Here is a 69,910-nt window from a genome sequence, read left to right as displayed (position 1 = left end):
GTTCCCTAAAACAGGCAGAGCTACTTCCTCGCCACATGCTGGCCGCTGTACTGAGCATTTGTTGTGTATTATTAGTTCAGCTGGGAACACCAGGGTGAGCTTGTGTGTGTAGAAAATATTTCTTTCAGAAAACACATAACACCTGAATGTATCACCTAATAAATTGTTGTGAAGCCAGTATCCACAGGATCCACTGAGGCCAAGACTAAGGACATTATCAGGCCGGGCGCGGATCACGTCTGTCATCCCAGCACTTTGGGGGCCGAGGCAGGCAGATCACCTGAGGTCAGGAGTTCAAGACCAGCCTGGACCATATGGTGAAACCCCGTCTCTACTAAAAATACAAAAGTTAGCCAGGTGTGGTCGTGAGAACCCGTAATCCCAGCTACTCGGGAGGCTGGGGCAGGAGAATCGCTTGAGCCTGGGAGGTGGAGGTTGCAGTGAGCCAAGATTGCGCCACTGCACTCCAGCCTGGGCGACAGAGCGAGACTCCGTCTCAAAAAAAAAAAAAAAAAAAGACAGCCCCACAAAGACCCCTAGTGTTTTCCCCATAGTGATCTCCACCTTCCCAGCAGTAACTACCTTTCTGACTTCTATGATATTAATATTTATTTCCAGGTTTGGGGGATATTCTTTGCTAATAAGATTTATTTCAGCTGGGCACGTTGGCTCACGCCTATAATCTGAGCACTTTTCGAGGCTGAAGTGGGAGGACTGCTTGAACCCGGGAGTTCAAGACCAGCCTGGGCAACATAGTGAGACCGTATTTCTCTTTCTTCTGTTTTCTTTCTTTCTTTCCTTCCTTCCTTCCTTCCTTCCTGGGATTACAGGCATGCACCACCACACCCAGCTAATTTTTGTATTTTTAGTAGAGATGGGGTTTCGCCATGTTGGCGAGGCTGGTCTTGAACTCCTGACCTCAGGTGATCCACCCACCTTGGCCTCCCAAAGTGCTAGGATTACGGGCGTGAGCCACCGCGCCCGGCCAATAGTATTTTTGTTGTTGTTTAGCTGTGATTTGTTACAGATGCCCTTTATCAGGTTGAGGAAGTTCCTTTCTACTCCTAGTTTGCTTAGAATTTTTATCATGAATGAATGTTGAATTGTATCCAATTCATTTTATCTATTGATACAATCATGTGGTTTTTCTTTACTCTGTTAATATGGCAAGTTATATTGACTGATTTTCCAATGTTAAGCTTGTCTTGTATTCCTGGGATAAATGCCACCTGGTGGTGAGGTAGTTTTCTTTTTATAGATCACTGGATATCATTATTTCATTTGCTAATACTGTGTTAAGGATTTTAGTGTCTATGTTTTTGAGTATACTGATCTGTAATTTCCTTGTACTGTCTTTAATTTTGGTATCAGGATAATACTGGCCTCATAAAATGAGTTGGGAAGTATTCCATCCTATTTTCTGAAACAGATTGTGAAGACTTTGATGTTATTTTTTCTTTAAATGTTTGATAGGATTCACCACTAAAACCATTCAGGTCTAAAGTTGTTTCTTTTTTTTTTTTTTTTTGAGACGGAGTCTCTGGCTCTGCCACCCAGGCTGGAGTGCAGTGGTCGGATCTCAGCTCACCAAAGCTCCCGGTTTACCATTCTCCTGCCTCAGCCTCCCGAGAGGCTAGACTGGCGGCCTGCCACGCCGCCTCCGGTTGTTTTAGTAGAGACGGGTTTCACCGTGGTGCTACCCAGGATGGTCTTGATCTCCTGATCTTCAAGTGGATCCGTCACCACCGCCTCCCAAAGTGCTGGGATTACAGGCTGAGCCACCAAGCGCCCGCCAGGTCTAAAGTTTTATTCTTTTTTTTTTTTTTTTGACAGAATCTTGCTCTGTCACCAGGCTGGAGTGCAGTGGCACAATCTCGCCTCACTGCAAAGCTCCACCTTCTGGGTTCACGCTTCATTCTCCTGCCTCAGCCTCCCGAATGCAGCTGGGACTACAGGCACCCACCACCATGCCCAGCTAATTTGTTTTGTATTTTATTTTTAAATTTTTTATTTATTTATTATTTTTTTTTGAGACGGAGTCTCATTTCTGTCACCCAGGCTGGAGTGCAGGCTGTGATCTTAGCTCTCACTGCAAGCTCCACCTCCCGGTTCACGCCATTCTGCCTCAGCCTCCCATGTAGCTGGGATCACAGGCTACCCGCCACTGCCACCTCGGGCTAGTTTTTGTATTTTTAGTAGAATGCGTTGTTTCCCTCCCAACCATGCCAGCCAGATGGTCTCGATTCTGACCTTGTGATCCTCAGCCTCCCAAAGTAAGGGATTACAGGCGGAGCCACCGTGCCTGGACTAAAGACTTTCAAATACCAATCATTCTGTTATGGATTTCTAGTTTGATTCTCTTGGTTATAGATTTCTAGTTTGATGCTCTTATGGTCAAAGAACATGCTTTGAATGATTTCAATTTTATTTATTTATTTATTTGAGATGGAGTCTTGCTCTGTTGCCAGGCTGGAGTGCAGTGGTGCAATCTCAGCTCACTGCAACCTTTGCCTCCTGGGTTCAGGCTATTCTCCTGCCTCAGCCTCCCGAGTAGCTGGGATTACAGGCGTGAGCCACCGTGCCCGGCCTGATTTCAGTTATTTAAAATTTGATAAGATTTGCTTTGTGACCCAGAATATGGCCTATCTTGAGGAATATCCCATGTGCTCTTGGAAAGAACATACAGGCCAGGCGCTGTGGCTCACGGCCGTAATCCCAGCACTTTGGGAGGCTGAGGCAGCAGGACTGCTTGAGCCTAAGAGATTGAAACCAGCCCAGGGAACTTGGTAAGACCCCATCTCCTCAAAAAATTGAAAAATTAGCCAGGTGTGGTGGCACACACCTATAGCCCCCAGCGACTCGGGAGGTGGGGCAGGAGGATCGCCTGAGCTCAGGAATTAGAAGAGGCAGTGAGCCACCGCACACTCCAACCTGCGAGACAAAACAAGACCCTTCTTTTTAGAGAAAAAGACAAGAAAAGAAAGTATATTCTGCTGTTCCTCAGTGGGGTGTTCTATATAAATGTCAGTTAGGTCAGTGTGGTTGACGGTGGTATTCAGATCTTCTGTATTCTTGCTGATTTTCAGTCTGCTTCTCCTATTGGTTACTGAGAGAGAAATGTTGAAGTCTGGAAGCATAATTACGGATTTGTCTATTTCTCCCTTTTTTTTTTTTTTGAGACGGGGAGGTCTCGCCTGTCGCCCAGGCTGAGTGCAAAGGTGGGTCGGATCTCTCAGCTCACTGTGCAGCTCCTCACTGGTTCGCCATTCTCTCTGCCTCAGCCTCCCGAGTAACTGGGACTCACAGGCTACCGGCCACCCCACCTCGCTAGTTTTGTATTTTAGTAGACGGGTTTCACTGCAGTTAGCCAGGATGGTCTCGACTTGACCTCGTGATCCAATCTCGCCTCGCCTCCCAAAGTGCTGGGGATTACAGGCTTGCTTCACCGCCCGGCCTTTTTTTTTTTTTTTTTTTCTTTGAGAGGAACCTCGCTCTGTCACTCCAGGCTGAATGAGTGCAGTGGCTGCACTTTCACCACTGCAACCTCCGCCTCTTGGGTTCAAGTGATTCTCCTGCCTCAGCCTCCTGAGTAGCTAGGATTACAGTCACCCGCCATTACATCCAGCTAATTTTTTTGTATTTTTAGTGAAGACGGGGTTTCACCATGTTGGCCAGGCTGGTCTTGAACTCCTGACCTCATGATTCGCCCGCCTCGGCCTCTCAATATTTCTTCCTTTAATTCCATCCATTCTTGCTTCATATAGTTTATAAATACACATTTAGGATTAATATGTCCTGCCGGGCACAGTAGCACACGCCTGTAATCCCAGTACTTTGGGAGGCCGAGGTGGGCGGATCACTCGAGCTTAGGAGTTTGAGAACAGCCTGGGAAATATGGTGAGGCCCCGTCTCTACCAAAAATACAAAATATTAGCCGGCCATGGTGGCATGCACTTCTGGTCCCAGCTACTCAGGAGGCTGAGGTGGGAGGATCACTTGAGCCCGAGAGGTGGAGGTTGCAGTGAGCCAGGATCATACCACTGCATGCCAGCCGGGGGTGACAAAGCAAGACCTCGTCTCAAAAAAAAAAAAACAAAAAAGAAAGATTAATATGTCCTTTTGGTTAATTCATCCTCTTACTGTTTATTATGTAATGTTCCTTTCTTGCTTTTCTTTATAGATTTACAATCAACTTTTTAAATCCTAAAAATCGGCCAGGCATGGTGGCTCACGCCTGTAATCCCAGCTTTGGGAGGCCGAGGTGGGCAGATCATGAGGTCAGCAGTTTGAGACCAGCCTGGCCAACATGGTGAAACCCTGTCTCTACTACTAAAAATCAGCTGGGCGTGGTGGCGGGCACCTGTAATCCCAGCTACTCGGGCGGCTGAGGCAGGAGAATCACTTGAACCCAGGAGGCAGAGGTTGAGGTGAGCAAAGATTGCACCATTGTGCTCCAACAACAGAACAGGACTCCATCTCAAAAAAAAAAAAAAAAAGAAAAAAGAAAAAAAAAAATCTCAAAATTATAGTGAATTTTTGCCAGTTTTGAACATTATGCACACAGAATTACATAAAATGAGTTTGGCTGGGTGTGGTGGCTTATGCCTGTAATCCCAGCACTTTGGGAGGCTGAGGCAGGTGGATCATGAGGTCAGGAGATCAAGACCATCCTGGCTAACATGGTGAGACCCCGTCTCTACTAAAAATACAAAAAAATTGGCCAGGCACAGTGGCTCAAGCCTGTGATCCCAGCACTTTGGGAGGCAGAGACGGGCGGATCACGAGGTCAGGAGATCGAGACCATCCTGGCTAACACGGTGAAACCCCATCTCTACTAAAAAACACAAAAAACTAGCCGGGAGAGGTGGCGGGCGCTTGTAGTCCCAGCTACTCGGGAGGCTGAGGCAGGAGAATGGCATGAACCCAGGAGGTGGAGCTTGCAGTGAGCTGAGATGGCGCCACTGCACTCCAGCCTGGGCAACAGAGCAAGAATCTGTCTCAGTAAATAAATAAATATAAATAAATAAATAGAGTTCAGGTGCGTCTGGCTTCTATCATTCCACGTGATGTTTGTGTGATGAACTCATATTTTGCACATGGTTGTGGTTCATTAATCCTGATTGTCATAGACTATTCCTCTACATAATTGTCATAGACTATTCCTCTACATAATGGATGAATAAACTACAATCTATTCATCCATTCTACTGTTGATGGGCATTTGGTTAAATTTGAGTTTAGGACTGTCATGAATAGGGCAGCTATGGACATTTAGTACATGTCTGTCTTTTGTGATTACATGTGTGGCTTTCTATAGGTAAATACCCAATGGTAGAATTGCTGGGTTATAAAGTATTTCCTAGATATTAACTATCTTTTGCCAAAGTGCATGCACTAATTTACACTTCCAATAATTCCAAGATTTTTCTTTTTTTTTTTGAGACGGAGTCTCGCTCTGACAGTCCCAGCCTGTTTAGCCAGCAGGCAGCTCCAGCACCCCCTGCAGAATCCATCAGGCCTGGAGCAAACTGAAAACACAGGACCCTGTTTAAAAATTCCGAGGAGGCCGGGTGCAGTGGCTCGCCTGTCATCCCAGCACTTGGGGAGGCCGAGGTAGGCGGATCACTTGAGGTCAGGAGTTCGAGACCAGCCTGGTCAACAAGGTGAAACTCCATCTCTACCAAAAATACAAAAATTAGCCGGACGTGGTGGCAGGAGCCTGTAGTCCCAGCTACTCGGGAGGCTGAGGCAGGAGAATCGCTTGAACCCGGGAGGCAGAGGTTTCAGTGAGCCAAGGTCGTGCCACTGCACTCCAGCCTGGGTGACAGAGTGAGACTTTAAAAAAAAAAAGGCAGCCGGGCGCAGCGGCTCACGCCTGTAATCCCAGCACTTTGGGAGGCTGAGGCGGGCGGATCACGAGGTCAGGAGATGGAGACCATCCTGGCTAACACTGTGAAACCTGGTCTCTATTAAAAATAAAAAAAAATAGCCAGGCGTGGTGGCGGGCATCTGTAGTCCCAGCTACTCAGGAGGCTGAGGCGGGAGAATGGTGTGAACCCGGGACGTGGAGGTTGTCAAGTTGTAGGAAGGGCTGGCCAGCCGTCAGGGCAAGCTGCCTCAGGCAAGATGCTCACCCTCTGTGCCTCAGTTTTCCTTTTAGGATGGACAGGGGGCTAGGGGCAGGCAAGGAGCTGTCTGGGGCGACTCCTACTGGCCACTGGGGGCACAACACGCACCTGCAATATCCATGCCTGGCCCAGTTCCCCCCAGCACTTAACGCCCCTTAGCTGACTCCCCCACCTCTGCTTGTGCCACCTGGTCCACCCCTATCATCGCCACCTGCACCAGCCTAGTCCCCTGGCTCCCGCCCTCGCCCGTCTGTCCTCCCAGCAGCAGCCACCAGAGGCCGCCTGTGAGCATCTGTCAGGTCCTGTCCCTGCTCTGCCCGAACCCCTCCACGGCTCCCACCTCCCTCTGAGGGTCTGAGGGTAAAAGCCCAACCCCCTCCCCTCCCCGCTCCCTCTCTCCCCCTCCCTCCACTCCAACAACACGGGCCTCCTCGCTGCTCCTCCAACACACCAGGCGTGGTCCTGCCCCAGGGTCTTTGCACAAGCTGTGCCTCTGCCTGGCTCACACCCAGGCCGCACGCAGCATGGCTCCTTCCCTTCCTGTCTCCCAGGATGTTGCTCACGCACCACTTTCTCAGGCTTTTCCTGTACAGCCCACCAGGAACAGCCCACCAGAAGCAGCCACCATTGGCTGGGGGCTGTGGCTCACGCCTGTAATTCCACACTTTGGGAAGCCAAGGCGGGTGGATCACCAGAGGTCAGGAGTTCGAGACCAGCCTGGCGAACATGCTGAAACCCCGTCTCTACTAAAAATACGAAAATTAGCCGGGCGCGGTGGCTCACGCCTGTAATCCCAGCACTTTGGGAGGCCGAGGTGGGTGGATCACAAGGTCAGGAGATCGAGACCATGGTGAAACCCCGTCTCTACTAAAAATAGAAAAAATTAGCCGGGCGCAGTGGCGGGCGCCTGTAGTCCCAGCTACTCGGGAGGCTGAGGCAGGAGAACCGCTTGAGCCCAGGAGGCAGAGGTTGAGGCGAGCTGAGATCGCACCACTGCACTCCAGCCTGGGTGACAGAGCTAGACTCCGTCTCAAAAAAAAAAAAAAAAAAAGAGAGCCACCATCTCCCCGTCCTGTCCCACTTCCCTGCTTCATTTCTCTTCCTAGATGAAGTCGTGCTGGTAAGTGCCACTTTCTCTGCTGTACTGTCGTGTCTAGGGCAGTGTCGGGCACAGCAAGGGTCCTTGAGGCCTGACGGACAGGCCTATCAGACTCAACGAAACTGAAAGAGGATGTGGGAAAATCGCATCCTTGTGCACAGCTGGCAGGATGTGACGTGGCACAGCTGCTGTGGGGAACAGTCGGGCGGCTCCCCAAAAAATTAAAATAGAGGTCGGACCCGGTGGCCAATGCCTGTAATCCCAGCACTTTGAGAGGCTGAGGCGGGTGGATCACGAGATCAAGATAGAGACCATCCTGGCCAACATGGTGAAACCCTATCGCTACTAAAAATACAAAAATTAGCGGTCATGGTGGCAGGCGCCTGTAGTCCAGCTAGTCAGGAGGCTGAGGCAGGAGAATTGCTTAAACCTGGGAGGTGGAGGCTGCAGTGAGCCGAGATCGCACCACTACATTTCAGCCTGGCGACAGAGCGAGACTCCTCAAGGTGCATCCAAAAGAAAAAAAAGGACCAGAGGACCCAGCAATGCTACCTCTGGATGCACACCTACAAGGACTGAGAGGAGGGACTCAAACAGAAACTTGCACACGCAGGTGAGCAGTGGCACAACTGCCAACAGCCACAAGGTGGAAGCGCCCCAGGTGTCCATCAACGACAGACAGATCAACACAGCGTGGCCCATGCACACAGTGGAATATTACTGAGTCATGAAAAGGAAGGGAATCCGGGCCGGGCGCGGTGGCTCATGACTGTAATCCCAGCACTTTGGGAGGCCGAGGCGGGCGGATCATAAGGTCAGGAGATCGAGACCATCCTGGCTAACACGGTGAAACCCCGTCTCTACTAAAAAAATACAAAAAAATTAGCCGGTCAAGGTGGCGGGCGCCTGTAGTCCCAGCTACTCGGGAGGCTGAGGCAGGAGAATGGCGTGAACCCGGGAGGTGGAGCTTGCAGTGAGCTGAGATCGTGCCACTGCACTCCAGCCTGGGGGATTGAGCGAGACTCCGTCTCAAAAAAAAAGAAAAAAAAGCAAAGCAAAGCAAAGCAAGGGAATCTGGACCCAGGCTTCAGTGTGGATGCACCTTGAGGACATCACGCTCAGTGAGAGACGCCAGAGACACAGGACACATCCCACGTGGTTCCACTCCTAGGAGGTCCATAAAGCCGTCAGATTCACAGACACGGAAAGGAGGATGGGGGGCACCAGGAGCTGGGGAGCGGGACGGGGAATGAGTCTTTTGTGGGGACAGAGTTTCAATTTGGGAAGATAAAGTTCTGGAGAGGATGGTGGTGATGGCTGCATGACCGTGTGCATACACTTAATGCCACTGAGCTGTGCACTCAGAAATGTGTTATCTGCGGCCGGGCGCAGTGGCTCATGCCTGTGATCCCAGCACTTTGGGAGGCCGAGGCGGGCGGGTCACAAGGTCAGGAACTCAAGACCAGCCTGACCAATAAGGTGAAACCCAGTCTCTACTAAAAAACAGAGAAAAAAATTAGCCGGGCGTGGTGGCACACACCTGTAAACCCAGCGACTCAGGAGGCCGAGGCAGGAGAATTGCTCGAACTGAGGAGGCGGAGGTTGCGGTGAGCTGAGATCGCGCCACTGCACTCCAGCCTGGGTGGCAGAGGGAGACTCCACCTCAAAAAAAAAAGAAAAAAGAAAAGAAATTTGTTATCTGTATTTTACAATTAATTTTTTTTTCAAAAGGAAAAAATAACTGAAGGAAGGCTGCAGAAGTACCACATTCGCAGCTTAAAGAAATGGAGGCCCAGAGGGCATGACTTCCCCACAGGCGCCCTGGAGGTTGAGGGGCAGGCCGGCCTGGGACCTGGGCTCCTCCCCGTCTCACTTCCGCGTCCCCAGCCCCCAAACAAGGCGGCGTTTCCCAAGCGGGTTGCTCTGGCCTGGTGCTAGTGAAATGAACTTGAAGCCAAGGGTCAAACACGATGACGAGGAGGGGCCCCGGGACACCGTGCGGGGGCGGTGTCCCCACTCAGGGCAGGCAATGGCCTAGGCAACTCTAGGGCTCCTGGGGGCCAGGCCTCTGCTCACTTCCCCCAGCCCCCTTCAAAGGGCAACAGGAAATAAACCAGAAGGGGCCGCCAGCATTTAGGAACAAAATTTATTCCAATTTAAAACAGAGTTCATTTCAGGAGAAAGATATGAAAAGTCGACTTCCATCGGTGTCCGGATTAAGGGTCAGGGCCGGTGGCTGTGGGAGGTGACACTGAGCCGCCTCTCAGCCCCTCCTCCCATCCCTCAACGCGCACAACACATGCATTTCAAATGGTAAAAGGCTTAAAAACAGCTTGTATAGAATATTTTTTTTAAATAGATTAAGGTTGAAATTGTCTGAAATCAGGACTGTGTAATATACAAGTATCACCGGGTCCCGTCCACCAGGCCAGCCGCAGGATCCGCTGCCACCACTGGGGACATTGGCACGGGGACGCCCCTCCGTGGGAGCTGGGAGACCCAGAGTGTGGGTCTTGCGGTGGCCGGGGACTGCTGCCACCTGGGCGTGACATGGTCGGAGGTGGTCGGCACTCACGAGAAAGCATTGGCAGGTGAGATTCACCAAGGTAAAAACACACACCCCACATGTGGCAAGGGTGGGGGTCAGCTGTCCCTGCCCCTGGGTGCCACTGGCACGAGAACCACCGCCTGGGACTCTCCTGGAGCAGGCACCCCTGCCCCGGGCCTGCGACACCCACCTCCGCTTTTTTGGGGTGCCAGGGGATCAGGCACTCAGACCCAGAGGACCCAGGCCAAGACGTTTTGGCGGCCCCAGCCCGGCTCTGGGATGCTTGGCACGGCCCCCTCCCTGGGAAGGGCTAATACGTAGCCCGGCAGCGCCCCAGCTGCGTGCTGGACGACTCCACCCTCAGGCCACGGCCAGGTCACCTTGTGCGATTTGGGCCCTCAGAGATGCCACAAGCACAGGCCCCCCAGAGGACTCTGCTGCCGGAAAAGGTTGCCGCGGCCCTGCCAGGGGTGGCCCCATCTGCTCCCCCAAGGCATCGCCGGGCCCCAGCACTCGCCACGGGGCTTCTGGAGCCAACCCTCTTAGGTAGACACCTGGCACAAAAAAGGACGCTTCTGGGTGAGGCGGAAGAAAAGTGGCGTGGGGAAGCCGGGGGGGTCCCGCCGGCCCCGTCTCCCCGTGGGGCTGATCACCAGAAATGTAGCTGCCCTGACCTGCACACATCTACCCTGCCCCCTCCACGGGGCTCCCCGCTTTTCTCCCCCTGGAAGCCAGCAGACAGCCCTGCGGGCAAGGAGGCCAAGGCAGGCCTGACAGTGGCGGGCGGGCGGGCAGGAACTGCTGGTCGGGGTGGCCGTATTTTGGGGCTGTCTTTGTCATCTGTCGAAGCAGCCGTGCAGGGTCCCAGAGTGGCGGCGGGCGAAGGCAGCACGGGCGATCCATCCCTGGGACAGCTGTGCGAAGCCCAGATCCACAGGGCACCGTAGTGTTCAGTCAACAGCGGACGAAAAAGCCACCTCCCCAAACACAGTCCCCTCGTTCCCACCTTCCGAGTCTCTCGGGGAGAGCCAGTCTCGGTGCCTCAGTGCCTAAGGGGCTCTGGGAGTGGCCCCCGGGGCTGTGGCTCAGTGCGGCGTGGCCTGACGGGCCGTGGCCGTGGCCAGCCAGGCCTGGAAGCCGTCCAGGCCGGTGCCTGCTGCCACCTTCCACGCGCCCCTGGCCAAAGTGCGAGTGCTGGCTTCCGCTCCCCCGGGGCAGGGCTCGGGGGCGGGCACAAGTGCTCAGGACAAGGCCACGCACAGAGCAGCCGGCCACGTCCCTCTCTCTGCCTCTCGGGTACACACCTGAGAATATTCTGTAAAAGTCCTCACCCCACCCTCACTGTTTCCAAATTGGTGACAACACAAAGCAGAACAAAACGAAAATAAATGCCCCCATCGAAGTGGCGTTTCTCCCAGTGTCACTGGGGAGCCACCCCCCAGTTGCCAAGCCCATGTGGGCTCTGGTGGGGTGCGCTCCAGCCAGGGCAGGGTCCCCGGGCAGCCCCAAGAGGCCAGTGTTGGCCCTGGAGGCACAGCCCAGAGGAGCCCCCGTGGCTCCAGCCCAGGGACCCTTCCCAGCCTCTGCAGAGAGACGGGGGACCCTGCCATGACAGAGGGCCCAGGGCGTTTCTTCAACCTGTGAGTCAGGCCTTCTTTTTCCTCAAAAAAAAAAAAAAAAAAAAAAAAAAAAAGGTTAGGCACTTCCCAGGGTGGGCGACTGAGGGAGCCCCCCACCCCCTCTTCAGGAGTCCAGTGAGCGAAGCACAGCATTGATTCGTGAAGAGGCGAGGCGCACTGGGCGTCAATAACTTAAAAAGGGGGGAAAACGTCAGTCTCCGAGTCTCCACGCCTTTCGTGAGGAAGAAAAGAAGCGGGAAGGAGAAAGAAGCAGCAGGTGGGGTTGGAAGGTCAGCCGTGGGGGGCTGCGAGGCGGGGGCCCCCATGCTGGCTGGCAGGGGCTCTGTGAGGCCCGGAGTCACTGGGGGCACGGGGCGTGTGTGGGTTTTATGCTTCGTTGCTTTTTTTTCTTTTTTCTTTTTTTTTTTAGAAAAAAGCGAGCCATAAGTCAAGGCCAGAAAAAGGCTGCTTTGCCGTTGACAGAAGGTGAGAAGGTGTGGGACGTGTGCGGAGGGAGAGATGTACATCCCCTGATAACTGTGAAATAAAAACCATTTGTTAAAAATATGAAAAAAAAAAAAAAGAAAGAAACTCCTCCCGCGGGCAGAGGCCCCGGCCCAGGCTCGGCAGCGCCACCTGCCCGGCAGCCACGGGCACCGTGGAAGGCAGGTCCTGCCCCGTGTCTCCGTCCTGTCTCCCCGGGCCTGGGCGCTCAGACCAGGTTGTACTCCTTGAGGTTGAGCTGCAGGATGGTGTCCTTCACGGCCGCGAACACGAAACGGATGTTCTCCGTGTCGGTGGCACACGTGAAGTGTGAGTAGATGATCTTGTCGCTGTCGGGGTTCAGGTCCACGAACATCTTCAGGATGAACTCCCGCGCCGCCTGAGCATCCCGCTGGGGCCCTGGGGGAGGGCGGAGGGTGAGGCTGTGCCCGGCCCAGCCCAGCCCAGGGCAAGGGACTCGTGGGCCCCTTTGTCACTCCCAGGGGATGAGTGAGCAAGGCCCACAGCCCACCCGGCTCGCCCCCAGCCCAGAGCCCACTGCATGCCTGACGGGCCGCTGCTCCCCCACCCGGGTGAGCTGCGGTGCCCATCCCACTGCAGCCCCAGGGCACTGCTGTCAGGGCCCAGGCCTCCAACCGGGGGCTCTGCACCCCCGCTGCTCCTCTGCTCAGCCCTCTGCCAGTCTCTACCCACTCAGTTCCACAGCCACAGCCTTCTAGGGCAGGCCTCTGGCATGGCTGCCCTGCGTGGCCCAGGGTGAGAGGAGAGGCCCCCAGGGCTGGGCAGAGAGCCCACAGAGCAGGAACAGCAGCCCCCACCCACCCACAGTGCCCCTGCTGCAGGCAGGGCCTCGGAGACGTCCCGGAGGCTCCAGCAGGTGCGCTGTTTCCCACCCGCGACCCCTGCCCTCCGCCACCCTGGACAACTCGGCGCCCGCCCAGTAACTCCTGACTGCCCCGATGGAAACGCCCCTGGGGGTGTTCAGGGGACCACTCTGGGGACTGGCGGGACAGGGTTCCATGCCCAGTCCATTGGCCTCCCCCCACCAGGGCTCCCTGAGCCCACAGGACAGGCTGCCAGGCAGGGGCCACGTGTGGCTGGAGCAGGTGCAGCACCCCCCGCCACTCCCCTGCCCAGGGAGAGCAGGGCCCCGCACCTGCTCCAGCGACTGAGGTCATACCACGCGCCAGACCCCTCCCTCCCGCTGCCCTTCCAGAGGCAGAGCGCCCCGAGCGCGGCCCTCCTGACGATGGCACCGAGACTCGCGGGAGGAGCACAGATCCCAGGTGGAAGCGAGGGCGCCAGAGCTGTCCGGGGCCTCACCGCGCCTGGCGGGGACAGCTCTGAGTGGTGACAGCGCTAACGGCAGCCACTGACCACACAGACAAGGGCACACGACACCCTCTCCTGGCCGTCATCTGCAGGCCCAGAGAGGGCTGGGCATGTGAAGACCCTCAGTGCTCAGCTGCCCTGACCGCCCCGCGGGGCAGGGGCCACACAGTGAGGGAGGGGCCCAAGCCTGTGGGCACTTACGTACAGAGGAGGACGCCGGGGCTACCACCAAGGTCCCCACGGGGCTGCGCTGACAGTGTGCATGAACCCTTCCTGTGAGACCCTCCCATACGGGATCACCTATACAGGACACCCCCATACAACAACTCCCTCCCGTATGACAGCCACCGATACAAGACTCCCCCTCCCCATGGTGCCCTCCTGGTATGAGACCCCTCCCACCCGAGATCCCCCGCCCCGGGAGACCCCTCCCACCCAAGTCCCCCATGCCGTGCGCAGCCCAGCGCACCGTCGAACTCGGGGAAGTAGTCCACCAGGTGCGAGTACAGGATCTTGTCCTCCAGCAGGTCCTTCTTGTTGAGGAACAGGATGACGGAGGAGTTCTGGAACCAGGGGTAGGTGATGATGGTCCGGAACAGGGCTTTGCTCTCCTCCATCCGGTTCTGGCAGAAGCGAAGGCACCGGGGATCAGAGGGGCCCTCCCCACTGCACACAGCCTGAGGGGCAGCTGAGGGGACCCGAGTGAGGGGACCCAGGCTCGGCAGGTGGAGAAGGCCCGGTCCCCCATGCTGCCCCTGCTCAGGACAGGACCCACCTCATTGTCCGACTCCACCAGGACTTGGTCGTATTCGCTGAGGGCGACGAGAAACATAATGGATGTCACGTTCTCAAAGCAGTGGATCCACTTCCTCCGCTCCGACCGCTGGCCGCCCACATCCACCATCCTGAAAGGACACAGCGCCAGGACTCAGCCACCTGGGGCCCCAAGGCTCAGTCTGCAATCCCAGGACGGCTACCACACAGGACCCTCCTGCCATACCAGACTGACAGCGGCTGGAGCAGGAAGAGCCCCCACTGTTAGAACCAGCAAGGACGCTCTGAGAGCAGCCGCCCCGCCTCCAGAAGTGACCACTGCAGACCCTTCCCTCACTGACAAAGGGGCCCGAGACCACTGGGCCCAGGGGAGCGGGCGCTAGGGTGGGGGTGCGAGAACCCAGAGGATTCTGGGCACCAGTTGCTGCAGGAACCTGCGATGGGTGACCAGAGACCCTACGTCCGGCATCTGGATGTCACCCTGAGTACAGAAGCCTTTCCCCTCGCTAGGGCCAGGGACACAGATGTTCACCAAGTGTCGCTCACAGGAGTAAACACTGATGCCACAGTTGCTCCCTGCAGGACCCCCAGTGATGGCTGCAGAGGGCAGAGTTGCTGGTACCGTCCTGGGGCAGGAGAGCAGCCCCGCCTGGTGAGCAGCCCAACCTCACACTCTCGGGCCACACACAAGCGGGAGAAAAAATCAGCTCAGACGGTACCTGTGGGCGTGGGTTCCTTACAGGAGGTTTACCTCTTTCTACTTGTGACTTTTCTAAGTTTTCTGTAATGAAGAAAGGCACTTTGGTCTTCTTGAAAGAATACAAAGGCAGAAGCGGAGAGTGCCGCTCAGGCCTCGGCCCCAGGCCCCAGGGAAGGCCGGGGTCCCTGCAGCTCTGCCGAGGACAGCGGGCTGCCTTGGGCATGTGAGCCGTGAAATCCACCTGGTCTGGTCTGCAGAGGAGTCCAGCAGGCACAGGTGGATGACAGATGTGCCAGGTAGCTCTAAGGGACAAGAGGGCCCGCACCAGCAGCTGCGGCCAGGCGGGAGGGCAATGGGTGTGCCGACACCAGGCCACAGCCCATTTGGAGTGTGAGGACTCTCCTGCATGCCTGTGGCAGCCGGCAGGGCTGGGATCCAGGTCCCCCTGTGTCTTGTCCCCACCTGAGTGGGCAGGAGACCCTCCTCATGCACTGGGGTGATCCCACCAGCCTTCAAGGCCTCCAGACAGGGATCTGGCCTCCAGCTGCATCCCAGAGCACCTGGCCGGCCCTCTGCTGGCTCATGGCGGACAGAGGCGGCTGGCAGAGAAATGACGGTGGCAGAGGACTGGGCTCAGGACGGGGCTCTGCACCCAGCACAGAGGACACAGTCGGAGCTGGGAAGGGCCCGGAAGGTGGTGGGGAGGAGGTGACACACCTGGCCTGAGCTCAGGGAGGGGACAGGACATTTCTGACAGAGGACACAGAGGCCTGTGCTGTGAAGGAGCCAGCGTGGGGCTGCGAGGGGACCCTGAGACACGAGGTGGGGAGGGGATGGTCATGCCACACCCTGGCCTGTGCCCAGCTAGCCTCAGCTTTATCCCGGGGTCATGGGCCCCGTGTGAATAAAAAACAAGAAAAACTTGCATTCCTGAAACAACATACACCATCGCCCGTGTCCAGAGAGGACACCACAGCTTCTGCGGCCCGGCCTGCTCTGGTCCCAGGAGCCACCCAGAGCTCGGCATTCCTTGGCTTGTGGCCACGCTGCTCCGTCCCTGCCTCCATCCTCACGCCGCACCCTCCCTGCCTGCGCTGGGAGGCCAAGCTGGGAGGACAGGCGGGGAGAACAGACAGACGGCAGGGGGTGGCACCCCCAGCCCTGGGGTGGGTTTCAGGGCAGGGCCCTCAAGGAAAACCCCACATACTTCCTGGAACCCTCACAATGGCCTCGGCAGTGCACCAGCTGGGTGGGGACACCCTGGCCGGGAGGCATCATTCCCTCATGAGGGCCAGTGCCAGGGCGAGCTTGTGCTGCAGAACCGTCCCCAGCAGAACCCGGGGACCGTTCTGATCTGGAAACGGGGTCTGTGCAGATGTCACCGGTTAAGATGACGTCACACAGAGGTAGGGTGGCCCTGGCCAAGGACAGGTGATAAGAGAACAGAGGCAAAGGCGCAGGCAGGCAGGACGCCACATGAAGAGGGGGCAGGGATGGGGCAACGTGGCCACAAGCCAAGGATGCAGCCACCACTAGGAGCTGGGTGAGGCCTGGGCAGATCCCCTCCGCCTCAGAAGGACCCGGTCCCACCCACACCTGCATCTTGGCCTTCTGGCCTCAAGCACTGGGCGGGAATAAGGCCTGCGGAGGGAGTCTCACACCTGGCCCCAGCAGCCCAGGACAGGCACGCCCAGCCCTGCCCCTCAGCGGCCCGACAGCAGCCAGGGCCTTAGCACTGGAGATGTTGTACAGGGCCAGGGCCAGGCAGGCAGGGTCCACACTCCCAGGGACAGCAGAGTCCAGCCAGCTGCGCAGCCGACCCGGCACATGACCCACGGAGGGTCCCCAGGGAGAACTCTGCTCTGCTGGCCGGCCCCAGCCACAGTGGACCTGGAGCCCCGGAGACCCGACGGGATCCACAGGGGCAGCCCATGAAGAACAGAATCCACCCCACACCATCCAGCGCCTCCACCCCAGCCTGGAGCCCTCCTCCCTCCTCAGTCCCTATGAACCCCCTCACCTCGCTGCCTCGGTCCCTATGACATCCCCTCCCCTCGCAGCCTCGGTCCCTATGACCACTCCTCCCCTCACAGCTTCAGTCCCTACGACTTCCCCTCCCCTTGAGGCCTTGGTCCCTATGATCCCCCTCCCCTGGCAGCCCGGTCCCTATGACCCCCCTCCCCTCGCAGCCTCGGTCCCTATGACCCCCCCCGCACCCTGCGGCACCCCCTCCTCCAGCCAACACTCCAGACCCCAGCCCCATGGTCGCTCCATCCAGGCCCTGGCCCATTGTGGAGACCCCGTCCAATGTCCTCCCCGCCAGGTCTCTTTGGCTGCCAGTCTGGATGGATGTGACTACAACCCCCACACCCCCACAGCTCCTTCCCTGTGCGGCCCTGGCTCACACATACTTAGAGATAAATCTTATCTCCCGGCCTGGTCAAACACACCCTGAGGATGAAGACTCATGGGCTTTTTTTTCTTTAATAAGACAAGACAGGGTCTCCCTCTGTCGCCCAGGCTGGAGTCCAGTGGCGGCGCCATCATGGCTCACTTCAGCCTCGACCTCCTGGGCCTGAGCGATTCTCCTGCCTCAGCCTCCTGAGTAGCTGGGACCACAGGTGCGCACCACCACACCCGGCTAACTTTTCAAATTTTTTTAGAGACAAGGTCTTGCTATGTTGCCCAGGGTGGTCTCCAACTCCGGGACTCAGGCGATCCTCCCGCCTTGGCCTCCCAGAGCACTGAGTGCGCAGGCGTGAGCTGACACAGCAAGCAAAGGAGCCTCTCAGCGCCCCCCGCCTGCTGTGGCCCGGGTGGTACCTGAAGATGATGTTCTCCAGGTCGAAAGGGTACTCGATGATGCCGGTGGTGGGCACGCGGACCCGCAGCACGTCCTGCTGGGTGGGCAGGTAGCCCGAGGTTGCGATGCGGTCCACGTCGGTCAGGTAGCTGCAACACAGTGGGGGTCGCTCAGGCCAGCTGCCCCCGTCCGTGGGTGCGGCACCCACCCAGAGCAACAAGCCAGCGTCTACACAGCGCAGCTACTGAAGTCCACGCCTGATTCCGGCTTCCTCGGTTCCCCTCATGCCTTTTCCTGCTCAGCCCGCAAGCCCTCTCTGGGACCCCACCTGGCATCAGAGGGTCTCCTGAGGCCCTCTGGGCTGTGACCGTTTCCCATTTCTGAAGCCCTGGGCAGTCCTGAGTGGGGCGACTCTCGAGTGGTCTGCCTGGGAGGCCGGGTGCCTGCACAGACCTTTCCGGCACCACCCGCAGGCCCTGGCATTTGGCTGCAAGTGCTTGGTTATCTGGGCCCTCCCACAGCCTCCCAGAGGCAGGGAACACACGGAAGACGAGCAGGAGGGGCGGGGGACGGGCCTGTCCTTGTCCCCTTAGGGCCTCTGCCTGCCGAGCATGGAGGGCAGTAGTGCACAGCCTGCCGCGCGGGGGCCTCCTGCAGCCACGGCCCGGCCACCTGTCAGCACACAAGTCATCCCCTATCCCAGGCCCAGAGACTGGGAGAACCCCGACATCAGTCAGGGTCATAGCCAGTCACTAGTGGGAGACGTGGCTCTGGGGACGATGCCACAGGCAGGAGTGAGACAGCCCAGGGTGTATCCACCTCCCATCCCACGGCCCTTCTAGGAGACTGTGGGTTTGCGCCACAGGCCACAGGCCAGGCTCCAGCACTGAGGGTGGCCAGGAGCTCAGTCTTGACCCAGGGAGGGCAGTGGCAGGGCCAGGCGTACAAGGAGGCCAGTGTCACACCAGAGTCCACGGGCTCCTGCCAAAGCATGGCCCGTCCAGGGTCTGCTCTGCTCTGGTCCCTCCAGCCAGGTGGCTGGGGCCCACCATGTCCCTGCCCCAGGCGAGTGGGCAGGGGGCACCACAGGCGCTGCGGAGGGCTTCCCGAAGGGTCCCGGGCGCCGGCCCGCAGCCACCGTTCCCATGCCGCCTCCGGTGCGGCCGCACTTACTACTTGGCAGAGTCAGAGAGCTGGTACTCGCGCCTGCGGTCGTAGCACTCCTGGATGCCGGGGTCATCCCACAGGGTCTTGATGGCGCTGACGTACTGATGCTCGAAGGTGGTCACCTTCTCCACGTCCACCTCCCGGATCAGGAGCGCATTGGCCTGCGAGGGTGGGCAGGGGAGAGGCCAAGAGCTCACCAGGGGCCACGGAGCCACCAGAAAGCTCGAGCGGCCCCTCTTCCAAGCCTGGCTGGCCTGGGCAGCGTTCTGCAGGCTGCGCAGTCAGGACCACTGACAGTTTCGTGTAACCACGTGTCAGAAAAACACGAGACTGCCTCGCAGTGCGGTTCCTCCAACAAGGCCCCAAAACCAAAGTCTCCCAGTGGTGCTGTCTGCAGGGTGCCGGGAGGCCGGGCTTCGATTCACTTCTCAGAGGTGGGGAGGGGACGGCGTGGGGAACAAGCACGCGTGGGACACACACGCTTCAAACCCGGGACCCGCAGGAGGGCAGTGCAGCACCGAGCACGATGGAGCACGACAGCAGAACAGACGGCCGCGGCGCCCAGAGTGGGCGAACAGCCCCAGCACTCACTGCCTCCAGAGACACTGGGAGGCAGGAAGCCCAGACACAGGGCGTTGCAACCAGCGGCACCGCCCGCAGTGTGCAGCTCCAGACTCAGTTTCTGCCCCGCCTGGCTTCTCTCTTTCGTCCAAAAAATGCTTATCAAACACCATCAAGGGCAGGCACCACACCCGGTGCTAAGGACGGCGTGCGGCCCCCGAGCCGCCGCACTCAACAGTTTACCAACAGTTCACCCGGTGCCCCAACACGAGCCGCCTCCCCCTCACGCAACCCTGGGCAGTGGGCGGCCTCAGGCCCCAGCTTGCTGCCCTGTCACAAAGGCAGGCCGACTGCACAGACATGTGCTTGCACACACACACGCACACCCTTCAGCGGCAGACACTGTAGGGGACTGTCCATTCCCCTCCTGACGCTCCGTATCCCTGTCCCCCGGGGGCACAAGCCGACATGACCAGCCACAGTTTGGCTGAGGGACTGGGGAGGGGACATACTGGGTGGGACCCAGATGGGAAAGAAGGGAGTCTTGCCCTGGGCTCTGGGAGCCATGGGGCCCTCTCAGGCCCCCCAGAGTGGAGACTCAGCCCTTGCTTGTCCCCTCTGAGCAAAGCTCCCTGGCCCCGACTCCAACTTCAGCCCTCCCCTTGCCCTGCCCCCAGCCTCTCCATCTGGCCTGGGATAAGCACACCTAGGGGGACTTGGAAAAAGAGACACAAACCCCAAAAATCCCACTCCCTGGAAACGTCCAGATTAGGGATCAGCAATCTGCTTCTGCAGAGAGCCAGAGAGCACGCCCAGCTGTCCCGACCACACGGACCGTCTCCAGCACTCAGCTCTGCTGCTGCTGCCGAAGCACCATGGGCAACATGGCAGAAATGGGTAAGTACCAATAAAACTTTACCGACAAAATCAGTCTGTAGTTTGCAGACACCTGTTTCAGATGTTGATGGAGATCTATGCCCAAACATGAATGTGGACGCTCAGAGGGGGCCACAGCTGGAGGAGATCACAGCGGGAGACAGGGCAAGTGGCAAACCAAGATCTAAGCACAAGAGCCCCACCCCTGAAAACAAGGCTACAAAAGCGGGATCAACGGCCCCTCGGCTAGAAGGCCCCAGGGAGGCCACTGGCAGGAGCCACGGCTGCCCGGCTGCTGGGCCTGCCCCATAGGGCAGCCACTCGGGGAAACTGTCTGGAGGCTTCTCAGAGGGCAAATTCAGGGTAACCCTGGGACCCAGCGATTCTGCTCCCGGGCACAGCATGCAACTGAGGGAAGGGAACACGTGGTCCACATAAACACATGTCCACAGACGGTCACAGCAGCTCCATTCCCAACAGCACACACATGGAGGCGCTCAAACATCCGCCAGGGGATAAATGGGCACATACACGGTCCCTCCATGCACTGGAACATGACTCAGCCATGAACAGGGATGAGGCTCTGACACACGCCACAGTGTGGATGCACCTTGAGGACGTCACGCTCAGTGACAGACGCTGGACACAAAACGCCACACAGTGTGCAATCCTATTTCTATGAAATGTTCAGGACAGGCCGAGCCACAGAGGCAGGAAGCGGATGTGTGGGTACCGGGGCTGGAGGAGGGGGTGGAAGTAATAGCCAATGGGGAAGGGGCTTCCTTTGGGAAGATGAAACGTTCCGGAATCCGACAGCGGTGATGGCTGCACGACTATGCAAACATATCGAAAACCACCAGATTATACCCGTTAAGCAACTGAAGTACATAGAATGTGAATTATAACTCAATAAAGCTGTGATTTAAAAACAGGGCATCAAACAACCTCTACTTTATTAAAAAAAAGAACAAAAAAACCAGGGCGGAGGCCAGGCATGGTGGCTCATACCTGTAATCCCAGCACTGTGGGAGGCCAAAGCAGGAGGACTGCTTGAGCCCAGGAGTTCAAGACCAGCCTGGGCAACATGTGAAATTCCATCTCTACAAAAATTACAAAAAGTAGCTAGGCGTGGTGGTGCACCTGTAGTCCCAGCTACCCGGGAGGCTGAGGTGGGATCACCTGAGCCCACAGCTACTTGGGAGGGAGGCTGTGGGGCTCAGCCACGCAATGCCCGTCACAATTCTCCAGCTGGCCCCCAGGAAGGCAGTGGTTGCTGTTTCCACATCCATGACAGGAACGGATGGATGACCGGGGTAGCCTGGGCTGGCCGGGACCCCCGGCACAGCCCCACCCCGGCAATGCGGCCACGTGCTCACCGCCAAGCCCACAGCTGCCCAGGCGCTCCCCTCCCCAGGCGCCCGCGGCTCACCTTGTTCTGCTCGTACTTGTAGAGGATCTTGAGCGTCTCCATGGCCCGGATCATGGCCTGCATGGCAGTGAAGATGTTCTGGTAGACGAGCTTGGTGAAGCTGCGCTTGTCCTCCTCCGAGTAGCCGGCGCCATGGATGATGCGCATCTGCTTGATGAAGGTGCTCTTCCCGCTCTCGCCCGTGCCTGGGGACGGGGCACGTGAGGGCGGGTGGCAGTCGGGGCCCGGCTCTCGTGCCGCTGCCCCCTCTCACCCAGACCCCGCCACGCTGCAGCGCCCAGCATAGGAAACCAAAGCGCGTGAGGCTGACCGTCTCTCCAGCAAACGCCACAGCCTCCTGACTCCTCAGAAAGAGTTTACAAAGTACCCTTCCCATTCTCCTCCAAGCCAGGGTCTTATTGGAACCACCCTTTTCCAGAAGTTCTGCAAGGACACACTTTCCTGGGGGCCAATTTGGTATTTACGTCAAAGACCACACGGTCTCAGGCCAAATCAAGTCACACGGCACTGGCCCCCAGCTGGGACTGCACAGCTCCCCCACGGCCACACCAGTTCATGATCAATGCCCGCCAGAGGGACAGCGCACAGATGCGGCGGCGGTGCCCCGACAGATGGGCTCACCCCAAGGGCTTCTCTGCACAGACCACTCCAAGGACTGGGCGCCCCCTTCCCCAGAGCTTTGCTCAGTGGCCACGGCCACCCTGCCCCCGTGCGCCAAGCACCCCCGAGGCTCTCCCCTCTCCCTCTTGGTGCTGTGGCGGGGTCAGCCAGGACAGTCGTGCCTGCCGCAGGTGGCCCTGAGCACGTGCCTGAACCCCTTTACGTCTCCATGTCTGCCATGACCTTGCTAATACCCACGATGCTTCCAGAGAGGAGTACGCTACCACCCCATCTCCGAGATGGGCACACTGAGGGTCCCAGGGCCCCAGACAATCAAAAAGACCAGCAAGTCAGCCTGGAGAAACTATCGGGAAAGGGGCCACGTGGCCAGCTGTCTCTCCACCCCAGCCTCCAGATGAGCCCCCCACGCATTCTGGGTGACAGGGGGGTCCTCACTCCAGCCCATCTCCTGCCTCCGCCTCTCACTACCTGGTCACCTCCTGGGCAGAGACTCCGTCTCCCCGCTTTTCTTCACCCTCACGTGCTGGGATGCCAATGCTGGGTTTTCCAATGTGTCCACAAATCTCTGATGCTCATCCCTTCCGAACTGGAGGCTAATTCCCCTCCCCTTGAGGATGGGCTGGACTTAGTGACCTGCTTCTAGCAAACAGAATGTGATGGAAGTGACAGCGTGCCATCTCCAAGGCTAGTTCACGAAAGGCACAGGGCTGCCTCCTTGCTCTCCCTCTGGGGTCACGGGCTCTGGGGAAGGCAGCCGCCCTGCTGTGAGCACCCTCCCGCAGCTCCACGGAACTGAGGCCTCCCACCAACAGCCACTAGAGGGAGCCAGCCTGTGAGAGGCTCCTCCAGCCCCAGTCCAGCCTTCGAATGATGTGGCCCTGCTTGGCTGGTATCGTGACTACAACTTCTGAGAGAGCCCAATCCAGGACCACGCAACCAAGTGCTCCCAAATTCCCAACCCTCAGAAACTATCTGAAGTAAGTTTTCTTAATTTAAGTTGCAAAGTTTTGTTAATTTAAGTTACAAACTATTACACAACAATAGCTAACTTCTAATTTCTAAAAAGAAACTGCTTCAACTCCCTACTCAAGTAATAACTCTGCTGAGGCCCCCGCTGGCCTAGAGACTCAAGCGTCACCGCCCCTCCCTGCGTGCCCCTAGCCCACCTCTCCAGGCTCACCTTCACCACCCTGTGTCTCTGAATCTTCCGGCACCTCCCCACTTCCACACACGTCACACGCTGTGCCCTCTGCCCACAGTGCTGTCCCAATCACGGCTGCCTGAAGGCTGCCTGGGGCTGGGACCCAGCTCACTTCCTCTCACAGCCTCTGCTCCACAAAGCCCCTGAGCCCCAATACAAGTCTCTCTCCTGTGCTTTCTGGAACCTTCCTTGCTGCCCACAGTGGACATCGTTGTGCAGCTGCCTGTCGCAAGCCCCCTCGCCTGGCAGCTCCTGGAGGCGAGACAGGCTGCGTGGGTCCCACAGTGGCCACAGCTGCCTTCGGGAGGCCCTTGACAAAGCCCAGGAACTGCTCACAGCACCTGTGTTCCCTGGGGGGGTCTCACAGAACACCCAACACATCCCGAGTGGGGAGCCCCAGCGGCAGCTGCCTCCTCCCAGTCCTTTTCTCAACCACGCTGCGTCCTTTTCAGAAGAAAGAAAATGGACTTTGATTCTGTCTCAGGCAGTGATCCGCCTCCCAGCCCTCACCTCATCCACAAAAGGTCAAACCCACCCAAGTTCCGGGACACGAGGGGTGAGAGTGGGTGTGCAGGTGAGACCACCTTCTCCCCAGAGGGACCCCCACACGCCCTTCCCTCACCGCACCCTGAAGAGAAGGGTGGTGGCATGGAGGGGATGTGATCTGAGCGGCCTCAGCTCTACTGACAGGTGTGAACGCTGGGCCCCGAGGGGTGCTCAGCAGCATCCCTGGCCCCCGCCCACTCCATCTCAGGAGCACCCCCCGAACTGTGACAACCACAGATGTTCCCAGACACTGCCAGTGTCCCGTGGGTCAAGACTGACCCCAGATGAGACTCTGTTTAAGAAAACTCTGGGGCCGGGCGCGGTGGCTCACGCCTGTAATCCCAGCACTTTGGGAGGCCGAGGCGGGCGGATCACAAGGTCAGGAGATCGAGACCACGGTGAAACCTCGTCTCTACTAAAAATACAAAAAATTAGCCGGGCGCGGTTGTGGGCGCCTGTAGTCCCAGCTACTCGGGAGGCTGAGGCAGGAGAATGGCGGGAACCCGGGAGGCGGAGCTTGCAGTGAGCTGAGATCTGGCCACTGCACTCCAGCCTGGGCGACAGAGCGAGACTCCGTCTCAAAAAAAAAATAAATAAATAAAAAAAATAAAAAAATAAAAAATAAAAAAAAAAAAAAAAAGAAAAGAAAACTCTGTTACACAACATGGCTGTTCCGTGGGTTTGTTTGGAAGAGTGCTGCACCTGGAAACAGCAAACACTCACACACACTGAAGGCCACACCGACGTGAGACCGGCACACCCTTCAAGCCCGCACCCCGGCACAGGCCCCACACAGCACAGGGGGCGAGGAGAGCCCTGCACTCCTGTCAGAAGGCGCCGCCCCTTGGTAACTTTGCACCCAACACACAAGGTCCCTCAGGCCATAAACACCTCAACTATGAAACAAAAAAGCAAGCCTCAGCTCTCAGTGAGGATGCCGGGAAGACCGAGACGGCCGAGAAGGAGTCTGAAATGCCAGAGGTCACTGCCCAGATGAGAACTGGCTCGGTACTACTGTTTGGGGTTTTGTTTTTTTTGTTTTTTGTTTTTTTTTTTTTTTTTGAGACGGAGTCTCGCTCTGTCGCCCAGGCTGGAGTGCAGTGGCCGGATCTCAGCTCACTGCAAGCTCCGCCTCCCGGGTTCACGCCATTCTCCGGCCTCAGCCTCCCGAGTAGCTGGGACTACAGGCGCCCGCCACCTCGCCCGGCTAGTTTTTTGTATTTTTAGTAGAGATGGGGTTTTGCTGTGTTAGCCAGGATGGTCTCGATCTCCTGACCTCGTGATCCGCCCGTCTCGGCCTCCCAAAGTGCTGGGATTACAGGCGTGAGCCACCGCGCCCGGCCCTGTTTGGGGTTTTGTTTTGTTTTTGCAGATGGAGTTTCGCTCCTGTTGCCCAGGCTGGAGGGCAGCGGCACAATCTCGGCTCACCACAACCTCCGGCTCCTGGATTCAAGCGATTCTCCGGCCTCAGCCTCCCGAGTCGCTGGGACTACAGGCGCCGCCACCAGACCCGGCTGATTTTGTATTTTTAGTAGAGGTGGTGTTTCTCCATGTTGGCCAGGCTGGTCTCAAATTCCTGACCTCAGGTGATCCACCCACCTCGGCCTCCCAAAGTGCTGGGATTACAGGCGTGAGCCACTGTGCCCGGCCTGCTTTGGGTTTCGTAAGGAAGGCAAAAATGACAACCACAGCCCTGGCTGGCCAAGGACCCCCATGGAGCTCTGCAGAGGCAATATGGGTACACGGATGGGGTGGGAGGCAGTTCACACCCATGCAGCCCTGCATGCACACATATATATGCATGAATATGCATACATGCACACAATGCACACGTGTGCGTGCATATACCTCAGCACATATGCACACTGCGTGCACACATGCATGTATGCACACACGTATGGACATGTACACACACATGCAGCCCATACACAGCTAGGCAGCTGCGTGTTAAGCCATGTGCACCACTCCCGCTGGGTGGAAGCCACCCGTGTCCCCCACGTAACCCACTAAAGCCAGGAGAGGCCACAGAGCGGGGCAGGAGCCCAGCAGGAGCTCTGGGCCACCGGAAGCCAAGCCAGGCCAGGTGGCCCCGGGCCTCTGGTGGCCCTGAGGTGCTGGCCACTGTTAAGCCTGGCCGTGCAGGGGCCAAGGGCGAGGCTCTGGACAGCACTCAAGCCAGGCCACGCCACTAGGTTCGGGTTTTCAAGATGCTTTGGCCCCAGCCTGCTTTTCAAGTCGCCCTGTCTCCCCGCGCCAACCCAGCTGCTGCCGCCTCCTGTCACACAGCACCTTGCAGCTGGGATGCGGGGGTTCCTGCAGAGCAGACCCTATGTCTGAAGGCCTGGGTCCTGCCTGAGCCCTCACACCCCGCGGCTGGGGCTCCACATTAAAGATCCTGGTCAGCAGAGGCTCGTTCCCACCTGACCGGCCGCCATGTGGCCCCAAAGCAGCAGCCCCAACTCAGGCCTCAGCCCACATGGCTCCACCCTGAGCCAGCCTGCCCTGCCGGCAGCCACACTCCTCCTGAAAGACGTCTGAGCTGGAAGGCTCTTTTGGCTCCAAAATCTTCAACAGCTGCCCACTGGAAAGAAACGCCAGCCCACTCCTCCCGAGACAATGTGTGAGCCCCTCCGAGATTCCGCCTCACTCTGGACTCGTCCACAGCCCCCTGCTGGCCCTCATCGCCCCATCTCAGGCCACCCGCCAGGGCAGAGCCTTCTGTCCACTCCTCACTGCACACCAAGCACCACAGCAGCTTTTCTCCTAAAAGCCAAAAAGCCAAAGCTCCACAGGCCCTTCAGCAGGTGCATGGGCGCAAAGACCCCACGCAATGGACCACTGCCCAGTCCTGGGAAGGAACGGACCACGGACCACACCACCACCCCAGGGCAACACACCAATGGTCCCACCCACAGCACTGAATGTCTGTGATCCTCCCAAATTCCTGTGTTAAAATCCTTACCCCTAAGGCAGGGGTGTTGGGAGGCGGATCAGCTCCTTCCGCCGCGGAGCTCTGGGGGCTCTTTCGTGAGTGCACTGACGAGTCCAGGAGGGATCACGTCCGCGTGAGAACATGGCAAGAAGGCACTGCCGTCTATGAACCGGGAAACACAACCACCCCCTACACCGAATCCACAGCGTCGCCATCTATGTACCAGGAAGCGCAACCCCCCCTCCCCATCACCCGCCCCCCGAATCCACAGAACCTTGATCTCAGACGTCCAGCCTCCAGAACCATGGGAGACAAACTCAGGTAGTTTACAAGCCACTGTGCCTGCAGTATTGTCACAGCAGCCCGAGCTGACTGAGACAGCGACAAAATATTAGGAAAAGAGGACACTGGGGGAAGCTGGGGATCCAGCCAGGGGTCCAGCCAGGGCCGGCACAAAAGGGCAGCTGGGAGGGTCCTGCAGGGCAGATGCTGCCTGGCCGCTGCCTGTGGCGGGGGAGCACGCACTCCACAGGTGACGAGTCAAACCCAGCTTCACATGCAGTCCTCCCACCCTCCCTCCCCGCCACGAGGCCGCACCCACCGCTGGGTCCCGCTGTGAGACCCCCAGGTTCCTGCCTCACGCTGGGTCTGGAGCTGGTGAGCTCAGCCTCCCAGGAGGCCGCCGCGGGCACTGGCAGCTGTGTGCGACGCCTGCTTCAGCACCAGGGTTAAATATCAACTACCCCTTGAATCAGGCCCTTCCCCTTCCCTAATGCCCGGGGAGCTCCCATTGCAGAAATTCAAAGGCCCGGCGTTCAGGAAGCGCCCAGCACCCCCGCAGCACGGGCCCTTCGAGGGTGGCTCTGCCATTCCCTCCTCAGGGAGGTGTGGCGGTCCCCGTCTGCAGCCTGCCACGCCAGCTTCCCAAGTGCAGGGGCTGTGGCTGCCCTGCCCACCTGCATCCCTAGCCCCTATGCAGAAGGCGCTGTGTACATGTTTCCTGAGCGAACTGAATGAACCTGGCCCTGGTCCACGGTGCTGGATGCCTCATGTCCCCATCGGGTCCCCTGCACTCCAGTGCCCGTCAGGATGGACCTGACTGCGTGTCACCAGCCACGGCTCCTGGGAGAATGGAGCCCACATCTCCCACACCTGAGGGAGTCTAGGTCTCCAGGAGGCCCCCACGCGACCACAAGCAAGGTGCTTTGCCTCTGCAAGCATGGTTCCTGGCAGGCCTGCCACAGGCCGCCCCACAGTGGACCCCAGATGCTAGGGAGCCTTCTGGAGGCAACCCTCAGGTGCACTCAGCACGCCACCACTAGGAGGGGCCAGAGTCCGCCCGCTGCTCCTACTGAGCCAGCTTCCAGAGGAGAAAACCACCCTCCGGACTGGACCCGCTGGCCAAGATCTGGAGAGGCCAACCAGGAGGAACCTGGTTCTCCTGTACCCTTCCTCCCGGCTCCCAGCAAACATCCCCAAACCGCAGGAAAGGAAGACGGAAGAAAAGGAGGCTCCAAACCCCACAAGAGGGCGCAGCCTGGAGAGCAGGAGCTGGGGACTTATCTCACACTCAAGATTCAAAGCCGGGCACGGAGGCTCACGCCTGTAATCCCAGCACTTTGGGAGGCCGAGGCAGGTGGATCATTTGAGATCAGGAGTTCGAGACCAGCCTTGCCAACATGGTTAAACACCGTCCCTACCAAAAAATTTGCAAAAATGGCCAGGCGCGGTGGCTCACGCCTGTGATCCCAGCACTTTGGGAGGCTGAGGCGGGCGGATCATGAGGTCAAGAGATCGAGACCATCCTGGCTAACACGGTGAAACCCCATCTCTACTAAAAATACAAAAAATTAGCCGGGCGTGGTGGTGGGCGCCTGTAGTCCCAGCTACTGGGGAGGCTGAGGCAGGAGAATGGCGTGAACCCAGGAGGCGGAGCTTGCACTGAGCCGAGATCACACCACCGCACTCTAGGCTGGGTGACAGAGAGAGACTCCATCTCAAAAAAAAAAAAAAAGGCCGGGCGCGGTGGCTCAAGCCTGTAATCTCAGCACTTTGGGAGGCCGAGGCAGGCGGATCACGAGGTCAGGAGATCGAGACCATCTTGGCTAACCCGGTGAAACCCCGTCTCTACTAAAAAATAAAAATAAAATAAAAAAACTAGCCGGGCGAGGTGGCGGGTGCCTGTAGTCCCAGCTGCTTGGGAGGCTGAGGCAGGAGAATGGCGTGAACCCGGGAGGCGGAGCTTGCAGTGAACTGAGATCCGGCCACTGCACCCCAGCCCCGGCGACAGAGCGAGACTCAATCTCAAAAAAAAAAAAAAAAAATTTTACAAAAAAAAATTAGCTGGGTGTGGCAGTAGGCGCCTGTAATCCCAGCTACTCAGGAGGCTGAGGCACGAGAATCAATTGAACCCAAGAGACAGAGGTTGCAGTGAGCTGAGATTGTACCACTGCACTCCAGTCTGGATGACAAGTAAGACCTTGTTTCGAAAAAAAAAGATTCAAGGCCGGGTACAGTGGCTCACACCTGTCATCCCAGCACTGTGAAAGGCCGAGGCAGGCGGATCACCTGAGGTCAGGAGTTTGAGACCAGCCTGACCAACATGGAGAAACCACATCTCTACTAAAAATACAAAAATTAGCCGGGTGTGGTGGCAGGTGCCTGTAATCCCAGCTACTCGGGAGGCTGAGGCAGGAGAATCACTTGAACCCAGAAAGCAGAGGTTGCAGTGAGCTGAGATTGCACCACTGCACTGCAGCCTAAGCGACAAAGTGACACTCTGTCTCAAAAATAAATAAATAAACAAACAACAAATAAAAATAAAAACTACATAAAGATTCAAGTAAGTAACCCATGACCCTAGCGGCAGGGCTGAGACCTGGGAGCCAACACCTGGGAGCCAGACTTCCAGGGTTCCAGGCTGCTTCCCGCCTATGACGCCTGAGCCGAGCCCCGCAGTGCCTAAGACAGTGCGATGTGGGCCGAGAAGCCAGGAAGCCCCCACAGGGCTGCGGGGAGGCCCAGGCCAGTGCACACACCGGGAGCAAGGTCAGAGCCGCAGGGCCCCACTAGGGGAAGTCACACGACCACGCATCAGCTCCCATGAGAAGGCGGGTCGGTGGCAGCCCACGCGTGTTCATGCGTGTGCCTGTGATCCTGGCTCCTGGAAACAGCCTGAAAATCTAACCCTGACCACGAGCTGTACCAGCGGGTGTGGGATCAGAGCCAGGCACCAACCTGACGCAGGGGCCCGAGGAGCGGCAGCCCTCCTGCAGTGGAGGACAGACGCCCCTCATCCAGCTTCACAAGGGGCCTCATGCCTGCCCCGCTTCCGTCTCAGAACCCCAGGAGGTAGACAGCACCTCAGCGCCGGATTGACTGGAGGGGAAACTGAGGCACAGAGCGGTCAAGCTGCCTCCCTGAAGTCCCACAACCCCTCACTGCAGGGCCTGAACAGACTTGGTTCTCCTGGTTCCACAGCTTATTGCCGGCAGCCCAGGGCGTGCTCTCTGTTCCAGCATGCACCCTCAGGCAGGGCGCCCTGAGAGAGGAAGGGCACCCGGCTGGCCCCACTGCTGAGGCTCAAGAAAGAGCCACCATGAAACTTACTACCCCAGCTGGGGCGTGACAGCCAGGGGCAGCGATGGCAGGACAGCCTCTGGACTGGAACCCAGTCCCATCTCCACAGCAGCAGAGTCCCCAGGTGCCTCAAAGGTGCAGACATCAACTGCCCCTCGCCAGCCAGGGGCCATGCCACCTTGTTCTATTCCAGCGGAGGCCTCCATACAGACTGGTTCCCAAGTGGGAGTGACCCTCCCCACCGGAAGTGGTTGGTGTCACTCACCCACGTTTTCTATTCTTTTTTTTGAGACAGTCTCTCCCTTGGTCGCCCAGGCTGGAGTGCAGTGGTGCAATCTTGGCTCACTGCAACCTCTGCCTCGTGGACTCAAGTGACCCTCCCACCTTAGCCACCCAGGCAGCTGGGACTACAGGTGCATACCACCAAGTCTGGCTAATTTTTTTGCATTTTTAGTAGAGACGGGGGTTTCACTATGTTGCCCAGGCTGGTCTCGAACTCCTGCACTCGAGTGATCTGCCTGACTCGGCCTCTCAAAGTGCTTGGATTACAGGCATGAGCCACCGCACTGGCCACAAAATTTCTGAGCTCCCCTCTCCTCACACGCTGGGTCTTACCACAGCCCTTACTGAAGCCCCCCGAGAGCCTGGGTCCCCAGCCTTGCCCAGCCCATCTAATCCAGTTGTGGGCACTGGTCTGAACATCTCCACCTAGGGACAGGGACAGACCCCTGCCCCTGCCCAGCTCAATGACCGTCGCCAAGGAGTCTGGGATGAGATCGCTGATGGGGGAAGGGCGGGAGTCCAGAGGCCCGGGGCCCCTCTCCAGACACCTGCCCAGGCCACCAGCAAGTGCCTGACTGGTCAACCCTCGCCCCATCCAGTAGGACTGAGGCCGAGCAAACCGGCGCCGGTGCCACTGACTGAAGGGCTGCTTCATTCATCCCACAGCCTGGGGCTGCGGCGGGCCCCACTACAGCCCTGGGGGCTTCATTCATCCCACAGCTCAGACCCGGCCCCACAGCCCCTGGGGATTAGGACAGGCAACAGAACAGCCACGTCTCCGCAGGCCACTCGGTGGCAGGGCCCAGCACCCATCAGTGTGGACGCGGTTAACAATGGCAACAGACACAGCGCCCTCCAGTTTGACCATACCCCTCAGCCCCCCACCCCACTCCATCCCTGCAGGTACCCTGAAACATCAGTGTGACCCCACAGCTTTGACAGAAGAGAAAAAGGAGCCTAGACCGCCAGACAGTGCGGTACCCAGAGCACCAACTCTGCAGTCAGACGGGGACAGAAACCTGGGCCAGCACCGTCCCTCCTGGAGCCTCCCAGGCCTTGGGGTCCCCGTGTGGATGCCATCCAGGGAGCACCACCGCCCAGGGTTACTCGCAGCTTTTCGGTGCAAAGCAGCCAGCAGGAAAGGCGGCCACAGGGGACAAGAGGGCTCCCTCCCTGCTGTCTGCTGCACTGGCCTCATCTCATTTAATCCTTCAACAATCCCACGGGGGGAAGAACATTTTTCCCAAGTGACCGATGGGGAAACTGAGGCTGGGAGAGGGAAATGACTTGCCCCTGGCTCCCTCCAGTGTGCCCCCACTGCTCCGTGCAGCCCAGGCCACAGGCGGGACTCAGGGAGGAGCTTCTGAGCCAGCTGCGCACTGTCCTCGGGGACCCCTTCTGCCCGGTGCAGAGGCCCACAGGTAGGTGGCAACCGAGCCTGCCCCAGCAGAGATCCCTGGCGTGCACCAGGCCAGCCTGCAGGGCGTTGAGCAGTACTGGGCCACTCCTCTCCACTTCCCTGCGTGATCTGCCTTCAGTCAGCCAATGATGGTCACTCGCCAAGCATCTCTGAGGCCTGCACAGCTCAGTGACATGGGCAGGGAAGCAGGGAACCAAGGACACATAACTGACAATGGCCACGAGAAGGGACGGGGGCTGCTAAGACACATAGGTCAGGGGTCCTGCTCCCAGGGACACTGGGCAATGTCTGGGGACATCTGTGGTTGTCACAACTGGGGGGTGCTCCTGGCCTGGAGTGGGAGGAGGCCAGGGACGCTGCTCAGTATCCCACAGTGCCCAGGACAGCCCCACCCCAGAGAGTGATCCAGTGCCAAACATCCACGGAGCTGAAGCTGGGGAGTCCTCACCACGGTGTCTGCAGGCAGGTCCCAGGTCCCAGATCCCAGATCCCAGATCCCGGGCGGGATCCCCAACGGAGCAGTTTCTCACGGAACATCCAGTATGTGCCACACATGCCAGGTGCTGTGGGCGCGACACGATGTCACCACGCCGGCAGCAGGTGCAGCAGCCAGCATTCAGCAGGTGCCCACTTGCAGTGGGATGGGGAGCACCACTGAGTCCTCATCCCACCACCCCCTCAGGAAACTGAGGCACATACCTGAAGTCCCACAGTCACAAGTAGCAGGGGTGGGCTCTGAACCTGAGTCTCCCCAGGCCACGTACCTGACCCAGACACCACACTGCTCCCAGGCACTGCAGATGGCCCGAGGTGCCACCCACCCGTGCTGTCCTGAGAGCGCCTGTCAGCCGCAGGAGGCCAGGCTGGACCAGGAACCCCACAGCAGAGACCATCAGAGGTTTCTGACCCAGAGGCAGGGAGTACAGATGGAGGGTGGGAGACTGGACCACAGACATCCTGATGGGGGAGGAATGTGCCCAAGCCCAGATGACAACAAGAGTCTGGATCCAGGACAGCCAATTCCAGACAGTCCTGAAGACCTGCCAGGTGCCCTACGGAGGACAGACAGTGGGACGCTCCCCGGGACGGGGGGAATGCTCCACGCAGGGCCTGGCAGCAGGAGCTACATGCACCTGCAACCACCCGCACGCCAGCAACCCGGCACTTAGGATCCCAGTTCTGCGAAAGGACTTAATTTCAACCAAATAATGACCCTGCACGTGGGCCTTCCCAGAGCCCCTGGCCGCCCGTAATCGCATCCACCGCTCTCATTCACCTAGGTGGGCAAGCCACACGAGGCTTCCCATCCTCTACGCACAAGTTGGGGTGCCCAGAGGGGAGAACAGAGCCCTGCTGGGGACCCAGAAGGGGCGCCAGGTACCAGCTCTGTCTACAGGGTAGGGCTGAGAGGGCTCCGCGAGCGCCCCTCTTAAGATCCGTCAGACTCCACCACACACCTCTCCAACCTCCTGATGCCAGGGCATCCTCCCCGTGCTGCCCAGGGTCCCGGTGCCAGACAGAGACAGGCTCCACCACAAGACTCAGAAAGTGAAACCTCTCGTGGTTAAATCTCGGAGGGAAGCACTTCCTCCGCTCTCACCGCAGCACCGGCAGAGCCGGGCAGGAGGCTCGGGCGGAAGCTCCACGGAGCTTCCCGGACCAGGCCCGGGAAAAGCAGACCCTTTCAGCCACAGTCATCATAACTGATTACATATAAACGCAGAGGACGTGAGAGCAGGCCTGGACCGAGTCCCCACGTCTCCCCAGCCTGGGCTCGGGCTTGGGAAGTCAAGGTTGGACGAGGCCATCCAAGGGCGCTTCCTGCTCCCAGAGTCTTCTGGGACACGGCACAGCCACCCTGCCAGGCGCCAGAGGCCACGCTCCACGCCTCCCAGCACTGGGCCAACAGAGGCCCGGCCCTTCCCGTGGGGCCACCGCACCCCATGCTGGATCCCGGGCCTTGTCACTGCCCCGTGGGGGCCGGCGCAGGCCGGACAGGAAGCCTCCGGAACTAACCATCCTGCTTTATTTAGAAAGCCTGGAGCCACTCCGGCTCAGCCTCACTAGCAGCCTCTGGCCCCGGGAACAGGCATTCCCATGGAAGTCCCCACGTTTCCAACCACAAACCTGCCACAAGGAACTCTACGGGGGGGCCCCTCCACAGTTTACCAGTGAGACGGAAACCTAACAGCCAAGGGCTGCCCGTGAGAGGCAGAGGCCCAGCGGGCCTGGGGAATGGGAACCCAGATCCAAGAGCTCCTGGCGGGGCCTGCAAGAGTTCTCCAGGCCACAGGGCGGACCCCGGGATGGCGGCGGCGCGGCATGGAGGCCGGAGCAGCGTGTGCGTTAAGCGCACAGTACACTCTCACCACTCCTGTTCCCATCCACAGCTGTCACCACCATCGACAGACGTGTTCATAAGGACAAACCCGGAATCCCCCGGGTATAAAACAATATATGCATACACACCCTTGCATACACCGAGTAGCAAATTCACACACACACCGCTTTGACTGTGCATAGAAAAAGACTCTATAAGCACTCATGAAAACTTCTGTGAAAATTTGCACTGATTATCCCTCGGCTTTGCCACAAGCATTTTACATCGTATGCTACCACACAGTAAACGGTCTCAAATGGGGGCAACGTGCCCCCCAAGGGACAACGGGCACTGTCTGGAGACATCTGTGGCTGTCACGACTTGGGAGCACTCCTGGCGAGGAGTGGGTGGAGGCTTCGGACGCTGCTCAGCACCCTGCAGTGCCCAGGGCGGCCCCACCCCAGAGACCAATCCGGTCCAATGTGCACAGGGCCCTGGGGAGACCTGTGTGTGTTAACGGAGAGGCCCATTTGAGGCGTGAACAGCACATTTTAGCCACCACGAGGGAGGCGGCACAGCAGCGAGCCCCGTCCAGCTCTAGGGACCTCCATGAGGTCCCTCCCGACCCCAAAAACAGGGCATGGAACGTCCTCGCCAGGCTGACCGACCTCACAGGCCGTGTGCAGCCCCAGGGAGGCAGTGGATGAGAGCAAGCAGACACGGCGTTCTTCCAGAACATGCTCCACCTGGTTGCAAACCTAGAAGTCAGGGCAGAGTCCCGGAGCCCTGCTGCCCTCGAGCCTGGAAGGAACCAGCACCGCCCACATAAACGAGACCCTCCTGGGCGGCAGATGCCACAGGGGTGCGGTGGCAGGCCACTGCCTCCCTCCCCGACATCCACTCCACAACGCTGCACGGGAGCCATAGGGGAGATGGAGGGATGGAGCCCCCACTGCTAAGGGGCAGGGGCAGGGGCATGGGAGGAAAGAATTCTAGGGAGAGGCAGACCCGGCTTGACTGGGCCTCCTGCGGGGCGCTAGGACCTCCGCCCAGAGGTCTCTGAACATTCCGTGGGCTGCAGGCACCACAGCCACCTGCTGCAGCCCAACAGCCCCTTCCTCCTGGGGAGCCTCCGCCCCACCCTCCCGCTGCTCCCTGAAAAACAGGGGCAATCGCAAGTTCGGGGCTGGCCTACTGGGAGAGTGGAATGAGTTCCCACAAGCAGGCAGGGAGCCTGACAGAGGTCCCCTCGCCTGTACCCTGGAGCCCCAGCCCCTGGACCTCAGGTGCTCAAAGTCCTCCCAGCAAGGGGCCCTCCAGCTGGGACGCAAGGTTGCTTGGAGGGGAAGTTTTCTGAGGGTCTGTCGCATCAGATTCCCAAAGGGGTCCCTGGCCCCAACACTTAGAGTGTGAAGCCCTTCCAATCCCCTGGCAGCCCCTGGCCCTCTACGTGGCACTGACACCCGTCCTCCTTGGGTCGTACGTAAGCTCACGTCTTCGTCACTGTCCTATCTGCCCCGCCTGGCCCTGAGCCTGACAGCAGCCTCCCATCTTACCAGCTGATAGGGGTCAACTTCCAGCTCACAGAGTGGGAGGGGCGGGGCTGCAAACACAGGTGCTCCTGCAGCAGACACCCCGGGCCACAGTTGGGCACCGCACAGAGGATGCAGGAAGGGCCGAATCACTTACAGACTTGCTCCGAGCAGCCAAGGTTGCAGACACGGGAGCCCCTGACCTTCGTCCTTGAACCCCGTGTCAATCTCAAGTCCAAAGTGCAGGCACGGAAGCCTGGGTGCACGCGGAAAAGGTGGCGGGGATTCGGGAGGTCACAGAGCCACAGGGCAAGGCCATCTGGTAAGATCTTTATGACACCAGTAATTCCTAACTCCCCTCCATCCAAACAAAGTCCATGACCCACTACAAAAGCCAGTCAGTGCCACTCTGTGCAAGGGGCCACTACGCGGGCTCTGCCTACCCGCGTCCCCTGGAAAGACAGCCCACTTTAGAACCCTTAGGTAAATCAAAACACAAGTTTGGGGAAAAAAATCAGGAAGGCATTTCATCCAAGGCACCTGTCTAACCGGGGACATGGAGGCCGCAAGAGGGGTCACAGCAGGAGAGAAGCAACCGTGCTCCCCACACAGCACCCAACCTGCCTCCTCCCCAGGAGCTACCGCCACCAGCACATCCCCTCCTCCGTCCCTGCTGCCTCTGCACCCATTTCTGACCTTCCCCACCGCCCCTGCCCCCCGCCCCCAGGCCAGGAGCTAACCTAGGAGCTCGGGAGGGCAGCGGCGGGGCAGGGCAAGAGCTTTCTGTTTTGTAAACGACTGCAGGGACCCTTATTTGGGGTGACAACACTTTACAGCTGGCAGACTGGCTCCCTGCAGCAGGCGTGCCTTGGGGAGAAGGAGGTTCACCAGCAAACCTTCTCCAGGACGGTGGGGAGGAGCCGGGAGGTGGGGGCCTGCTCCCAACGGGGACTCGGTGTGGCTCCCACCAAGACGCTAAGGAAGGCGGCGGGGGAGGCTGCCGAGACAGCTGCTTTGGACAACAAGCAAAGGCTCCCTCAGGTGTCAATCGCCCCACCCTCAGCTGAGCCGAACCCTGAGGAGACGAAAGACTGTCTTTTTCCCACAGAGCGCATTCCAGCCAAGAGGAGTATGGGGTTTCCCGGAACAGGAAGGCAGGAGAATGGCCCTGAAGGGAATGGGGGGTTAGGGGGCACGGAGGAGTCTTTGGGGGGTGTATGGGGCCTGCATGGAGGGTACAGGGCTCTACCTGGAGGGAAGGGTCAACGCGGGGCCCTGAGAAGTGAGGGGTGAGTATGCCCTGTGGGTTACAGCCCAAAGGTCTGGCCCTGAAGGGGTAGCGAGGGGTGGGTACTCAGGTGGGGTAAGGTCAGAGGGTCCCTGAGCAGGGAGGGACTGGTCCCTTGAGAAGTGACACAAGGCAAATCTTGGAGTCCTGGAGGCCCAATGTGGACGGCAGAAACTGGGAGCTGACCTAGGAGGGATCCCGGGCCTGATCCAGACAGCACAGACAGGGGCTGACGCCCGAGGGTCCCTGGTGCCAACGTGAACAGCACAGACAGGGGCTGACCCCGGGGTCCCAGGTGCCAATATGAACAGTTAAGGCAGAGGCTGACCCCAAAGAAATCTGGGGCCCGGAGCTGACCTCGGAGGGTCCCAGGTGCCGACCTACACAGCAAAGGCAGGGCTGAACCGGGAGAGTCCCGGGCCGACCTGGACGACACAGGCAGGGCTGACCCCGGAGGGCCCCGCCCCGACCCGGACAGGCCGGGCAGGCACAGGCAGGGCTGACCCTCGAGGGTCCCGCGACCCAGACAGGCAGGGAAGGCACAGGCAAGGCTGACCCCGGAGGGTCCCCCAACCCGGACGGCAAAGGCAGGGCTGACCCCAGAGGGTCCCAGCCCGACCCGGACAGGCAGGGCGGACACAGGCAGGGCAGGGCCCGCAGCCGGCAGGCCCGGGGGCCGCACTCACCGAGCAGCAGCAGCTTGAGCTCGCGCCGGGCGTCGCGCTTGTCCCTCCGCAGCTGCTTCTCGATCTCGGCGTTGATCCGCTTGGACTCCTTCACCTCATCGCTCGGGCAACACGCCATCATGGACTCCAGAGTCATCGTCCCGGCCCCGGCCGCCGCGGCCGACTCCCCGCCGCCACCCCGGGTGGCAGGCGGGGCGGCGGAGCCTCGACTGCCCGCCGCGGCCCTCGGCCTCAGCCCCAGCCCTCAGCCCCGTGGCCGCGCGCCTCGGCGCCGCCTGGCGGCGCAGAATTCCTGTAGACCGCGCCAGCCGCCGGACTCCCGCGCGGCCACGCCTTAGCCCGCGCCGCCGCCGCAGCACGCCAGCCACCGGCGCGCAAGCCGAGCGACAGCCGGATAATAGCAGGCTGGGAGCGCAGTCCACGGCGGGCAGGTATTATTGGCCAATGGGAGGGGCCGGCGGCCACGCGCGCCCACCGTGGGGGCGGGACTAGCGGCCTGGGCGGGGCGTCGGCGGGCGCGAAAGGGGCGGGCAAGAACGAGGCGAAGTACGGGTTCGCAGTTACGCCGACGTGGGAAGGGGGACGCGCAGCCGGGAGCCGGGGCGGGGCCGCCCGGGATTGTGGGAATGTGGCGGACTCGGCCGGCCAGGCTCGGCTCCGCTCGGCTTCGTTCGGCCCCGCTCGGCCCTGCTCGGCTCGGCCCGATCGGCCCAGTCTGGGTCGGGGAGGCGCGCACGCGGCCGCTGCACTCTCTGGGTCTCCAGATGCCCGGCAAGCGCCCTGACATTGCTTGACAGGAACCTTCACTCATCCATTAAAAAGCGTTAATGGAGGCCGGTCGCGGTGGCTCACGCCTGTAATCCCAGCACTTTGGGAGGCCGAGGCGGGCGGATCACCTGAGGTCGGGAGTTCGAGACCATCCTGACCAACATGGAGAAACCCTGTCTCTACTAAAAATACAAAATTAGCCGGGCGTGGAGGTGCATGCCCGTAATCCCAGCTACTTGGGAGGCTGAGGCGGGTGGATCATGAGGTCAGGAGATCGAGACCGTCCTTGCTAACACGGTGAAACCCCATCTCTACTAAAAATATGAAAAATTAGCAAGTGCCTTTAGTCCCAGCAACTAGGGAGGCTGAGCCAGGAGAATGGCAGGAACCCGGGAGGCGGAGCTTGCAGTGAGCCAATATCACACCACTGCACTCCAGCCTGGGCGACAGAGCTAGACTCTGTCTAAAAAAAAAAAAAAAAAGAAGCCTTTATAGGACACCTACTGTGTATCAGGCATTAATGAGATACATTCTATATACTAGGCACAGACCAGAGATTAATGGAGTGCCTACTGTACATACATCAGGTGTAAATCAGGCCTTACTGCAGTGCCTGCGCTATTCCACGCCAGGCATATGCATTAATGAAATGCCTACTGGATACCAGGCACTGTTGTAAACCCGTTAAGCTAAGCCTACCCAGGTGATATCCTTTTTTTCGTTTTGTTTTGTTTTTTTTGTTGTTGTTTTGTTTTTTTTTTTTTTTGAGTTGGAGTCTTGCTCTGTCGCCCACGCTGAAGTGCAGTGGCACAATCTGGGCTCACTGCAGCCTGGCCCCTGGTTCACTTTATTCTTCCTGCCTTCAGCCCTCCCGGGAAGGGATCAGCCTCCCGCCACCTACTTGGCTATTTTGAGACTGAGTCTGGCTTGTCGCCCAGGCTGGAGTGCTGTGGCCGGATCTCAGCTCACTGCAAGCTCCACCTCCTGGTTCCCCGCTTTATTCTCCTGCCTCAGCCTCCCCGAGTAGCTGGGACTACAGGCGCCTCGCCACCTCGGCCTCGGCTAGTTTTGTATTTTTAGAGACGGGTTTCACTGTTAGCCAGGATGGTCTCGACCTCTGACCTCGTGATCCACCCGCCTCGCCTCCCCAGTGCTGATTACAGGCTTGAGCCAATCAAGGCCCGGGCCATAGTTTTTGTATTCTTTTTAGTAGAGATCTAAGGTTTCACCGTGTTAGCCAAGATGCAGGTCTCGGGATCTCTCCCGATCTCGCGGATCCGGCCTGCCTCGCCTCCCAAAGTGCTGGGATTACAGGCTTGAGCCACCGCTGGCCTGGCCATAATTTTTTGTATTCTTTTTTAGTAGTGATCGGGTTTCACCGTGTTAGCCAAGATGGTCTCGACTCCTGACCTCGTGATCCACCTGTCTCGCCTCCCAAGTGCTGGGATTACAGGCTTGAGCCACCGCGACCCGGCCTTTTTTTTTTTTTTCCTTCTATTTTTTTGAGATGGAGTCTTGCTCTGTCACCCAGGCTGGAGTGCAGGGCGGATCTAGGTTCATTGCACCCTCTGCCTCCCAGGCTTAGGATTCCTGTCTCAGCTCTCTCCGAGTAGCTGGGATTACAGGGCGCTTCTGCCACCATGCCCGCTAATTTTGTGTTTTCACTAGAGATCTGCTCAATGAGGTGCTATTAGGTTGGAGCCCAAACTCCTGGCCTCGAGTGATCTGCCTCCCAAAGCTGCCAGGATTATAGACGGAGTCGCCTCGGCCCAGCCATATATCTTTATCCTTACTTTGCGGTGAAATGGAAGTGGCCAACAGAATTTGTAAAACGTGTGTTCCCACCACCTTGCTGACTACTGAAAACCTCTTCCCTCTCTGGCCTCCCTGGCCAACCCCTGCACATCCTCTCCGTTTTCAGTTCAAAACGTCAGCTCCTCAGGAGGCTTTGACTCCTCAGAGCAAGCCAGGTACCTTTTTCTTGAGCCACAAATTTGAAATTGTGTATTCTGGCCAGGCGCTGGGTGGCTCATGGTGAATCCCCAGTACTGTGGGAGGCCAAGGCAGGTGGATTGCTTGAGCTCAGAGTTCGAGACCAGCCTGGATAACATGGCTAAACCCCAATTTCTACTAAAAATACAAAAAAAAATTAGCTGGGCTGCGGGTGGCATATGCCTTAAAAATCCCAGCCACCAGGCTGAGATGAGAGATCACTTGAGCCCAGGAGGCAGATGTTGCAGTGAGCAGAGATGGAGCTACTGCACTCCAGCCTGGGAAATGAGAGTAAGACCCCGTATAAAAATAAAAACAAAACAAAAACAAAAACCAGCGTGGCCAATATGGTGAAACCCTGTCTCTACTAAAATACAAAATGACTCCAGGCGGTGGTGGCACCTGTAGTCCCAGCTACTTTCTGCTGAAGCAGGAGAATTGCTTGAACCGGGAGGCGAGGGTTGGCGGTGAGCTGGGATCAGACCACCGCGCTCCAGCCTAGGGGTACAAGTGAGACCGGCCTCAAAAAAAAAGGCCGGGCGCTGGGTGGCTCTCGGCGCCTGTAATCCCAGCACTTTGGGAGGCCGAGACGGGCGATTACAAGGTCAGGAGATCGACCATCCTACACACGTGAACCCCGCCTCTACTAAAAAATACAAAAACTAAAGCCGGGCCAGGTGGCGGGCCTGTAGTCCCAGCTACTCGAGAGGCTGAGTCGAGAATGGCGGAACCCGGGAGGCGGAGCTTGCAGTGAGCTGAGATCCGGCCACTGCACTCCAGCCTGGGCTGCAGAGCGAGACTCCGTCTCAAAAAAAAAAAAAAAGGCCAGGCGCAGTGGTTTATACTTGTAATCCCAGCAATTTGGGAGGCCGAGGCGGGCAGATCACCTGAGATCGGGAATTCAAGACCAGCCCGACCAACATGGAGAAATCCTGTCTCTACTAAAAATACAAAATTAGCTGGGCGTGGTGGCTCATGCCTATAATCCCAGCTACTTGGGAGGCTGAGGCAGGAGAATCGCTTGAACCTGGGAGGTGGAGGTTGCAGTGAGCTGAGATGACACCATTGCACTCCAGCCTGGGCAACAAGAGTGAAACTCCGTCTGAAAAAAAAAAAAAAAAAATGCAGGGTGTGGTGGCTCATGTCTGTAATCCCAGCACTTTGGGAGGCCAAGGCAGGCAGATCACTTGAGGTCAGCAGTTTGAGACCAGCCTGGCTAACATGGCAAAACCCCATCTCTATTAAAAATACACAAAAATTAGTGGACGCCTGTAATCCCAGCTACTCGGGAGGCTGAGGCAGGAGAATCTCTTGAACCCAGGAGGTGGAGGTTGCAGTGAGCAGAGATTGCACCCCTGCACTCCAGCCTGGGTGACAAGGGTGAAACTCCATCTCCGAAAAAAAAAAAAAGAAAGAAAGAAATTATATATTCTTCTGAGTGTCTCTCTGTAGACTCAGTTTCCCAAATTGGCCATCAGCTCCATGAGGTCAGAGCCTGTCTGTGTCACCTAGAACAAAGATGGGCAAACCACAACCCTCCAACAGCTCTGGCTGACCACTAGGTTTTCCTGTGGTCTATAACCTCAGAATGGCTTTTACATTTTTAAACAGTTTTTAAAAATCAAAAGAAAGTAAACTTTCAGTACACGTAAAAATTTTACGGAACTCGGCCTGGTGTGGTGGCTCACACCTATAATCCCAGCACTTTGGGAGGCCGAGGAGGGCAGATCACGAGATCAGGAGATCGAGACCATCCTGGCTAACACAGTGAAACCCCGTCTCTACTAAAAAATACAAAACACTAGCCGGGCGAGGTGGCGGCGCCTGTAGTCCCAGCTACTCGGGAGGCTGAGGCAGGAGAATGGTGTGAACCCGGGAGGCGGAGCTTGCAGTGAGCCGATATCGCACTACCGCACTCCAGCCAGGGTGACAGAGGGAGACTGTCTCAAAAAAAAAAAAAGAAAAAATTATATGAAACTAAAATTTCAGTGTCCATTTATAGGGTTTTGTTGGAAGCTAGTCACATCCATTGATTTCCATACTGAGCTGGCTACTGTTACCCCACAGGGCAGCATTACAAGAAATCTTAAAAGATTTCCTATGTGGTCCCTTACAGAAAGAGACCTAGAATGAGGCCCTAACACACACTAGGTGCTCAGTCGATGTTTTTGGAATGATGGGAAAGGGATAAAAGAGCCTGGTCTGGGAAGAGTGGCTCATGCCTGTAATCCCAATACTTTGGGAGGCCGAGGCAGGAGGATTGCTTGAGGCCAGGAGTTTGAGACCAGCCTGGGCAACATAGCAAGACCCCACACACACACACACTCTACGCAAGTAAAATTAAAATTGGCTGGGCGCCGTGGCTCATGCCTGTCATCCCAGCACTTTGAGAGGCCAAGGCAGACACATCATCTGAGGTCAGGAGTTCGAGACCAGCCTGGCCAACATGGTGAAACCCTATCTCTACTAAAAGTACAAAAATGACCCGGGCGTGGTGGCAGGCACCTGTAATCCCAACTACTCAGGAGGCTGAGGCAGAAGAATCGCTTGAACCCGGGAGGTGGAGGTTACAGTGAGCTGAGATCGCACCACTGCACTCCAGCCTGGCCAACAGAGTGAGACTCCATCTCAAAATATAAAATAAAATAACAAAATAAAATTAGCCGGGCATGGTAGCATGTGCCTGTAGTCCCAGCTATTCAGGAGGCCAAGGCGGGAGGATCACTTGAGCCCAAGAGGTCAAGGTTGCAGTGAGCCATGATTGCACCACTGCACTCCAGCCTGAGTGACAGAATAAGACCCTGTCTCAAAAATTGAAATTAAGGCAGGTGTGGTGACTCACGCCTGTAATCTAGAACACAGGAGGCAAGACAGGAAGATCACTTGAGCCCAGGGGTTCAAGACCAGCCGAACGCGTGGTAAGAACCCTGTCTCACAAAAAAAAAAAAAAAAAAAAAATGACAAAAAGGAAGATATTAAAAATGAATACTAGAGCCTGGATTGTTCTTGGAGCTAGAAATTCATTTTAAAGAGAAGGAATTGAGGCCGGGCGCGGTAGCTCAAGCCTGTAATCCCAGCACTTTGGGAGGCCAAGACAGACGGATCACGAGGTTAGGAGATCAAGACCATCCTGGCTAACATGGTGAAACCCCGTCTCTACTAAAAAATACAAAAAACTAGCCGGGCGAGGTGGCGGGCGCCTGTAGTCCCAGCTACTCGGGAGGCTGAGGCAGCAGAATGGCGTAAACCTGGGAGGCGGAGCTTGCAGTGAGCTGAGATCTGGCCACCGCGCTCCAGCCTGGGTGACAGAGCAAGACTCCGTCTCAAAAAAAAAAAAAAAGGAAGGAACTGAGGCACCATTACGCACAACTTCCCTGACTGCGGCACCTCTCCCAGCCCCAATGCTGCCTGACCTCCTCACCACCTCCTCCCTCTACCTGGCCCTTCCCAGGTTCCAAATACCAGGAGCCCATCCCTCATCTTCAGAGGTACACCTTGATATACCCTTCTCCCCTGTTTTGAGATAAGAGGGCAAAGGGAGGGTCAAAGTCTCCGTTTATCGGTCCCTCGGGTGTGTGGGAAGATTAGCGCACTTTTTTTTTTGGGGGGGACAGAGTCTTGCTCTGTGGCCCAGGCTGGAGTGCAATCAATGGCATGATCTCGGCTCACTGCAACCTCCACCTCCCAGGCTCAAGCGATTCTCCCGCTTCAGCCTCCCCCAGTAACTGGGACTACAGGCATCCCCACATCATGCCCGGATAATTTTTGTATTTTTGTGGAGACAGGGTTTCACCACGTTGGCCAGGCTGGTCTTGAACTCCTGACCTCAGGTGATCCACCCGCCTCGGCCCCCCAAAGTGCTGGAATTACAGGTGTGAGCCACCGTGCCTGGCCGAAAGATTAGCTCCTTGAAAAGCTCATCTTCTGGGCTGCCAACCCCACCTCAGCTGCATGTAGCCAGGGGGCTCCTGGAGTTCCCGCCTCAATAGATAAAAGCTCCAATTGCATGTGAAACTTACAAGCAGAGGGCAAATTGTGGTCAAAACAGTGTCACTCACTTGACCAGGCACAGTGGCTCATGCTTGTAATACCAACACTTTAGGAAGCCAAGGCAGGAGGACCGCTTGAGCCCAGGAGTTAGAGACCAGCCTGGACAATATAGTGAGATCCTGTGTCTGTTAAAAACAACAACAATATTGTCACTCAGGCCTTGGCTTAAAACACCTTCTCCTCCAATGGGTCCTACCTGAATACCTCTAACTAATGCCACCCCCACCCCAAGCCCTCCCTCCTGTCACATCCTGTTGAGTTGCCTTCATAGGCCTTTTTACAGCTTGAAAGCATCTTATTTATCTCTTTATTCATTGATTACCTCTCCTGCCATGATATAGGGTGTCTTTTTCTTTCTTTTCTTTTCTTTTCTTTTCTTTTTTTTTTTTTTTTTTTGAGACAGAGTTTCACTCTTGTTGTCCAGGCTGGAGTGCAATGGCACGATCTCACCTCACCGCAACCTCCGCCTCCCGGGTTCAAGCGATTCTCCTGCCTCAGCCTCCCCAGTAGCTGGAATTACAGGCATGTACCACCACCCTGGCTAATTTTGTATTTTTAGTAGAGATGGGGTTTCTCCATGTTGGTCAGGCTGGTCTTGAACTCCCGACCTCGGGTGATCCGCCCGCCTCAGCCTCCCAAAGTGCTGGGGATGCGGACTTGAGTCACCGTGCCCAGTTTTTATTTTTATTTTTTTTTTTTGAGACAGGATCCTGATCTGTTGCCCAGGCTACAGTGCAGTGGCACGATCTCAGCACACTGCGGCCTCGACTTCCTGGGCTCAAATGATCCTCCCGCCTTAGCCTCCCAAGTAGCTGGGACTACAGGTGCCCACCAATACACTCAGCTAAATTTGTTTAATTTTTTGTAGAGATGGGATCTCACTAGCTTGCCCAGGCTGATCTCAAACTCCTGGGCTCAAACAATCCTCCCCCTTCAACCAGTCTCTGCCATAATGCCCTGTTGTTTTATTTCAGAGACTTTGTCACAATTTGAAATGGGATCTATTTATTGATGATTATTGACTGGGCATCTGCTATGGGCCAAGTACTAGACTGGATATTTACTTATTTACTTACTTTTTGATTTTTTTGTGCGTTTTGAAATGGAGTCTCACTCTGTTGCCTGTTGCCCGGGCTGGAGTGCAGTGGCGTGATCTCAGCTCACTGCAACCTCTGCTTCCCGGGTTCAAGCGATTCTCATGTCTCAGTGTCCCAAGTAGCTGGGATTACAGGCACCTGCCACCATGCCCTGCTAATTTTTGTATTTTTAATAGAGACGGGTTTTACCATGTTGACCAGGCTGGTCTTGAATAGCTGACCTCAAGTGAACAGCCCACCTCAGCCTCCCAAAGTGCTGGGATTACAGGTGTGAGTCACCGCACCTGGCCTTGAGAAATTTTTTTGTTTGTTTGTTTGAGACGGAGTCTTGCTCTGTCCCCCAGGCTGAAGTGCAGTGGCGTGATCTCGGCTCACTGCAACCTCCGCCTCTGGGCTCAAGCGATTCTCCTGCCACAGCCTCCCAAGCAGCTGGGATTACAGGCATGCACCACCATACCCAGCTAATTTTTGTGTTTTTAGTAGAGATGGGGTTTCGCCATGTTGGCCAGGCTGGTCTCGAACTTGTGACCTTGTGATCTGCCCACCTCAGCCTCCCAGTGTGCTGGGACTACAGGCATGAGCCACCATGCCCAGCCTTGAGCATTTATTAAACAAACTCTGTAGAAACCCCGTCTTGCGGCCGGGCGCGGTGGCTCACGCCTGTAATCCCAGCACTTTGGGAGGCCGAGGCGGGCGGATCACAAGGTCAGGAGATCGAGACCACGGTGAAACCTCGTCTCTACTAAAAATACAAAAAATTAGCCGGGTGCGGTTGTGGGCGCCTGTAGTCCCAGCTACTCGGGAGGCTGAGGCAGGAGAATGGCGGGAACCCGGGAGGCGGAGCTTGCAGTGAGCTGAGATGCGGCCACTGCACTCCAGCCTGGGCGACAGAGCGAGACTCCGTCTCAAAAAAAAAAAAAAAAAAAAGAAACCCCGTCTTGGCTGCAGGGCCGCCACCCTGGGCATTGTTGGGAGGAGATCCAATGGGGAGCAGGAACAACAATCTGGGCCAGGTTCAGGGGCTCATGCCTGTAATCCCAGCACCTCAGAAGGCTGAGGTAGGAGGATCGCTACAGGCCGGGAGTTGGAGACTAGCCTGGCCATCACCACAAACCCCATCTCTACAAAAAATTTAAAAAGTAGTTGGGTGTATTGACACACGCCTATAATCCCAGCATTTTGGGAGGCTGAGGTGGGAGGATTGCTGGGGCCAGGAGTTTGAGGCTGCAGTGAGCTGTGATTGTGCTGCTGCACTCCCGCCTGGGTGACAGACTGAGACTCTGGCAAAAAGAAAAAGAAAAGGCCAGGCGTGTTGGCTGTCACCTGTCATCCTGGAACTTTAGGAGGCCAAGGCGGGCGGATCACCTGAGGTCAGGAGTTTGAGGCTAGTCTGGCAACATGGTGAAACCCCGTCTCTCTCGAAAAATACAAAAATTATCTGGGTGTGGTGGTGGGCACTTGTAATCCCAGCTACTCGGGAGGCTGAGGCAGGAGAACCACTTGAACCCAGGAGGCAGAGGTTGCAGTGAGCCAAGATCATGCCACTGCACTCCAGCCTGGGCAACAGAGTGAGACTCCTCAAAAAAAGAAAGAAAAGAAGGGGAGGGGAGGGGAGGGGAGGGGAGCAGAGAAAGAAAAAAAGAAAAGAAACAACAGAGCAACATGGAGGTCTTCCATTCTCAGTGCCCACTGTGTGCCAGGAACTGGGCCAGGACCCAGAAAGCCTCCAGTGGATAAGATGGGGAAACTGAGGCCCATCAAGAGATGGGAAGTTGGCCCTGGGCCCCAACCCGGAGCTGAACATTGACTCCAGCATCCCCACCCAGCGGCCCAGAGTGACAAAGTCCACACTCACAGCAGTGCCTTCACGGCGTTGGAGGCCCCTCCCTCCCTCCTCAGCTCCCCACGGCCTCCTCCCTTCCTTGTGGCCTTGGCCTCCTGGACCTTGAGGAACTGGATTTTATGAGGGCCCGGGGCGAGAACAAGGCCATTTCCTGGCACAGAGCTGCGAGTGAGGACAAAGGTGACGAGAACCCACGCTGAGGACAGGCAGGGTGCAGGGGCACCTGTTGCCAGAACCACAGCTCCGGAGTCAGGGGGCAGCACCCTCTGCACCCAAATACCGGCCCCTCCAGGCCTCAGGGTGGAAATGGGCAGTCATTGCCTGGCATAAAGAAAATCGGCTGGGCAGCCGGCCACGGCGGCTCACGCCTGTAATCCCAGCACTTTGGGAGGCCGAGGCGGGCAGATCACGAGGTCAGGAGATCGAGACCACGGTGAAACCCCGTCTCTACTAAAAATGCAAAAAATTAGCCGGGCGAGGTGGTGGGCGCCTGTAGTCCCAGCTACTTGGGAAGCTGAGGCAGGAGAATCGCTTGAACGCGGGAAGCGGAGCTTGCAGTGAGCCGAGATTGTGCCACCGCACTCCAGCCTGGGCGACAGAGCCAGGCTCCATCTCAAAAAAAAAGAAAATCGGCCGGGCATGGTGGCTCACGCCTGTAATCCCAACACTTTGGGAGGCTGAGGCAGGTGGATCACCTGAGGTCAGGAGTTGAAGACCAGCCCTAACACAGTGAAACCCCATCTCTACAAAAATACAAAAATTAGCCAGGCATGTTGCCAGGTGCCTGTAATCCCAGCTACTCAAGAGGCTGAGGTGGGAGAATGGCTTGAACCTGGGAGGCAGAGGTTGTAGTGAGCTGAGATCACGCCACTGCACCAGCCTGGGCGACAGAGCAAGACTCTGTCTCAAAAATTTAAAAAAAAAAAAAGTCAGGCACAGTGGCTCACACCTGTAATCCCAGTACTTTGGGAGGCTGAGGCGGGTAGATCACGAGGTCAGGAGACGGAGACCATCCTGGCTAACACGGTGAAACCCCATCTCTACTAAAAAAAAAAAACAAAAAATTAGCCAGGCGTGGTGGCGAGCGCCTGTAGTCCTAGGTACTCGGGAGGCTGAGGCAGGAGAATGGCGTGAACCCAGGAGGCGGAGGTTGCAGTGAGCCAAGACCACACCACTGCACTCCAGCCTGGGCAACAGAGAGAGACTCCATCTCAAAAGAAAAAGAAAATCATCAGGCCAGTCACAGTGGCTCACACCTGTAATCCTAGCTCTTTGGGAGGCCGAGGTGGGTGGACCACCTGAAGTCAGGAGTTCGAGACCAGCCCGGCCAACAAGGTGAAACCCTGTCTCTGCTAAAAATACAAAAATTAGCCGGGCATGGTGGTGGGTGCCTGTAATCCCAGTTGCTTGGGAGGCTGAGGCAGGAGAATCGCTTGAACCCGGGAGGCAGAGGTTGCAGTGAGCCAAGATTGCGCCACTGCACTCCAGCCTGGGGGCACAGAGCGACTCTGTCTCAAAATTAAAAAATAAAAAAATCATCAAGCTGGGCATGGTGGCACATGCCTCTGGTCCCAGCTACTTGGGAGGCCAAGGCATGAGGATCATCTAAGCTCAGGAGTTCAAGAGTAGCCTGGGGCCGGGCGCGGTGGCTCAAGCCTGTAATCCCAGCACTTTGGGGAGGCCGAGGCGGCGGGATTCACAAGGTCAGGAGATCGAGACTATCCTGGCTAACATGGTGAAACCCCGTCTCTACTAAAAAATACAAAAAATCCAGCCGGGCCGTGGCCTGCCTGTAATCCCAGCACTGGGAGGCCGAGACGGCGGATCACTTCAGGTCAGAGATCGAGACCATCCTGGCTAACACGGTGAAACCCCGCCTCTACTAAAAAATACAAAATCCAGCTTCGGCTAGGTGGGCGGCTTCTGTAGTCCCAGCTACTCGGAGGCTGAGGCAGGTGGCAGCCCATGCGGAACCCGAGGCGGAGCTTGCAGTGAGCCGAGATCAGCGCCTTACCGCACCCAGCCTGGGAGACACAGTGAGAACCTGGCCTCAAAAAAAAAGAGTAGCCTGGGCAACACAGCAAGACCCCATCTCTACAAAAAATAATAAAACTTGAATAAGGCATGGTGGTGCATGCCTGTGGTCTCAGTTTCTTGGGAGGCTGAGGCAGGATCGATGAGCCCAGGAGTCCGAGGCTGCAGTGAGCTATGATCATGCCACTGCTCTCCAGCCTGGCACACAGAACAAGAACCTCTAATCTAAAAACAAACAAACAAAAAAAGGGAGCAACTGGAATTCTCCTTCGGGACCGTTGGGAATGTGAAATAGTGCGGCTACTTTGGAAAAACGTCTAGCAGAATTTTTTATTTATTTTATTTTTTTGAGACGGAGTCCGCCTTCAGCAGCCCAGGTTGAGTGGCGTGATCCGGTCAGACGCGGTAAGCCCACCTTCCGGTTCATCGCCTGGTTCAGCTCCTCCTGAGCACTGGGACTGTGCCTCGCCACCAATGTACCGGCTAATTTTTTGGTATTTTAGTAGAGACGGGGTTTCACCGTTAGCCAGGACGGTCTTGATCTCCTGATCTTTGTGATCCACCTCACTGCCTCCCAAAGTGCTGGGATTACAGGCATAAGCCACCGCGCCTGGCTGGATTCTTAAAAATTTAAACAGGATCTAGGGCCGGGCACAGTGGTTCATACCTGTAAACCCAGAACTTTGGGAGGCCGAGGTGGGTGGATCACTTGAGCTCAGGAGTTCGAGACCAGACTGGCCAACATGATGAAACCCTCGCCTCTACTAAAAAATGGGCTGTGTGTCACGGGCACGGTGACTCACACCTGTAATCCCAGCACTTTGGGAGGCCGAGGTGGGCGGATCACGAGGTCAAGAGATCGAGACCATCTTGGCCAACATGGTGTAACCCCATCTCTACTAAAAATACAAAAATTAACTGGGTGTGGTGGCACGCATCTGTAGTCCCAGCTACTCGGGAGGCTGAGGCAGGAGAATCGCTTGAACCAGGGAGGCAGAGGTTGTAGTGAGCAGAGATCGCACTACCGTACCCAGCCTGGTGGACAAAGCGAGACAGTGTCTCGCACAGCAGCCGGGGTGGGTGGTGGTGCCTGTCATCCCAGCCACCGGGAGGCTGAGGCGGAGAATTGCTTGAACTCCAGGAGGCGGCTAAGCCAGCTGAGCTGATGCCACTGCAGTCCAGCCTGGGCAACAGAGTGAGACTCCGTCTGAAAAAATATATATTAAATAAATAAATAAATAGATAAATAAATAAAATAAACAGGATCTGTTTATATTTATTTTAAATAAGTAAACAGGATCTAGCCATTTCATTCCTAGGTATTTTGCCAACAGAAATGAAGACATGTCAATACAGACGCCTACGCTCCATACTAACGACAGCCGTGGTTTACGCTGCTGGAAGCTGGGAGTTCAGCTCTCTGGTTCTCATCTAGCACACCCTCCCCAGGCTGTGTGACTTTCAGGGGGCGGCTTGCCCTCTCTGAATCTCCATCTCTTCATTGGTGAAACAAGTGTAGTGATAAAAATTTCCATATACCAATGGGCACATGGAAAGATGCTTGGCCAGGCCCAGTGCCCCACACCTGGAATCACAGCACTTCGGGAGGCTGAGACCAGAGAATCGTTTGAGCCCAGGAGTCCAAGAACAGCTTGGGCAACATATCCAGACCCCATCTATACTAAAAATACAACATTAAAAAGTAGCCAGGTGTGGTGGCATGCACCTGCAGTCCCAGCTACTCAAGAGGCTAAGGTGAGAGGATTGCTTGAGCCTGGGAGGTTGAGGCTGTAGTAAGCACTCTAGCCTTGGCAACAGAGCAAGGCCCTGTCTCAAAAAAATAAACAGGCTGGGCACCATGGCTCATGCCTGTAATCCTAGCACTTTGGGAGGCCGAGGCGGGCAGATGACCTGAGGTCAGGAGTTCGAGACCAGCCTGGCCAACATGGTAAAACCCCAACTCTACTAAAAATACAAGAATTAGCCAGGCGTGGTGGCGCATGCCTGTAATCCCAGCTCTTGGGAGGCTGAGGCAGGAGAATCGCTTGAACCCAAGAGACAGAGGCTGCGGTGAGCCAAGATCTTGCTACCGCACTCCAGCCTGGGTGACAGAAAGAGAATCCATCTCAAAAAACAAAAAACAAACAAACAAACAAAAACCTCCTTTCTAATTCCACCTGCCCTTGAAATCTTTCCTGGGTCAAGCCAGGAACCCTCCCAGGCTAAGCCCCAGTTTTGGGGCTCACCTGTCCTGCATCAAGGGAACCAGGGCAGACAGGACTTCGCTCGTCAAGGTGAGGGAGGATAGGGCTGTGCCCAGGTGGAGGCTGTGCACGTGTGGAGAAGTTTTGGGGCAGATAACAACACAGACCCTGCACCCACAATCCCTGGGTTCAAATCCCCACTCTCCCTCCTTGCTGTCCCACCCAACTCCATGACCTTGAGCTGTGACCTTGAACCAGGGACTCAGCCTTCCTCAGCCTCCTTTTCCTTTTGGCAAAACAGTGATATAAGAGTTACCTGTGGCCGGGCGTGGTGGCTCCCGCCTGAAATCCCAGCACTTTGGGAGGCAGAGGCAGGCCGATCACCTGAGGTCAGGAGTTTGAGACCAGCCTGGCCAACATGGTGAAACCCCATCTCTACTAAAAATACAAAAATTAGCCAGGCGTGGTGGTGGGCACCTGTAATCCCAGCTACTCAGGAGACTGAGGCGTGATAATTACTGGAGCCCGGGAGGCGGAGGTTGCAGTGAACCAATATCATGCCGTTGCACTCCAGCCTGGGCAATAAGAGGGAAACTCTGTCTCCAAAAAAAAAAAAAAAAAAAAATTGCGAAGCCAAGGCAGGCAGATCACCTGAGGTCAGGATCACTCAGTCTCTACTAAAAATACAAAAATTAGCCAGGCATGGTGATGCAAGCCTATAGTCCCAGCTACTGGGGAGCTGAGGCAGGAGGCAGGAGAATCACTTGAACCCGGGAGGCAGAGGTCGCAGTGAGCCGAGATCACACTATGATCTCCAGCCTGAGCGACAGAGCAAGACTCCATCTCAAATATATATATGTGTGTGTGTGTGTATATATATATATATATGTTAAATCTGGCAGGGTGTCATAGCGCACACCTTAATCCCAGCTACTCAGGAGGCTGAGGAGGAAGGATCACTTGAGCCCAGGAGGCTGAGGCTGCAGTGAGCTATGATGGCACCGCTGCACTCCAGCCCAGGCGAGAGAGCAAGACCCTGTCCCTAAAAAAATAAAAATAAAAATAAAGAAATACACTAAATCCGAATGAATGAATGTTTTGGTTAAGTTCCTTGATGATCCCAATTCTGGCTTGGGGCAAATAACTGAGCCAAGACTTTCTGTTTTAAAAAAACAAACATTAGAAACCATTTCATCCTGTGAGCAGGTTGAGTTTCTTATTCCCAAGTAAGGGCAAAACGGATTGCACCCAGGGCAAGCTCTGGCCACGCACACGGCCTCCTACAAAGCTTCTGCCTACAGGCTCATCTGAGCTTATGATTCGGGAAACACCCGGGACACGGGGTCACAGCTCAGACTCTGCCCCGCCTTTGCTGAATTAGACCGTGCAGAGAGTCGGCCCCAGGAAGCTGTGTTTGAAACAAGCCCATTCTGAGCCCAGGGAGGTCTGAACATCCACACATATCCCCACGCACAGCCAGGGACAGCTCCGGCCTGGTTTCTACAGACATGGATTTAGTGGAGAAGCCTCTTCGTGTTAAATTCACACTGAATTATTTTTATTTTATTTATTTATTTATTTATTTATATTTCCGATGGAGTCTTACGCTGTTGCCCAGTCTGGAGTACGGTGGTGCAATCTCGGCTCACTATATTTATTTTATTTATGTATTTATTTATTTTTCCGACGGAGTCTTACGCTGTTGCCCAGTCTGGAGTACGGTGGTGCAATCTCGGCTCACTATAACCTTCCCCTCCTGGGTTCGAGCGAGTCTTGTGACTCAGCCTCCCGAGTAGCTGGGACTGCAGATGCGTGCCACCACGCCCGGCTAATTTTTGTATTTCTTAGTAGAGCCAAGGTTTCACCATGTTGGCCAGGCTGGTTTCGAGCTCCTGATGTCAAGTGATCCTCCCGCCTCAGCCTCCCAAAGTGCCGGGATTACAGGCATGAGCCACCACACCCAGCCTTCACAGCTGAATTCAAACCTGAGTCAGGGCCTGTCCCTCCTTGGCTCACAGCCCTCCATGGCTCCCATCTTCCTGCTGGAAAAGCCCAAGTCTGCCCCATGACCCACGAGTCCCTGCAGGACCTGCGCCAGCCCCTCCCCGCCCTCCCTCCTCCCTCTCTCCCTTTCCTCACTCTGCTCCAGGCACACAGGTCTCCTTAGTGTTCCTCCAACTCGTCAGACATAGTCCTACCCCAGGGCCTTTGCACGCCTGTGCCTTCTGCCTGGAACTCTCTACCTACCGTATGAACTCCGTCCCTGCACAATCTAGCTTTGTCTCTCCCTTTTACCCCTTCTAAACCCCTCCTTCTGGGCCAGGCGAGGTGTCTCATGCCTGTAGTCTCAACACCTTGGGAGGCCAAGACAGGCACATTACTTGAGCCCAAGAGTTCAAGACCAGCCTGGGCTTGTCAGGGAGAACCTGTCTCCACAAAAAATAAAATAAAATTTGCCAGGCGTGATGGCACCTGTAGTCCCAGCTACTCGGGAGGCTGCAGTAATCCCAACACTTCGGGAGGTCAAGACAGGCAGATACCCTGAGATCAGGAGTTCGAGACCAGCCTGGCCAACGTGGCAAATTCCCATCTCTACTAAAAATACAAAAATTAGCTGGGTGTGGTGATGCATGCCTGCAATTCCAGCTACTAGGGTGGCTGAGGCACGAGAACTGCTTGAACCCAGGAGGCAGAGGTTGCAGTGAGCTGAGATCGTGCCACTGCACTCCAGCCTGGGTGACAGAGCGAAACTCCGTCTAAAACAAAAAAAAAAAAAAAAGAGAGAGAGAGAGAGAGAATCCATGAATCTATTTGGAAAATAGGTAAATAAAGTGAGAAGGAGGGGTTTATTTTTATTTATTTATTTATTTATTTATTTATTTATTTATAGTCAGAGTCTCACTCTGTCACCCAGGCTGGAGCGCAGTGGTGCAATCCCGGCTCACTTCAGCCTCAACCTCCTGGGCTCAAGTGATCCTCCCACTTCAGCTTCCCAAAGTGCTGGGATTATAGGCATGAGCCACCGTGCCTGGCTACTGTTAATTAATTAATTAATTTATTTATTTTTGAGACGGAGTCTCGCTCTGTCACCCAGGCTAGAGTGCAGTGGCACAATCTCGGCACATTGCAAGCTCTCCTTCCCGGGTTCACACCATTCTCCTGCCTCGGCCTCCTGAGTAGCTGAGACTACAGGCGCCCGCCACCATGCCCGGCTAATTTTTTTGTGTTTTTAGTAGAGACGGGGTTTCACCATGTTAGCCAAGATGGTCTCGATCTCCTGACCTCATGATCTGCCCGCCTCGGCCTCCCAAAGTGCTGGGATTACAGGTGTGAGCCACCGTGCCTGGCCAATTTTTTTTAATTTATTTTTTTGAGATGAAATTTTGTTCTTATTGCCCAGGCTGGAATGCAATAGCATGATATCGGCTCACTGCAACGTCCGCCTCAGCCAAATTATTCTCCTGCCTCAGCCTCCTGAGTAGCTGGGATTACAGGCTTCCACCACCACACCCGGCTAACTTTTGCATTTTTAATAGAAACCAAGACCAGCCTTAATGAGTTCAAGACCAGCCTTAACAAGTTCAAGACCAGCCTGGCCAACATGGCAAAACCCCATCTCTACTAAAAAATACAAAAATTAGCTGGGCGCAGTGGCAGGTGCCTGTAATCCAAGTTACCCGGGAGGCTGAGGCAGGAAAGTCACTTGAACCTGGGAGGCGGAGGCTGCAGTAAGCTGAGATCATGCCATTGCATTCCAGCCTGGGTGACAAGAGCAAGATTCCATCTCAAAAAAAACTAAATAAAACTAAATAAATAAATATTTATTTATTTATTCATATGTGCGATGAGTTGATTCACTAGAAAGGAATTATTGGCTGGGCGTGATGGCTCACTCCTGTAATCCCAGCACTTTGGGAGGCCGAGGCGGGCAGATCACGAGGTCAGGAGATCAAGAGCATCCTGGCTAACACAGTGAAACCCCATCTCTGCTAAAAATACAAAATAAAATAAAATAAAATAAAATAAATAATAAAAAAAAATAATTTTAAAAATACAAAAAAATTAGCCGGGCGTGGTGGCGGCTACCTGTAGTCCCAGGTACTCTGGAAGCTGAGGCAGGAGAATGGCACGAACCCAAGAGGCGGATCTTGCAGTGAGCTAAGATTGTGCCACTGCACTCCAGCCTGGGCGACAGAGCAAGACTCCGTCTCAAAAAAAAAAAAGAAAGGAATTCTCAGGTGGGGGTGATTTTGCACCCCCTGATAAGGAGATTGACAGCAGTGTCTGGGGACATTTCTGGTTGTCAGGACTTCGGGAGGAGGTGCTCCTGGTGTGCAGCGGGTGGAGGCCAGGGACACCACTCAGCACCCTGCAGTGCCCAAGATGGCCTCGCCCCAGAGAACGATCCAGCCCTGAACGTCCACAGTGCCGAGAATGGGGAGCTCTTAATTAATTATTTGGGGGAAAAATTGAGTCTGCTCCCTGCTCACACGAGAGAGCAGAACAAGCTCCCAATGGGGCAGTCGGTGTAAACCAGAGGGACCCCCAGCTCCTGGGATTCACCTCCTCTCTCCCTCCCCACTCAGGGTGTGGATTTCAATGTGTGCAGCCTCCTGGGACTTCAGCAGGGCAGAGGATCATGGGACGCAGAGTCTCTTAGGTGTCTGTGGAATCCCATAACTCAGGGAGTCTCATCTGGAGGGTGATTCTGCTTCCAGGGGGCACTGGGTGATGTCTGGGGACATTTGTGGTTGTCACAATGGTGGGTGCTCTTGGCATGGAGTGGGTGGAGGCCAGGGACGCTGCTCAGCACCCTGCAGTGCCCAGGACAGCCCCGCCCCAAAGAACCATCCCTCCCATGATGTCCACGGTGAGCAGGTGGAGAAAGCATGCATGAGACTGATTTACTGAGCTGTCCAAGCACACAGCCTGGCACACAGCAGGGGCTCGCAAAGGATTTGTAAGCCGAGAGGCTGCTGTTTCCAAATCCCTAGTGGCCTCACTCACCCTCCCTGGGGAGAGGGCAGGTGCAGGCGACCTGAGCCAAGGTGCGCGGGATCCTGATGACACACTGCCCCCGTGTGGGCATCTGTAGAACCGCGGCCGGCGGCACCTGCGTGCCGGGGGCGGGTGGGGGGCGGGGAGCGCCTGCACCCGGGGAGGTCTCTGCGCAGCGCGGCCCACTAGGACGTTCTGCCACAACGCCTACATTCTAGCTCCGTGGCGTCCCACGTGGTGGCCATTGGTGGCTGCTGAGCCCCTGAATCGTGGCCAGGGCAACTGAGGAAATGCATCTTTCATCTCATTTTTATCTTTTTTTTTTTTTTTTTTTTTTAAATACAGACAGCATGTCACCGCTACCTAGGCTGGAGTGCAGGGCCGCGACCATAGCGCACCGCAGCCTCGACCTCCTGGGTTCAATCAATCCTCCCGCCTCGACCTCCCAAAGCGCTGGGGTTAATTACAGCCTGGCCCGTTTCCATCCATCTCAGTGTAAACGTGTAAGTAACCATGCATGGTTGGTGGCTACTGAGCTCTAGAATGAGGTGTCTCCCCTGGACGCTGTGGACATTTGGAGCTAAGTAGTTCTCTGGGGTGAAGCCATCCTGGGCACCGCAGCGTGCTGAGCAGCATCCCTGGCCTCCACCCACTCCATGCCAAGAGCACCCACCATTGTGACAATCACAGATGTCCCCAGACATCACCCAGTGCCCCCTGGGAGCAGAATCACCCTGGTTGAGACCCTCTGGGTTATGGGATTCCACGGACCCCCCCCCCCCCCCCCCGCAAGAGACTCTGTGTCCCATGATCATCTCCCCTGCTGGGTCTAGGAGGCTGAACACATTGAAATCCACACCCTGAGTGGGGAGGGAGAGAGGAGGAGAATCCCAGGAGCTGGGTTCGCCCTGGTTTATGCTGTCTGCCCCATTGGGAGTTTATCCTGGTCTCTGGTGTGAGCAGAGATTGGACTTAATTTTTGTGGCTCACGCCTGTAACCCCAGGTCTTTGGGAGGCCGAAGAGGGTGGATCATTTGAGGTCAGGAGTTCAAAACCAGCCTGGCCAACATGGTGAAACCCCATCTCTACTAAAAATACAAAAATTAGCCGGGTATAGTGGTGGGCAGCTGGAATCCCAGCTACTTGGGAGGCTGAAGCAGGAGAATTGCTTGAGCCTGGGAGGCAGACGTTGCAGTGAGCCAAGATCATGCCATTGCACTCCAGCCTGGGCAACAGAGCAAGACTCTGTCTCAAAAAACACAAACAACAAAAAAATCCCACAAAATTTGGCCAGGTACAGTGGCTCACACCTGTGATCCCAACAATTTGGGAGGCCAAGGCGGGTGGATCAATTGAGCCCAGGATTTCAAAACCAGTCTGGGTAACATAGGGAGACCCCTTCCCTACAAAAAAATGTTAAAATTAGCCAGGCGTGGTGGTGTGCACCTGTAGTCCTGGCTACTCAGGAAGCTGAGCTGGGAGGATCATTTGAGCCTGGGAGGTGGAGGCTGCAGTGAGCTGTGATCACGCCACTGCACTCCAGCCTGGGCGACAGAGCCCAACCCTGTCTCTGAAATTAAAGTAAAAGGAAAGAAAAAGAAAAAAATGGTAGTAATAACTGCACCTAGCTTGAAGGCCTGGATCAGTTCTGGGGCTCTGAGAGTTTGGTAAACCTCAGCCATTTATGATAAAGGGGATGATTATTTTGCTGGGAGGAGAGGTTAGAGGTATCTGAGCACCAGGGAGCAAGAATAGTGACTCCGGGTCCTACAGGACCACAGTATATGCCCACAGCCCACTAGATACATGGGAAAGCAGATAAATGGGACCAGAGAGGGACAGCCACTTGTCCAGAGACACACAGCCCACCCATCCCAAAGCTGAGGCTGGCATTTACCCCTTGCGTGTCTACGGGGAGGCAGTGGGGCCTCTGGAGGGCAGGCCTGGTTGGCAGCCACACTTCCCTGCTCCCCCTAGTCCCCTGGTATCCCCAAACAGATATCTGCCGGAGCCAGCCTACTAATCACCTAATTAGTGCACAGCCCCCGGGAAATGCTGGGAACACCTTTTAAAGGCCCTTAAACACCCCAGCAGTGACTCATAGTCCTGCCAACACCAGGCTCCCAAGGGCAGCAGCTGGCAGCGCTGGGGACAGTGAAAAGCACAAAAACAAAACATTTGGCCCAGCGCGGTAGCTCATGCCTGTAATCACCACACTTTGGGCGGCCGAGGCGGGTGGATCACGAGGTCAGGAGATCGAGACCAGCCTGGTCAACATGCTGAAACCCTGTCTCTACTAAAAATACAAAAATTAGCCGGGTGTGGTGGCGGGTGCCTGTAATGCCAGCTACTCAGGAGGCTGAGGAGGGAGAATCGCTTGAACCCAGGAGTCGGAGGTTGCAGTGAGTTGAGATTGTGCCACTGCACTCCAGCCTGGTGACAGAGTGAGACTCCGTTTAAAAAAAAAAAAAAAGGCCGGGCGCGGTGGCTCAAGCCTGTAATCCCAGCACTTTGGGAGGCCGAGACGGGCGGATCACGAGGTCAGGAGATCGAGACCATCCTGGCTAACACGGTGAAACCCCGTCTCTACTAAAAAATACAAAAACTAGCCAGGCGAGGTGGCGGGCGCCTGTAGTCCCAGCTACTCGGGAGGCTGAGGCCGGAGAATGGCGGGAACCCGGGGGGCGGAGCTTGTAGTGAGCCGAGATCGGGCCACTGCACTCCAGCCTGGGCGACAGAGCGAGACTCCGTCTCAAAAAAAAAAAAAAAAAGAAGCTCTTGTTTTATTATTAGTATTACTATTATTATTATTATTTTGAGACGGAGATCAGCCTGGCTAACAAGGTGAAACCCCGTCTCTACTAAATATACAAAATTAGCTGGGCGTGGTAGTACATGCCTGTAATCCCAGCTACCTGGAGGCTGAGGCAGGAGAATCGCTTGAACCCGGTAGGTGGAGGTTGCAGTAAGCCAGGATCATGCCACTGCACTCTAGCCTGGGCAACAGAGTGAGACTCCATCTCCATTTAAAAAAAAAAAAAAAAAAAAAGATTGAAATGGAAAAGTCATGTGACCCAAGATTGGTCAATCAGAGGATTCCAGTCAGAACACAGGGATTAAATCAGGGGTGTCGTGTAACATAAGCCTGGCCAATGAGAATGAGTCCTAAGACATGCTGTAATTAAGCAGAAGGAATTGGCCTGAACTGCTGAGCTGGGAGGATGAAAGCCTACAGCTGCTGGGGAACTGTGTTTGTTTGCCGCCATGGGAGACAGCTGTCCCAGCTATGCACAGTGACACAGGATCCTGATAATGTTGGAGCCCCTGGATCGAGCCATGCCTGAAGTCAACCCTAATGTCATGAATGTTCAGTTCCATGCACTTAAGCCATTCCGGTTTTTTTGTTTTTGTTTTTGTCGTTATTACTGTTGTCACGTCCACCCAAAAAATGCTACATGAGATGAGAGATTGCTGCACTGAGCAAGTTGATGGGGACGTGAGCCAGGATGGTAACCCTGTAGTTGGTGGGAATTGATTGGATTCTGGGTGTATTGGTAAAGCTGGAGCCAATGGGATTGCTGAGGGATTATAACCACATATGTTTGTATAGTGATTTGATTAATGTCTGGCTCCCCTGCTAGGCTGTAAGGTTGGAGCTACGTGGGTCACTCTATCCCTAGCATCTAGACGAAGACCAACTATTCAAGTGTTCAATGAAGGCCTGTTGTGTGACAGAGCTCTGGGGGTGGAGAGGAAGGCAGACAAAATCCATGATTGCCCCTTTGTGAGCCACAGTTTCCTCATCAGGAATATGAGGATAACAAATAATTACTGTCAGCCGGGCACAGTGGCTCACACCAGTAATCCCAGCACTTTGGGAGGCCAAGGCAGGTGGATCACCTGAGGTCAAGAGTTCGAGACCACCCTGGCCAACATGGCAAAACCCTGTCTCTACTAAGAATAAAAAATTAAGGCAGGGTGTGGTGGCTCACTCCTGTAATCCCAGCACTTTGGGAGGCCAAGATGGGAGGATCACCTGAGGTCAGGAGTTCAAGACCAGCCTTGCCAACATGGAGAAACACCATCTCTACCAAAAATACAAAAAATTAGTCAGGCATGGTGGCTCACGCCTGTAATCCCAGCTACTCGGGAGGCTGAGGCAGGAGAATAGCTTGAATCCGGGAGGCAGGGGTTGCAGTGAACCGAGATCGTGCCACTGCACTCTGGCTTGGGCAACAAGAGCTAAACTCCGTCTCCGAAAATATAAATAAATAAAAGTTTTAAGCTTATCAGCTCCAAAAGGTGGAGGGGGGAATTTCTCTCCTCCTTGGTCACTGCTCGGAACCTCCACTTACAAGCAAGCATGCCTGACACAGAGGAAGTGCTCTCTAAGTATTTGCAAGTTGCATTTGGGAGTGCGGGAGTGGGGGTGGGATGACACTAAGGTCTTGAGCAGTCAACGCGTATGGCCCCACGTCACCCGGTCAGGTAGCAGCAGTCCAGGCGCTCAACTCCAGGTAGCAGCAGTCCAGGCGCTCAACTCCAGGGCTGGACAGCTGAGCCCCACCTTCCCCGGGGCCCAGCAGAGGGAGGTCCCTGCTTCTGCACGGAGACCACCTGTTTCCCTCCCCAGCCTGTGATTAATGGCCATGCAGCCCCATCCATCACGTGCCAGCGCCAGGCTCTGCCCTGGAGGCCGCGGGGCCCAGCACTCATTTGTAACCAGGCCTTGAGGCTGGTCTCAGACGGTTGGATCCATGAGACAGATCCCCGCCCCGCCTTGGCCCCAGATGTGGCCCTGAGAATCCCAGGGAGAGGAAAGACAGTGAGCTGGACACGTGGGGTCAGGGACGGGGGTGGGGGGGGGTATGTGTGCGGGGTAGGGGGGCTCAGGGACAGCCACCCAGACAGTGTGATGTGCTTAAACCCCAATTCTCACCAATTAATTACACATTCCCTCCTGCGGCAAGCCGTCTGCCCTTCCTCACCCTCCCGCCACCCGCGTTCTGTTCTTGTAATGCTCTCTGCAGTGGGCCCAGCCCAGGCTGCCCGTCTCTCGCCTGATCCTCCCGTCACACTACCAGGGAGAACCTTCTACCACCAGCTGCCTTCTTTCTTCCATGCTCGAAGCCGGGGTGCTCATTCTCATGTCATTGTGCCCCCCGTGGGACACTGGGCGATGTCTGGGGACACCTGTGGGGGGAACATCTCGGGGGTGCCCCTGGCATGGAGTGAGTAGAGGGACACTGCTCAGCACCCTGCAGTGCCCAGGACGCCCCTCGCCCCTCCAGAGAATGAATGATCTGGGCCAGAATGTCCAAACAGCAGACTTCCCTATTTGATTGAGGCAGGGCTAGGACCAGGGTGAATCTGCTTGAGCGTGAGGTCCTTTCTTCTGGTGTCAAACGTAAGAGAGGCCGGGCGCGGTGGCTCACACCTGTAATCCCAGCATTTTGGGAGGCTGAGGAGGGCAGAATGCTTGAGCCCAGAAGTTCAAGACCAGTCTGGGTAACATGGTGACACCCCATCTCTATGAAAAACAAAAGTTAGTCGGGCGTGGTGGTGCACGCCTGTCGTCCCACATACTCGGGACGCTGAAGTGGGCGGATCGCTTGAGCCCGGGAGGTTGAGGCTTCAGTGAGCCGAAGTCACACCACTGCACTCCAGCATGGGTGACAGAGTCAGAACTCCATCTCAAAAAAAAAAAAACAATAAAAATAAAAAAGCAGGCCGGGCGCGGTGGCTCAAGCCTGTAATCCCAGCACTTTGGGAGGCCGAGGCGGGCGGATCACTAGGTCAGGAGATCGAGACCATCCTGGCTAACACGGTGAAACCCCGTCTCTACTAAAAAATACAAAAAACTAGCCAGGCGAGGTGGCGGGCGCCTGTGGTCCCAGCTACTAGGGAGGCTGAGGCAGGAGAATGGCGTGAACCCGGGAGGCGGAGCTTGCAGTGAGCTGAGATCCGGCCACTGCACTCCAGCCTGGGCGACAGAGCGAGACTCCATCTCAAAATAAATAAATAAATAAATAAATAATAAATAAAAAAATAAATAAAAATAAATAAAATAAAAAAGCTAAGAGGATGCCAAAACCTAAGTCATCAGGATAAACACTATTTTGATGCAATCTACTTCTATTTTTTGAGATGGAGTCTCGCTGTGTCGCCCAGGGTGGAATGCAATGGCACTAACTGAAAAATCTTGCTCTAAAACCTCCCGTGGCTCCCTGGCGCCCTCCAGATAAAATCCCAGCTCCTCAGCCCAGCAGCACGTGCCGCCATCGTGTCTCTGCCAGAAACCACACTGCAGAGTGCTCAAAGGCCCAAGGTCAAGGTCAAAGGCCTGGGATTACATCTTGGTTCTGCCCCCTACCCACGGTGTGATTTTGGCCAAGTCACTTCACCTCTCTGTGACTCACTTTCCCCATCTTTTTTTTTCCGTTTTTTTTTTTTTTTTTTGGAGACAGAGTCTCACCCTGTCACCCAGGCTGGAGTGCAGTGGCACGATCTAGGCTCACTGAAACCTCCGCCTTCCGGGTTCAAGCTATTCTTCTGCCTCAGCCTCCCGAGTAGCTGGGATTACAGGTGTGCGCCACCACGCCTGGTTAATTTTTGTATTTTTAGTAGAGATGGGGTTTCGCCATGTTGGCCAGGCTGGTCTCCAACTCCTGACCCTCAAGTGATCCGCTTGCCTCGGCCTCCTAAAGTGCTGGGATTACAGGCCTGAGCCACCTTGCCGGCCTGTTTTCCCCATCTCTAAAATGGGCGTGACAACAGCACCTAAGGGTTAAAGTGCTTAAAGCAGCCCCTGGTGCACAGCAAAAACATACAGCCCTGTATGGCTTGCTAGATTATTGACAGTGTGGGCCAGCATTCTGGGCTTCCTTCTATGCAGAAAAAAACCTGTTTTCTAAAAACAATGATTTCACAATGACTCTCTCCTTCACAGGCCTAGGTCCCTCTGGGCGGCCCAGCCCTGACCTCACCGTGCTCAAGCTATCTGTGTCCAGCTCTGCTTCCCCCGACAGTGTGGGGGCTTCGAAAATGGGAGTGTTTGGTCACCGGGCGCACTGATACCGGAAGGCGCCTGCCTAAATAAACACTGGCAGGTGGCCTCCCAGGAGAGGGGGTGTCTGGTCCCCACGGCGGTGGGGGTGGGGTGGCAGGGGTGCTAGCAGCAGGACTGGATTCAAGGGCATTCTAGGAACGCAGTCTCTCAGGGCCCTGCTTGAAAAAGAAGGGCGTTGCGGTTGGTTGAAGGCTTGGCTGTTACCAAGTAGTATTAATCTTTGTTTCTTTTTTTTCTTTCTTTCTTGTTTTTGAGACAGAGTTTCGCTCTTGTCGCCCAGGCTGGAGTGCAATGGCACCATCTTGGCTCACCACAACCTCCACCTCCCGGGTTCAAGCAATTCTCCTGCCTCAGCCTCCCAAGTGGCTGAGATTATAGGCGTCTGCCACCACGCCCGGCAAATTTTGTATTTTTAGTAGAGACGGGGTTTCTCCATGTTGGTCAGGCTGGTCTCGAACTCCTGACCTCAGGTGATCTGCCCGTCTCGGCTTCCCAAAGTGTGGGGATTACAGGCGCTAGCCACCGCACCCGGCCACCAAGTAGCAGTAATCTTAAAAATACAAAATCCTAGTTTTTCTTTCCTAATCCTAATCTTTTTGGGTTTTTTTGTTTTTGTTTTTGTTTTTTGAGACAGAGTCTCACTCTTGTCACTCAGGCTGGAGTACAGTGGCACGATCTTGGCTCACTGCAACCTCCACCTCCCAGCTTCCAGTGATTCTCATGCCTCAGCCTCCAAGTAGCTGAAGTTAGAGGTGCACACCAAAACACGCTAGTAATTTTTGTAATTGTAGTAGAGACGGGGTTTCACCATGTTGGCCAGGCTGGTATCGAACTCCTGACCTTGTAATCCGCCGGCCTCGGCTTCCCAAGGTGCTGGGATTACAGGCATGAGCCATGGCTCCTGGCCTACAAAAAATTTTAAAATTACCTGGGCATGCTGGTGCACTCCTATAGTCCCAGCTACTCAGGAGGCTGAGGTGGGAGGATCACTTGAACCCAGGAGTGGGAGGCTACAGAGAGCTGATTGCACCACTGCACTCCAGCCTGTGCAACAGAAGACTGTCTCTAAAAAAATTTTTTAGGCCAGGAGTGGTGGCTCATGCCTGTAGTTCCAGCTGCTCAGAAGGCTGAGGCAGGAGAATGGTGTGAACCCGGGAGGCGGAGCTTGTAATGAGTCCAGGTGGCGCCACTGGACTCCAGCCTGGGCCACAGAGTGAGACACTGTCTCAAAAAAAAAAAAAAAAAAAAAAATTTAATAAAAATATTCTTGAACACTGAGGGCTCTCACCCTTACTTGCCAAGGTAAGGAGGCTGGGGTTCCGGGTCCATTTTACAGATGGGAACACCCAAGGCCCAAATCAGTTGCATTCATCCAAGGGAGCAGGCTGCTTAGTGGATGACGATGATGAAAAGACTGTGTGCTCAGCACCTGCCAAAGGAGGACCTTAAAGGAACAGCCTTATTTCAATGGCCTCTTTGGGGCCTGTACTCTGAATGGCAGAAAGAGGGATACTTTCATAACCACCACCAGGTCCCATTCCTCCTCTTCCCACGGCTCTCCAGGATTCCCACCTCACTCAGAGCAAAAGCGCAAGTCTAAGGCCAGGTGCGGTGGCTCACACCTGTAATCCCTGCACTCTGGGAGGTAGAGGCGGGAGGATCACCCAACGTCAGGATTTCAAGATCAGCCTGGCCAATATAGTGAAACCCATCTCTACTAAACATACAAAAATTAGCCAGGCATAGTGGTACGCACCTGTAATCCCAGCTACACGAGAGGTTGAGGCAGGAGAATCGCTTGAACCCGGGAGGCGGAGGCTGCAGTGAGCCAAGATCACGTCACTGCACTCCAGCCTGGGCAACAGAGTGAGACTCCATCTCAAAAACAAACAGCTGGGCAAGGTGGCTCACGCCTGTAATCCCAGCACTTTGGGAGGCCGAGGCAGGTGGATCACCTGAGGTCGGGAGTTCAAGACCAGCCTGACCGACATGGAGAACTCTCATCTCTACTAAAAATACAAAATTAGCCGGGCGTGGTAGCACGTGCCTGTAATCCCAGCTACTCGGGAGGCTGAGGCAGGAGAGTCACTTGAACACGGGAGGCAGAGAATGTAGCGAGCTGGGATCGTGCCATTGCATTCCAGCCTGGGCAACAAGAGTGAAACTCCATCTCAAAAGCAAACAAAAAACAAACCACCAGGTCCCGTCCCTCCTTCTCCCACAGCCTTCCAGGGCTCCCACTTCACTCAGCCAAAAACCCAAGTCCTCCCCATGGCCCACAAGTCCTTGCTGGACTGGCCTGCTTCACCAGCTACAGAGTTAGCAGGGCCCAGTGCAAAAGAAAACTGAAAGGCCCCTTGTTCAAAAATGATTAGGAATCTCGAAATGCAGCAGTAAATATTAACCCAAGCACAAGCACTGCTGAGGAGGGGGGGGCCTGGGCAAATGCATGAAGCCCCAGGCCCTGCCTCCCTCCGGCCTTCCTGACCTCCGCCCTGGCACCCTGATGCCAGGCACAGTCCTGCCCCAGGGCTTTTACACCTGCTGGTCCTGCCTCTGACTACCTCTGTACCCCATCCCCCTGTTCTCTCTCCTTCTTTGGGTCGTTTTAGGGGCGGAGGAAGCTGTCTCTGATCCTCCCTGCCACCTGTTTAACTTTGCACCTTCCCACCCTGCCATCCTCCCGGCTGGATTTTCTGCAGAACGGTCCCCACCATCTGACCTGCCGGGAATTCAGCTTGTTAATTTGTCTCTGTCTGTCTCCGGGCACCACCACCAGAGCAGGGACCCCCCCCACCCCCGCCCCCACCACAGGGCCCTGCAGCAGCAGGCCCTGGCACACAGTAGGCGTTCTATAAATGTGTCGCAAGAATGGCTTCCCTGAGAAAGGCGGCATTACCGCTGCCTTTCTGCAGAAAAGGAAACTGAGGCTCAGCGAGAACCACCGCCCAGCCAGAGCCAAGGTCACAGAGCACGTCCGTGGCACGCGTCCAGGTCGTGCCACGGCAGGGCTGGCGACTTCGACGCGGGCAGCCGGGTCCCTTTTCTTTGACAGATGGGGAAACCGAGGCCCGGCCTGCTGCCGGGTTGGTGGCGGGGCCGCGGCCCGCGGGGCGGGCTGGGCCTGGGCGTCACTGCGGGCGGGCCCCGGGGAGGCGGGCCGGGTTGGGGATCCGCAGGCCTCCCCGGGCGCGCGCCTCCCCCCCCTCGGCGGCGCGCACGGGCACGGGCGGCGGCGGCAGGTGGAGCCGGAGCCTCCGCAGCAGCCGAGCCACGGCCACTGCCGGCGTCGCCGCCATTAGACACAGCGGTGGGGCCGGGAGCGGGGAGGCGGGCGCGGGAGGGCGGGAGGGGCGCCGGGCGCAGGAGCAGCCCGGGCGCCGGGGCCGGGCGCGCGGGAGGGGCGCAGGAAGCGGGCGAGGCCGGGCGCGGGAGGCGCGGCAAGCCCCGGGAGCCGCCGATCGGCGCCGGGACAAAGGCGCGGCCGCCCGGCGCCCCCAGCAGCCCGAGCCGGGGCGCACAGCCGGGGCGCAGCCCGCGCCCCCCGCCGCGACTGACATGATGTTTCCACAAAGCAGGCATTCGGTAAGCGGGGCCCGTCCGCAGGTTCCCACCCCGGATCCCGGCCCTGCGCTCCCCACCCCCGGCTCCCGGCCCGCGCCCCCACCCCAGGCCCGGTGCCTCCGGGTCCACCCCCCAACTCCTGGCCCTGTCTCTCCCTCCAGCTTCGGGCCCATGACCCCTCCTGCCGTCAGTCTCCCGACACCCCCCAGCCCCGATCCACCCCAGCTTCCGGGCCCCGAGCCCCCCCCGCCCCAGCTCCCGGCTTGGCGCCCCCTTCGCCGGGACAGGCAGGGCCTCGGACGGCCTTGGCCTCGGGCCTGGGGCGCTCCGGGAGCCCCGCCAGGCACCTCTAGCGCGGGGATCCTTTGGGGGCCTGTGGTGGGGGGGCGATCCGAGGCGCACCCCTCCCGGAAGAGCGCGTCCCCGAGGAAGGGCGCCGGGAATCTGGGGTGGGCCCCCCGGGAAGATTTCGGGCGCCGAGAGACCCCTCCCCCAAGAGGGCTTTGCTGGGAGGACTCGCTGCCCCCCAACTTGGGGAGGGGGCTCCCTAGGGTGCGTATCCACCCCCCTCGGATGTGCACTCCCTCCTGGCGCTTTGGAGGGGCGGTAGAGGGCGCACCCTGCCCCCCATCTAGGGCAGGCCTTAAAACGCACCCCCACTGCTTGGAGGTGGCGGGGGTCGGGGCGGCTCCGGGCGCACCCACCCCCTCGGCTTCCCCTGGGAGAGGCGGGGGGCAGGAAGCGCGGGTGGGGGCCGCGCCAGGGGCCGTAAACACGGGCCCAGGAAGTGGGGCAGGAGGGGGGGCGCCGCAGCTGCGCGGCCGCTCCCTCCCGGCTGGCCCTCGAGGGGGGTCCAGCGCAAGCCAGGGCCTGACCCGGGCCGCCCCTTCCCCACAGGGCTCTTCGCACCTACCCCAGCAACTCAAATTCACCACCTCGGACTCCTGCGACCGCATCAAAGACGAATTTCAGCTACTGCAAGCTCAGTATCACAGGTGAGCTGGGGGGCCGAGGGTCCCTGCGTCCCGAGAAGGTGAGCCCCCCACCCCATTTCTTCTGCGCAGATGGCAAGGCCGAGGCCTGGAGGGGAGATTGGGAAAATAATGTATGCTAGACTCTGACCTAATACTTGACAAATACGGAATTCATTTATTTTAAACAGCTGCATTTTGTGGAGGACAAAACTGAGGCACAAAATAAGTTAAATAATTTGCCCAAAGACCCAGCTGTGTGGCTTCAGAGCCCCTCCCTCCTACCCAATCCCCCCAAGTCCCCCCTTGGATAAAAGACGATTGGAGTTAGGGCACGGACTCGCCGTCCCCCCAATCCCCAAAACAAACATTTTGCAGCCTGGTCATCTCTCTTTGCCCAGTTTTGGAGAAAGGGTTCCCAGCATCAGTCAGATTCTCCGAGGTGCTTCTTTCGGAAATCTGGCGTTTCTGAAGAGCTTGCCGTGCTGTGGTATCTAAGGGGAAGGAACTATTTAGTCCTTTTACACTTAAAGAAATTTAATCCCAGGCCGGGTGCCACCGGTGGCTCACGCCTGTAACCCCAGCACTTTGGGAGGCTGAGGCGGGTGGATCACTTGGGGTCAGGAGTTCGAGACCAGCCTGGGCAACATGGCGAAACCCCGTCTCTACTAAAAATACAAAATTAGCCGGGTGTGGTGGCAGACGCCTGTAATCCCAGCTACTTGGGTGGCTGAGGCAGGAAACTTGCTTGAACCCGGGAGGTGGAGGTTGCAGTGAGCAGAGATCGAACCACCACACTCCAGCCTGGGTAACAGAGAGAGACTTGGTGTCCGGAAAAAAAAAAAAAAAAAAAAAAAAAAAGAAGAAGAAACTTAAGCCCAGAGAGGTTATTTCCTCGGGGATGTCCGTAGCATTGAGGAAGTGGCAAGGCTGAGGTTTGCACCAGGTCTCTCTCCTGGTTTAAGGTTTAAGGATACAGATTTTCACCTGCCCTACTCTGGAGGGGCACGCCGGGCCTGGGAATCTGGAGGAAGTCAGGCTACGCTGAAACCCCCGTTTGGCCTTGGGGCCCTCTCCAAACTGAAGTGTGCCCACCCCAGAAATGTTCCTGGAAGGATCCTGGATTTCCTCCAAGTAGAAAGGGGAATCTCAATTTTGTTGTTGCTATTGCAAATATCCAACCTTTTTGGGTACTCCCTGTGTGCTAAAGACCATACATGCCTCCTCAAGCTTCATCTTTCCTGTTGTCCGACTGTCGTACCCATTCTCAAGATGGGCAAACTGAGACACTGACGGTCGAAGGCGCTGGAGTCGGCTTTCCACGCAGGCCCCAGAAGCTTTTGTTCGGGTCCCTCGATGTGAAGGGTTAGAGA

At 56.4% G+C, this 69,910-nt stretch overlaps 2 protein-coding genes across 4 annotated transcripts in view; one reads left to right on the top strand and one right to left on the bottom strand.

The window, feature by feature from the left end:
- Nucleotides 1-9,357: 9,357 nt before the first annotated feature.
- GNA11 (G protein subunit alpha 11) lies at nt 9,358-38,345 on the bottom strand. 2 transcript variants are annotated; one of them, XM_003914642.5, is made up of 7 exons: nt 37,948-38,345; nt 21,541-21,725; nt 18,681-18,835; nt 17,528-17,656; nt 14,006-14,135; nt 13,700-13,853; nt 9,358-12,297 (listed from the first exon to the last, which is right to left on the bottom strand). In XM_003914642.5, exons 1-7 carry the CDS (start codon nt 38,081-38,083, stop codon nt 12,107-12,109), a joined length of 1,080 nt encoding a protein of 359 aa, XP_003914691.2. In that variant the 5' UTR covers nt 38,084-38,345; the 3' UTR covers nt 9,358-12,106. The 2 variants fall into 2 exon arrangements, with proteins under 2 accessions (XP_003914691.2, XP_009191393.1); XM_009193129.4 differs by lacking the exon at nt 37,948-38,345 and adding an exon at nt 34,291-34,423.
- Nucleotides 38,346-67,222: 28,877 nt separating this feature from the next.
- TLE5 (TLE family member 5, transcriptional modulator) overlaps nt 67,223-69,910 on the top strand; it is a 9,594-nt gene continuing 6,906 nt past the window's right edge. Inside the window, exons 1-2 of one of the 2 annotated variants that reach the window (XM_021930524.2) lie at nt 67,223-67,587; nt 68,464-68,561. In XM_021930524.2, the coding sequence (XP_021786216.2) occupies nt 67,561-67,587; nt 68,464-68,561 (125 nt within the window). In that variant the 5' untranslated portion in view covers nt 67,223-67,560. Of the gene's footprint in view, nt 67,588-67,989; nt 68,119-68,463; nt 68,562-69,910 lie in introns of those variants that run through there. The other variant, XM_031660129.1, reaches the window with a different exon arrangement.

The sequence above is a fragment of the Papio anubis genome, chromosome 20, assembly GCF_008728515.1.
Source record: "Papio anubis isolate 15944 chromosome 20, Panubis1.0, whole genome shotgun sequence".
NCBI lineage: Eukaryota > Metazoa > Chordata > Mammalia > Primates > Cercopithecidae > Papio > Papio anubis.
Note: the sequence above shows the minus strand (reverse complement) of the source record. Positions and strands in the feature narration are given on the sequence as shown.

Bases quoted from the DNA above. Each gene is read 5' to 3' on its own strand.
- GNA11 (XM_003914642.5), bottom strand. From the start codon at position 38,083: ATGACTCTGGAGTCCATGATGGCGTGTTGCCCGAGCGATGAGGTGAAG. The intron at 18,836-21,540 runs GTGAGCCGCGGG...CCACCCTCGCAG, and splicing joins ACAAGTACGAGCAGAACAAG to GCCAATGCGCTCCTGATCCG. The intron at 14,136-17,527 runs GTACCACCCGGG...GTGTCCTTTCAG, and splicing joins CTGGAGAACATCATCTTCAG to GATGGTGGATGTGGGCGGCC.